Genomic DNA, 71,826 nt, shown 5'->3' on the forward strand with positions numbered 1-71,826 from the left:
AAGACAATAGGATACATTTTAGATCAAATTCAGTTTGACAAGTAGCCAGGTTATTATTTCCCTTCCCCTAAGCATGTATACATTTATGTGAAAGCTGTAAGAAGTTGACTTGAAATATCAGCCTTTCTTTTTTGACTGTTTTATATCCATTCATTATGTCAACTCCTTTTTGCACCTTATGATCCCCTCTCTGACCACCTATTTGTATAATTAGCATAGCCTAACAAAAAATGGATGGCAAGAAGATAAACATACTAAGCTCTCACTTCAGTCAAGCAAACAACCAACCAACCTCTTCATCCATAAAGCATCTAATCTTGCACTACGACAACTGTGCAGATACAGAAAAATTATCACAGGGAATTAGAGAAGAGGTCATTATGTCCACTTCAAAGTTGAGTGATATTAGGAAGGAGTGCTGATTTATAAGGTAGTATTTTTATTTTGGGTACTAGCTAAGTGGAGTGCTTCTAACAAGCACATTAATACCTTCTGGATCCCTCTCCTTCATGTCAGATATTGTCACCAACAATCTGACAATCTGGTAACACATTTGAAGTAATTTAAATGAGCTGTTTTTTTGAAAACTTGATTGTTTTTTCTAAAAAAACCATAGCAAACCAATTTGTTTTCCTCCTCCATTCATCCAGAAGTACCCATCACTGTTATTGTGCTCTAAAGTAAAGACTGCAGCTACTGTACCAGATCCATAAAATCTTTCTCTTTAACACTACAGTAAACATTCCCTTGTTTTCTACCTTGCACCCAGGTAGCATTTTCTCAGGTAAGAACAGACATTCAGGGAAAAAGAAAGGCACGCTGTTGGGTAAAGGTGAATTTTATTGAAGTGATGGCCACATGAAAAGGCCATCAAAAGACATATTTCCAACCAAAACACTTATCTATTCAGACTAGCAATTCTGAAATTACTACAATAAATATAATTTTACCTCTTCATACATTTATTTGGTTTCTCAGCTTGTGGGTGGTAACTGCTATTTGCAAGGCTCCTAAGGAAGATATTTTCACAGTACCAGTAATAGTAGAACTAGCAGGTAGTTGAGGAAGTATTGGTGCACTGGGTGAAGCCAAGGCATAAGCCAGATGAAGCACAGGTGGTTAAGCTGCCTTCAGAGCCACTTTGTACAAACTAAGGAGAGTTCTGAAGTATTCCTCCACAATTTCAGGATATATTGTCTGTTATCAAAGCAAAAAGGATGGAGGACAACAGCCAAAGGAAGATTTAAATTTAGAAAATAACCATGTATTCTCTCAATTATACTTTGGGGAAGGAGGGTCACAAAAGAAAAAAGCAACTCTACTTTCACATGTATCACTTCTAACACGGGTTCTCTTTGGCCACCCTGAACCTCAAATCCAACTGGCCACATGTACACTACAGCCTGAGCAGCTCTGGTCTTCCTGTCTTTCAGCTGGAGCACACTTCGCTTGCACAGATGCATCTCCCTTCTGGGTAAAGGGAACGTGAAAGGCATGTAACCCGTTTCTAAGTCAGCATACATAGTTAAAAAGTCAGCCACAGTGCACACACAGGCCTGGGAACTCTGAATCACTCCCATTTTTGGTTTTTAATTAATATATACTCTGCATAGTGATAGTAGAGTCGCTTTTTTTTTTTTTTTTTTTTTTTTAAATTATGCCCTCCTTAGGCTCCGGCTGAATGCAGGCTGATAGAAGAGTAAAAATCCGTCCTAAGCTTTTAAACTCTGGGCAGAGGTTACATTTTCTGGGAAACATCCTAACAGATACAGTACTGTAAAGAAAACAAACAAATGAACAAAAGAACCAGAAAGCAAAGTCAGCACAGTGCTCTTCCGAAAAAGAACACCACAGTATATCAAGAAGCAGCAGTACTAGTTAAAACTTTAAATTGCTTTTTGAAAGCAAATCACAGCTACAATGCTGTACATTACAAATGCAAATATATGACATATAAAAAGTTTTCTATGCAAAATAATCCTGCTTCCAGTCCACATTCTTCTATGCCATTTACTGCAAGTGTATATTAAACTTTGATATATTTGCTTACAGACAGTTTATTGCCACGAAGGTAAGTTCTGGCAATCTTAGCAACAGAACACAGTTTAGTAGCAGTTATTAAAATATTTTTACATTAATTAAGATCTTAATCTTCCATTGTAAAAAAAATATATAGTAATGCAAGTTGTCCACTACATTCATAAGTGCAATATGTGAGCTTTACTAAAAACAGTGAGCATGCAACTCAGACTTGAAAGAAGTCAATAAGCAACTGGTATTTAATACAGCCAGTGATATATGTTACTTGCATACATTTATTCACAGCTTACAATGTTAAATAATCTACAGTTCTGAAACATGTGCATTTGAAAAGGAACTCGTCACAGCTCTTTAGCGATAGCTGAGCAGACATGGTGCAGAAGAGACTAAATCAGGTCAGCTGCAAAACGAGTTTGAACTACTCAGTTCAAACTACACACTCAAGACAAAGTCATACTCTTCCACTCACGTGCTTCCATTGTTAAGATCACAGCAGGAGAATGACTTGCACTTATTTTTATGCATATTTCAAATCTCTCCTGTCACTCTGTTTTGGCATTCTTTTGAGTGACATTAACCAAATCCAGCTGTGAATAAGGAGTTAGAATTCAACATCTGAGATCTGGAGCAAATAGTGAATGCTGAAGATATGGTAATTGTTTCAAAAGCAAACGCAAGAAAGCCTAAATGTAGCCTCGCGTTTGCCATCTACATTTCCAAGTTACAGATGCCTAAAAGACTCATCCCCACACTACTATTTATCAGTTCTGTGATCTGAAAGTTCTGAAAACAGAGAACGTTTTCACAGGTTAGCCCAAACCATAAAGATTCCAGTTAAAACACATACTGGAGGAGGAAGGGAAGGGAAGGGTGGGGAGGGGGGAAGGTGCTTAAGACTGTGGAAAGGAATTAAAATATCTAAAGCAAGCCTGTTGGCTTTGTTGATTGTGTACTGAAACATATACAAGAAGCAGAAAATTAAACCAAAAGCACAGTTACTGAACAGTTTATTCTCGACATGTCCTGCCTTTCTGCTGTTCTTATGTCCAGATTAATCTCAGCCCCGAATAGGGCAATATTAAAGGAATGAGCGTCACTTCCTCAGGGCCTCAACTAAGACAGAAAAGGAAGAATACTACTTAGTATTGGTATCTATACCAGAGAATGATCCTCTGTAAAACAGCACAGAGAGCATGAAAATAGGAGTGAAAAAGATGGAAAGACTCTGGTTGAAAGGTAAGCAGGGTTGAAAAACGTGTATGCATTTTAATAACTTACAAATAAATTAAGATGGTGAAAGGCAGCATGGACTATAAAGGGGAAAAGAAGACTGAAGCTAAAAAAAGGTGCTGATAATAGAAGTAGTAATTCTATGGCAGAGATTTAATTTTCTTGAGGAAAACCAAGTGTTCTGTTGAATAACCTGGAACAGAGATTATCTCATCTATGCAAAAGACGTGAGCAAACGCAGAGAAGTGAGAGAAGGGTATAACATCTTCAATCATTAGAACATTTAAAAGACGCATCTATTGACAAAAAGCTCTGTCCTTTTCTCTCAGAAGTCTTTGTTAGGAGTCTGACCTATGGACTCAGATTCTTCCTTTAGTGTCTTCAATATGACTATGTCAGTATGAGTAGTCTTTTCACTTAAGTACAGACATCACTACAGTAATGAAACATTTATTTCTTCCTGGTCTTGAATACAAACTTCCAACCTCAGGGTAAAGAGACATAGCTTAAGCCCTTTCTCCCAAAACTTCAGCACACTTATGACCTCTGATTCTTGGAGTACTATCCCAAGACTTCCATAGGTGCCATTAACCCCATTAACCTCTACTACAGTACCATGCCGCAGATGTGCCAAGCATTGTATTTCATATAGTTTTAGGCACCCTCTACATTTTGCGGACCGTTGCCTTCATATTTTCAATCCAGCTTTTGCAAAAAAAAAGAAAAAAAAAAACCCCCAACCAAACAAAACCCAACTAAACCCCCCCCCCAAAAAAAAACCAAACAAAAAAACCCACCAAGACTAAAAATTTAGTCAAGTCAAAGCAGAAAATGCCATTTCTTCTGTTTCTTAGTGATTTTACATTTTGTAAGCATGACCAGAGAGGAAATAACTCCATTTTAATTTCTTCAATGTGCAGAGAGTAACACTAACCATGTAGATTAGCAAACTGACAAAAATATGTGAAGGAAACTGTAAACAGTTTAAAATGCTTTAAGTATAAAGTCTAGTTATTCCAGTTACTATATTAGATCAAGTTTTTAAATCACTATCAAAAGAGCCATCACAGGTTTGTCAAATTCTGTTTCTGAGCAATTTGCAATTGATTTGTCACTTCTCATTATACTTCTGATCACCAGCTTTAACATTTACAAGAGGAATAGTTCACTGCTGTCAGAGCATAATATAGGACAGTCTTTCAGAGCTACTGAGGGCTTCTTTCTTAGAAGAGCCTAAAAAGCTGAAAATAACAAACAGAAATAAAAACCTGTAGTTCAATGGTACACCACCAATAGATTGTTCTTCTACATTAAGATTTCTCTTTTTGCAACTGTGGAATGTGTTTAAAGATTCAGCGTTTCCACTGTCTCATCGAAGTCCCGACCAGCTGTGGAGGTATGAAGCCCACCCAGAAGGCCGTGAGGTACTCTCTTCCTCACCTGAAGGAGGAAGAAGTACATGCTTTAAACTAAGTTTATTATGTCAGACATTGCATCATTTGGTTATATGACCTTGCTTCCCCCCTGCCTCTGTCCTTTTTCAAATGCTGTCCTCATAAACTTGTTGAGGAGGTAACATTCAATACCCACTCTTGGGCTGCCATAGATATATGTTCATGGATTTTATCACCAAGCCCACTTTGCTTTGGGTACTTAGGTGATAAATGGCCTCTTTACAACATCCTTTTCTCCAGAAAAATCTAATCAGTGTTCATTAGAGTGCCAGAACAACGTCAAAATGCTATGCACTTAATTTGCATCTCATCCTTTCAAATGCAAGGCCTATCATGGAATGCACTACTTTGCCACTTCCCTTATTTATGCGATTTTGTTCACAAGTTTTAAGTGCTTATATATACAGACATGGTACTTACTCTTTATATTAATTTTAAAATAAAGTATGGGTCAGTTGCTAATGAAGTACAAGAAGCTACAGGTTGTTACTGAGACGTGACGAACAATACCTTACAAAGTGTTAAGGGGACAAACGCTCAGAGTATTTGAAATGGACGGTCAGCGCTTGGGTTAATTTCTTGCAAAGGCTTAACTCTTTTTCTTCCCTTCCCTAGTTCCTTTATTTCTTAAACAAAAACCATACTTGAAGAGATTTTTAAAGTTAATATATTGAAACTAATATTAGATCTGCAGTACTGCCTTGAGAGGACCACTTTAATTATCTTCTTAGAACATCTGCCAAGAAAGTAATTAATTTATATTAACCTCTATTTTATGATCACTTTAACAGAAATCTTTTAACTCTACTCAAAACATGAACTTATTATATTTTCACAACTTACTATCGTCTTCCTAAAATGTGTATGTTTCAGAAGAAATTCTATTTTACCTTAATTTTATTTATATTTTGGGGTATTTGTTCTCTTTTCTGAAAACTGAATAGTAACTTCCCAACAGAGCAAAATGGTTTTATTGCTAGCTCACTGGCATTATGCTGCTAAGCTTTGTTTTTCCTCAAAGGTCTACATAAAAGAAAGCACAGAACTTCAGTTGCCTTTTTTTCCACTTCTCCTTTTTTGTGACAATATTTTGAACACCACCTACCTTGGGCAATTGCAACTAGCTTCCCCTTCTCTTCAGGGCTGAGCTGCAACATGGTGTCTATTACAGGGAGCAGCCTTTCTTTCTCACTTCCCGATTTCAGAAATATGAACTGCAGTAGAACATTCTTCAAGTATTCTAGATTAGCCACAGACTTTTCTCTCTCTTGATTTCTTTCCAATCTTCTTATTTCATTCTTAAGAAGCTGCAGATGAGGGGAAAAAAATATGCACTATTGTTTGCTTCATATAATGAGCAATTGAACAAAGGTCTTTGGGAGAGCTAAAAAGCAAATTATGCAGCTTGCTTCAAAAAGAATAATGTGTGCATAGCAACATATTCTGGACAAAAATCCAGTAAAAATTGAACATATGATAATGTTGTCCAGAAATAACTTTTTATTGATCAAAAATAACATTTTTTGAGAAAATCTGTGCAGTAGTTATGATACATGGTACTAACTATTCAATTTCAGTGATAAAGTGTTGAACAGCTAAATAAGCAATGTGGATCAAAGATTTAACAATATTATCATTCATTAAGAAACATTTTATAAAAGAAAGCTTAGCATGTTTAAAGAATATGCTAACTTCAAAAATGTTTTCATAAAACTCAAGGAGGTACAATAAAAACAAACCAAACCAAACTCTATTAGTACATGTATCTCTAAACATATATCTTCTTTTACCTTAAGACAGCTAAAAGGGGTTACAGGAAGAGAAACCAGATGATGCTTCCCTTGGGATTTACTGCTTTTATCTAAGTGACAACAGTAAAGGCACTTTACTAAACATTAAACTTCCAAAATCTTGAGGTTTGGTTTTGTTTTTTTTTTTCTTTGTAGCAGCTTTTACTCCACTTCCCCCCACACCCTTGACTAGAAATTGTGGGGAAAAAAAAACCCAAAACTGAAGTCAACTCTGGAAGTGCTAATTAGTCCTGTGGAATAAAAGCCCTTCCAAAATTAAGTTTTGTATCACCAAATTTTTATGGACTGGGATTTCCTGAAACATATTTGGTGTTAAACATTTGGTCTAAGAAACAGACTACAGAAATTACAGCTGTCCCCACATTTCCTGCATGTCTGCTAACCTTTATTTGTTCCATTAGGATTGCATTGGTTGCTTCTGATTCACGAAGTAATTCATTCAAGTGATCAGCACTCTTCGCTGTTGTGTTTAGTTTCTGAATCAGTTCATCCTTGGTGAGTTCTGTTTGCCATGGAGGTGGTTCTGCAATTAATTGGAAAAGAAAACTGAGAAAAAGAAAAAGCACTTGCATCTACTTTGTACTAACTTAAGACTTGATTAATGTAGTTTCTTAGAAACAAAATCCATGCAGAGTCAGACTGCAAAATTAACAGGCATCATTGCTGCTTCCACATGCATGTTTTGTGATCTATTTTTGTATGTAAAAGTATATTAGAAGGGGATTGGCAAATCAGTTCTAAGTACGTCAAGATACATGGTTTTAATTTACCCCTTGTTTCCTACCCATAGATGGAGATTTTCAACAGTTCTCCACTAAGTGTTCAGTAGACTTTTAAAACATGATTAGATATTACGATATATTTTTCTACTTTTTGGGGGACTGTTAGAACATTGTTCTTCATGCTGGCTTTCAGTTTCCTAGAAAAAGACTATGAATAAAATCCTGTTCTAATAAGCCACATTAAGATGACCATTTTATCCTTTCATTAACAAGAGTTAAATCAGCACTTAATTGTCTCTAGTGGAGATGTGTCCAGAATACAAAAAGTTCCATAACTATTCACTGACTTGCTCATCCAGTCTTTTCCAATATGACATCTTTAAATCACTAAAACCTATAGCAATGTTTTATTGTTAGTCCTTACTCAAGGACAAAACTCCTACAGAAATTCAGGATAGTGTCAACTCAGTAGCACTTAAATAGACTTGTGTCTTGCACCTAAAAGCATGAAAACACAACGTTCTCAGATATTTTGAGGGCACAAACTTCTGCAACTTATGTAGGCAAGTGCTTCAAAAAGCCACATGTTCTACCTACCAAGTTTTGCTTCTGGGGAGTTCAGAAGTTGTTCCAAGGATGGTACATAGGTGCTGGCTGAAGAGACAGACTCTGTGTCTGTTGTTTCCATACCTTCTCCCTCTTCCCTAGCTACAGAGTGCACATCGAGAACAGGAAGGTCAGTGTTTCGCCGTTCTCTTAAGTTCTTCGTTGCTGGATTTGAAACAGCTGGACCTGAAAGATATTTACTGATGTCTGTCATCAGAATGAAATTGGTAGGGCTATTTCATAGGTGTGACTGTCTCAGACTGGAGAGCAGTATATTAAATAGTCTTCAAAAAGCAGGGGGAGGAAAGGTGAAGAAAAGGGAGAAAGCCAGACACACACATAACGTTAATAATAGAAAACATAGCCTTTCACTCCAAATGACCATAACAATCAAAGCCAGTTTCTAAATCCAAACTTGATTGGCAATTTTTATTTCAGTGACTATGAAACCTCCATGAAACTCTCCCTAAAGATATGTTGTAGTTATGATACAAGTGTCAAATGTTTTAAAGCAAAACAGAATTAGCTTTTCTTTCAACCAGTCCTGTGGGAGGTGTAAATTGTTCTGTTTTAATACTGTGCACACTATCCTGCTGCTGCAGTAACATATGGAAAGAGCAAGTTCTTAAACTGTTACTGCTGCTTGGCAAATGTCCAACTACATTCTAGCTAGTAACTTCACAGATATAAAAACAGCACTTGAGCTTCAACACGGTAAAATCTTAAATTTGAAGAGGGATCAAATAGCAGGTATACCAATAACAAACATTGTTGAAACAGCTTTCAATACACTTTTCTTTAGCTTTACCCCTCATACTGGAGGCAGAGGTTCAGTATGCTCCAAGATCTGAGACAAACTTGACAAGAAGAGCACCAAATATTTACAAAGTAATTTCCCTCTATCTGTCTGACAATGCAGATTCTGCGGAAGAGATAACAGTGATGCAGATTCTAGGACAGAACAGTTCCAGTTGGAAGGGACCTACGACAATCATCTAGTCCAACTGCCTGACCACTTCAGGGCTGACCAAAAACTTAAAGCATGTTATTAAGCGCATTGTCCAAACGCCTCTTCAACACTGACAGGGTTGGGGCATCGACCACCTCTCGAGGAAGCCTGTTCCAGGGCTTGACCACCCTCTCGGTAAAGAAATGCCTCCTAATGTCCCGTCTGAACCTCCCCTGGCGCAGCTTTGCGCCATTCCCACGCGTCCCATCGCTGGATCCCGGGGAGAAGAGCTCAGCACCCCCCTCGCCACGTCCCCTCCTCAGGACTCTGCAGGGACCAGCGAGGTTGCCCCTCAGCCTCCTTCCCTCCAGACTAGACAAGCCCAGAGTCCTCAGCCGCTCCTCACAGGACATGCCTTCCAGCCCTGTCACCGGCTTTGTTCCCTCCTCTGGGCGCATTCAAGTACCTTAAGATTCCAAAGGGACAGTAATAACAAAGACACATTCCTTACTTGGTATCAGTGGATTGATAGCACATGCTGCAGATTCTCCAGATAAGGTTTCTGGTGTATTACGGAACCACAAACTATAAGCATGTTTTAGATTCAGACTCAGGTACACAAATTTGTATCTAACCCAAGAAAACCTGGTATTGTGACTGAAAGTTACCTCTAGTGCTTGTTTCACTCTTGAGTTGGAAGAGCTGAGCTTCTACTCTGGACAGTTGCTGCTGAAGTGTCTCTACTGTCTTCCTGTGCTCTTCTTGCAGGTTCCTGACTTGATCTCTGAAATTGTTCCGGAGAGCTTCATTCTGGGCTGTCAGCTGACTCAAAGTCTGGGCATGCTCTGTTTTCATGACCATGTTATCAGACTGTATTGTGCAGAGCCTGAAAACAGCGTATACACAAACCATAAGAAGTGAATAGCAAAAGACTGCCATTTTTATATTTCAAAATTTTTAGAGTTTAAAGTAGTTTTCAATTTTCATATGTATAGTTATCTTACAATGACAGTGCAACTTTTTTCCATTTAAATTCCTCTTTTGATAGGGAAAAATCTAAGACTGAAAAAGTTACACTTATTACCTATCATATGAATGCACTGTGCTATATAAACTCTTGATTTCTATTTCAGAACACAAAATTCACACATCTTTGGGAAAAAATTTAAATAGAGACACTGCTGTCCAAACATTCTTAAATTCTAAAACTGCACCTTGACTGTTTATAGTGTCATACAGGGCATGTCACCTACCTTATACTCCACTTTCTTTAACATTTCTTTACCAAACACTTATGCAGGACTTCTGAAAACAAGTTTCTAAGCAGCTAAATTTAATTTTTTTAAGCTTCAACTTTACAGTGCAAAAGACGGTAGAAGAGTGTAGTTGTTAGCAAGAAAAATGTCAGTAACATATCAATTGTACTTGGTCTGGAGGTACTCCAGAAGCACGACAAAGTTGTCACAAGCAATTAAACAAGTGCATGTACAGAAAGACTAAGCATAGGACTTGCCCTTATAAGCATATAAGCTTAAATATAGCCAGGGTAGCAAAGAGCTAGTCTCTCTGGGTACAAAGGGAACCTACTGTGATACGGGTTCTTTCCAGAAAAATGCAGAAGGACATAATTTAGTTGATTACAATGAATCATCATGTGGCTATCAGGAACAGATAAAACAGTATAAAGACAGTGACAAGAAGTCAACGGTTCCTAATAGTCAGTGGTAATTTCGAATGAGTATTTCATGTGAACTTCTTTGTACCCTAGAGAAAAAAAGACAAGGAAAGACCCTTTTTGAAGAGGTCAAGTATTAGGTACTCATGTGATTTTTCAAAAAGTGATACAGATTAAATAGTCTCTTTTCATTCTGAAAGAAACAGCAAATTAAGATTGTGGCAAGCATAGACTTAAACCCCACTACCTTCTGTAAGAAAGGCACTTGGTGGACACAGGACTGGATATTTGGTCAGTGAAATCATTTGCTCTGCATTTAACTACCTTATTTCTCTAACAGGAAACACCCATAAAATTTAGCTAAGCAGTCCAACACAAATGTAGCGCTGAGCACTGGACTTAAAAATAGTCAATGTGCTTAAAAAAAATGTTAATTTTTAAATCTGATAGTTGTCAGGTAGAAAGCTTGCAGAAATCTCAAATTCCCTGATCAGCTACTCCTTCATTTTCATGCTGAAACTTCTGAAGGCTCATGAAAAATAGCAAACAATCCTTTTGAAAATTCCTTGTACTTTCTCAACAATTATGCCCTTTCTTTGAGTACAGTTATAGGCCACTACATGCCCAGCCCTTAAAGTTCACACAAAATAAAATATCTATATCTATTCAACAGCAGACCATACTTTTCACGGAGTTCTGCCTCTTTTGCAACAGTCTCTTGCAGCATCTTATTGTGTCTTTCCAGCAGGGTGTCGTGTTCAGACTGCAATGCCTGGAGTTCAGACGCATTCATCTGTGAATTATGCTGAGCATCTTGCAGCTTAACTTTAAGTTGATCTATCACCATTTCCAACTGTTCTCTACAAGGGAAAAAAAAAAAAAAAAAAAGAAATAAGCAACACACATTTAAAAAGAATTATATTATTTCGGAACCTATATTATATCTGCAACATTTTGGATAGCTGATCCAAATTGCTTATTTAATAATTAAAACAATACAGCACTATGACCAAAATAATCTTAGAATGTGACTGCAGCAGAAACAATTAGGAAAGCTCTGATCATGTTTCAATACAGGTACAAATAGATTTATTGCATCCCATCTGAACAGTTGGGAACATAACTAGTGGGAAGAAAGTGTGCCTGCTACCACTTTCTACTTCAAGTTGGTTTGGAGGAACAAGATAGAAGGAGAATAATATGTGCGAAGCAGATGGGAGAAACAATTTCTTCTTAAAGGTGGTGGAGGGTTTTTTGTTTAGTAAATGCACATCAGTTCAATGAGACTCAATACAGGAGACAAAAGGTTGGAGGTGATTTTGAGCAAAGGACTAGAAAGCAACATCAATCCATAAAAACAGATGAACTGTGTTGGTCAGAAATAAATCAAAATCAGATACACCAGGAAGAAAAAGCCTTAAGTCACACACATTCTCCTTTTATGCTTTCTGTATTTATATATGTGGACATCTTCATTATCTCATTAACTGTATATCTCATTAACCCTTGGAGTTGATACTTGTAAATAATTTCTTTGAAAACTGTTTCTCCTCTGTTTATGGCTTGATTACTTGTCCACTTGGTTTCCATGGTGACCCTCTTTCACAAAAACTTAACAATACCAAAACTTCTCAAAATTCTTCAAAAACAAGAGAAAGAAATGCAACTCTTGTAGTTTGCTTGCTTCCAAGAAAAGAAGAGGTAGATACATGAAAAAAACCCAAACCAACCATAAAACCAAAGTCCTCTAACAAAGCACAAGTCTCCCCCTGGTGGATTTTTAGCGGCAATTGCAAGTACTGGTTTAAGATCTGTTGTCAGAAATGACTTTTGACACCTCGTGCATAAATGCCCAGTCTGTCACCAAGGACAGGTATCAATAACTTATAAAAATAACTTACAGGAACTGATCTAGTTTTACAGTGGGTTCAGGCATTTTCTGAAGCAAATCTGAATTTACGACTATACTTAAATGATTTTCAGGGAACTTTTGGCAGTGTAATTTTTTTTTTTTTTTCCCAAGTCTTTCCTCATATAACAGCTAATAGGACAACAGTATTTTGTAAATCTGCTGGAACTGATGACTGAATAGGCAGCCAGAGCTTTACTTACACTAAACCATTCCTTCCTGAAAAAGTTAAAAGTGAGCTCAGCTGAACAGTACCCACCTGCTCTTTTCTTCTTAGTTGGAAATCGTGCTTTGCCTTTACCAAAGGAACTGGGGAAGCAAACTGCCTCCCTTCTGATACTTTCCTAACTCAAGCAAAGAGTTAAATAGTGGAACTCACTTGTTGGTCAGGAATTAGAAAGACAAACACAATAACTTGAGTATCAGTATTTTTCTGTATGCATATAAAAATTTTAGTTTTACCTTTCTTGTTTGGCTCCCTCAGATTCTGTCTGAGAAGCAGATTTATTCTTTTGCTGTTTTAGAACATTATGAACACGGACTTTGTAGCTCTCGAATTCAGATGTAACAGATGCTTGTTCAGCCTATCACATAGAAAACAAAACGCTTAATAAGTTATGCTGTTGACTATAGCTCCCTTATTTCTCTAAAATGAAACGCATCGTATATTGAAAAAAACCATTAAGAACCACTTGTTGCATTTTCTGCCTTTAAATGGATAATTAAAATTGTGACTACCATAACAGATCATGTTTCTTTAGACTTTAAATATCATAAAATGTGAAACTTGAGACACTGATTTTACCATACAGTATTAAAGAAAGAATACTTGCAAATTAAAGAAATTACTTTCAGCAGGGATTCACAAGCAAGCGGTTCTATCAAACAGCTTTAAATGAAGGCAAAGGTGAAGGAAAAAAAAAGGGATAATTCTGTTCTCCTTCTATACTACCCAGGTGAAAAAAATCTAATATGCCTTAAAGTTATGCATAACTTTGAGGAGTTAAGTTAATCTTGTAATGGTAATACACAGCACAAGAGATAATATTCTAGTTGAATGTAAGTGTGCTTGGTCTGTCTTCTAAATTCAGCTGATACATGACTTTCTGCGGACATACAGAAAATTACCTCACAACATAGCTTCATCCTTGACTGTACACTATACAGCACAAATTATTCCCATCCTTCAAGTACTCATGTTGTATATTTTTCTAATAAAACACAGATGCAGATTTTCATTCTTGGATCTCAGAAGGTCATGGATTCATTAGTCATCTTTGAGATGACTAAGATGCTCTCATGTCCAAGAGGAGGATTTTGGAAAGCTTCCCTTGTGTTGAACTGGTGAGTGAAATTCCATGGTGCTGACCCCAATTAGCCACTGCTCCAGCTTTTCTGGAGTCTGTAAGATTTGTGGGATTTTCTTTAAATTAATCATTCTCTTTTCTTCCAGTCGAACTATGTGAGCTAGAACAGTCCTAAGTCCTCAGGTAGACAGCCTTAAATGCCAGCATGAATTTTGCCTTCTAACCTACTATCTGCTTTCATGTCTGTCCTGGTTTCAGCTGGGATAGAGATAATTTTCCTTCTACTACCTGGTATAGCTTTACGTTTTGGATTTAGTATGAGAAGAATGTTGATAACACACTGATGTTTTCAGTTGTTGCTCAGTAGGGTTTAGACCAAGTCAAGGATTTTTCAGCTTCTCCTGCCCAGCCAGCAAGAAGGCTGGAGGGGCACAAGAAGTTGTGAGGGGACACAGCCAGGACAGCTGACCCAAACTGGCCAAAGGGGTATTCTATTCCATGTGACGTCATGCCCAGTATATAAACTGGGGGGAGTTGGCCTGGGGGGATTGCTGCTCAGGAACTAACTGGACATCAGTTGGCAAGTGGTGAGCAATTGCATTGTGCATCACTTGTTTTGTATATTCTAGTTCTTTTATTATTATTATTGTCATATTATTTTCCTTTCTGTCCTATTAAACTGTCTTTATCTCAACCCACAAGTTTTGCTTTTTTTAGCCTGATCCTCTCCCCCATCCCACTGGGTGGGGGGGGAAGTAAGCAAGCAGCTGTGTGGTGCTTAGTTGCCAGCTGGGGTTAAACCACAACAGTGTCCACCTTTCCTTTAGACAGAATTTTCCTTCTTTAATAACCTTGTAATAATATCTGTTTTCTGGATGTAGGGGCGGGATGTAGGGGACACAGCTAAAGAGGAAGGCTAATCTTCCAACAGCTTCAAGCCATGCCATCATGGAAGATCTACACCCTGACTGGTTTCACAACATCAAGGAGCAAGCTACCATGGGTAGGTACCGCAAGTCCCCAGTTATGAAGAATGCATTTGTAAAACCATGATCTGTATCTACCAGTACAACGCTGGCAAGCCTCCTGTAGCAGCAACCACAAAGTTTGTCCATTTCAGTTCACCTTTTTAAAATGCAGAAGTTTTTTTGAGAGGCTGTGTTCAACTGTTACTTATCTGCAGGATGCACACCTATCATACAAGAGGGGCCATAGAGTGATGCAGTAATCTCCATAAAGATAGTTTGAACATAACAGTCCTAGTATATTCTGAATCTGTCCGTCTCCAATGCACACACTAGATTCCAGGAACATCTAACAGTGTCATATGGACAAAAACCCAGAAATAATAAAAACCTCAGCAGTAGCATCAGTTTCACCTGTAGCTCAGCTGCCAATTAAGAAGCTGGTCTTACAGCAGCATATTAAAAAGGTGCTTGCAAATATATTTTTCACAGGTTTTTTTTTTTTAAAGTGGTATCTGTGTTAACTGTTTTTATATGGAGCAAGTTACACTCCTTTTATGTTTGTTGTTCCCCCCTTTTCTTTAAAGACTTCTTTTTTTCCCCCCTCAGTGTATACTTGCTGATCATCTGGAATGAACTCCAACACCCTACTACCACTGCAAGGTTTTTCCTACTGGAAATATAAGAGTGCAGTTCAGATGTTCCACCACAAGTGATACATGACAACCGGGACAGAGTCTGGCCTCTCCTCTATACCACTCAAATACATTAAGCACTGAGATAACTCCCAATACTTGACAGACAAAAAGACAAGAGTGAAAGATCCTCAAAATATTTTTAGAAAAGCAGACAGTGAGTGGAGTAAATCTCCCTTCTAAAGTCTCTAACATTACTTCTTCCACTAGAGTACCTGGGCTGCTCTGCACTCTTCTTGCAAGGTTGCAATTTTTTGCTGGTAAGCACTCAACGTACGCTGGTGTTGCTCTGAAGAAGTTCGCAGGTGTTCCTGAACTTTATGCTTTTCTGATGTTAGTACAGCCACTTGAATCTGAAAAAGTCAGTTGAAAACTTCACTGTGACAGAATTTTTTGTTCCCTCTCCAAGAGGGCATGCCACAGAGCACTTAAGATTCTACTATAGTAATTCCTGCACAGAACTGGTGAATATAAAATTAAAATCCAACAAAAATAGAAGAAAAAAAATAGACATGGGCTACAACGTACTTAATTAAAAAAAAAAATTTTTTTTGAAGAGAGAATTGAAGAGAAAATTACAGTGGTGGGGTGGCAGCATTTAAGAAAGCCAACGCCTCTCCCTTCCCCTCCCTGCTACCTTTCATTACCTTCAATTCCTATTCTGTCCAACCAACAAAATTTATACAGATGGACAACACTTGAGGTTTCTGATGATGTTACATTCTTTTGTTTTTAAACTGAGCAACTTCCATTTTTAAAGAAATTATTCTAAAACATATCCCAGTTACAAGCTTCAAATTATGGAGTCCTCTCTTTTGGTGGAAAGGGAAAGAGGAAGAAAGGGTAAAGCTGTTTAAACAACATCACAAGGGAACTATTTGGGGAAAGCAGCAAAGAGACAAAACTCATTCAAGAAAAAAAACAAGTACCCAAGTAATAAAAATAACACCTTTTCATTCTTCAGCCTATAGTCCATCTGCCCAGTGCAAATCACACCCTCATTACTTATATTAGGGTTAGGGGTTATTACTTATATAAGAAACCTTATTACTTATATAAGAAACCTTATACTAATAAAGAAGTGAAGTTTCTTGCCTTATAGGCTTCCACTTGTTGTTGACTGGCTTCCAGTTCCCCTTTTAATGATGCCTGCAACATTAGATGGTCATTCTCCTGCATGATAAAATTATCTGGTTATTAAAGCACCCCAAACCTCAGCAACTTAACAATTCAGTTACCAGCCCATTTTTTAAAAGTTAGTTTAAAAATGGAATACACAGTCATTAACATCTGGACTTACAGCTTGTTTTGAATCAGCCAGTTCTTTTTTGGTTTTCACCAGGAGTTGTTTTATCTTGGCATTTCTTTCCTCATCCTGTTGCATAGTTGACTGAAGTGACTCTAATGCAGAAAACAGCAGTTATAGGCAAAGGAAACTTCCCCTCCTATATTTCCTTAAAAATATTGGAAAATATTTAAGCAAATTCTGACAGATTTCTTAAGAGCTGCAAACAAGTAGCTTACAGTAAGTTTAGTGTCCTATTCCCAAGTATCACAAAGATCTTCGAATAAATGAAACTGTTTTAAGACTTACACTTAAGGATAGAAAGAAACGAAATTTTTAACCACATGCTAACTGGTAAAGTTTTATGAGTGTGGTATGTCAGAAAGAAAACCCCTGTCAGTCACTGACTTTCAGAACTTATTATTAACTTCATCAGGTGAGAAACACAGTTTATCAGGCAAGCAATTGGCTCTTATTTGCTGAATACTAGATCAAGTGACTGATAACCTAGTAAAGTTTCCTTTATGGAAAAGTAATTTTGACTATGTAACTGTTTAGTATTTCCTGCAAACCTTACTCTCACTCATCGACTTGAGAAGTTGTTTCTGAATTGTATTTTTTTACCATTACTAACCACACCATAGTGACTCTTGCTGTTTATAGTTTACTCACTTATTTCTTCCTGTAGTGTCTCTTGCTTCTGTTTCTGAATCCCAGTCTCTTGCTCGAGATCCTCTATTCTGCTGTCTTTATCACTAATCTTCTGATTAAGTTCTTTTACTAGCCTTTCATAATCAGCTATTTCCATATCCATCAGTGTACTCTTTTGAGCATCCTGCAAGGTACACACAATGAAGTTATAGCTTACAATCTGCCTTGGCTGCTAAGAACTTTTTTTTTTTTTTTAATACAGTTAAAAAACTATATTGCCTATCCAACAAAAAACTTTACAACTATCCATATCCACAAGCAACACCCATCCATCAGGTTTCCACATCCTCAGTAAATAGTCTGTTTTAAAACAAAAACCAGAAGCTTTGAAAAACCTGTTGCTAGTTTTAGGTTTTACCAGTAGGTATTTTGCAGATATTAGTTTCCATCACCTTCAGTCCTTACAAGGGCAGCTTCTGGGTAGTGCACCATATGAGTACTCGAGACATCTCAATTCTATTCCTATTTCTACTCATGACAGGCCATATAACCCAAGCTAAACCAACCAAACAAACAAAAAATAAAAAAAACCAACCCAAACCCAAAAGCATACATCAGCTCTGCAAACACAAAACCAGGGGTAAAAGCCCTCATGTTTTCTCTTTTGCCAACCTTGGGCTTAAGACTCCTCACAACAGAAAGGGAGGCATTCAACAGAGAAAGATGAGCCAAAATCTTTGGTAGTCCATTAAGCACTAACATGAACAGCAACTCTACCTTTCTGGCCAGCTCTAGCTCTTGCATAGTTTTCTGCAGATGTTTCTTTTCCTTCTGAAGTTGCATCTGAAGCTCCTCCATTTCTTGGAGAGCACCACTATGTTCCTGAAATTTATATACTTGTCAATTAGGCAGTCCAATTTCAAAATAGATGTCAGCATCTATTTACACTTAGACACACACACAGACTTAGGTTGTACAAAGATTTTTTTTTTTTTTTTTTTTTTTTTTTAGGAAATCACTGGGAACCAAAGAAAAACCCAGAAGATAATGAAGTGGTTTTTCACATTCTGTAACAATCCCCAATCTACTCTAAGTGGCAGTCTTGCAAAGTTCTTTCAATGAACAGCCTTCAAAAAAGATCGAGTCAAGTAACAAGAAGAGAAAGAATGGAACTTGTTCTATAAAAACACGGTTTACAAAGGTCTGACACAAGTCACATCCAGTGAAAGTAATGCTTCAGCCCATTCACCATCTCTACAGAGTACTACCTTTGTTTTCTGTTCTTTCAGAAGCTTTTCAGCTTCTAGTTCTTTGTCAACCTTTGCCTTGGCTCTTTGTATCTCCAGTATCTGAGCTTCCAGCAGCTTAGCATTATGTTGCAGTGTTTCAACACGAGCCAGGAGGTCTTCATTAGCAGAGTGTAACTGATCATGCTGAAATGATCATAGTGGAAAGATAAAAATATAAGATGAAGTTGTGTATGACTTTGACAGATAAGATGTTGTCTATATTTAAAAAAAACAAACACTGATTTCTATCCAACTCCCTTACAAACAGCACTCCTACAGATGAGTCTTGTCCATCTTGTTTTAAACCAGAATAAGAAATAGGCTAAATTTAAGTCACTAGCACAATTTGCTTATTTTGTTCAGAGTTCATTTGTCCTGCTTTCTGTAAGATGGCTAGAATTACAAGAAATCTGAAAAAAATACCCCAACATTTATGCTTTCTGCAAGAATCACCCTCCTCCCACAATGATATGCAATGTTCGAGTACATATTGCCCCACGTCAAATACAGCTGCTGTATTTACAAATAAATGATCATACTATTAATTCCTAGAAAAGATTTAACTGCAGCACCACCAAACCTTCAATGAGACTGTATCAGTACATAGTAAGAACTCCTCCTGTATCTGGGCTATTTTTGCAATGATTTTAAAAGATTTAATTTTGACATCTTCAATGTTTCATCTCGGTCTCTATTATGCAGATTAAGAGCAAAGTATAAGTGAAAGAAGCTGCCAATTACCTAAACAGCATTTTTATTTACAAAATACTTCATAACAAACTTAAAAAATTCAACGTCTGCATAATCAGCAGAATATATGCTACTATTTGTCATTTATTCCTACGCTATTCACTGGTAGCTTCTGTTTATAAGGAAATGGTGGCCTAGGTGGATCTTCAGTGTAACTATGTAAAAGGGCCTGGGACTTTAATCCTAAATCCCAAACCCATTGCAGTTAGCTTTGCAAAAATGTGTCTCACAGCTGCTTAATGCCATTTTAAACTCTTCTGAATGCCACTATAGTCTACAATGCATCCTAGAGTCTCATCCTTGTGAAAGATGCAAAAAACCATAATTAATTCAGTACGTGTAAACACGGTTGATCAAATAACAAAACCACATTCTGTCTAAGAAACAGAAGAAAAAAATGCAACAGTTGAAGGTTACTGTACTTCATTAGAAGCATAGGTGTGAAATCAGAGAAATAGTGCAACTTTGCTACTTTGTTTTTGTATCTAGTACATGCAGCAGAGTTGTACCTCCAAATCAAGCCAGAGGTGATCACCTACTCTTTTCTGTGAATTGACCTGGTGCAAATTAAACCCTTTTTATTGAAAAAGCCAGACATTCTAGATATATTTACCTTTGTCACGGCCCAGATAAGAGATCAGATGTTGAAAAAAAACCCCACACCTGAATTTCAAGTCACTATCCAAAATGCACTTAGGTTATGTATGAAACTATATATAGTAAACAATCACATGAATAAAACTTATGCTCAATAGGTAAAATAATTTTTACTGTAATTATCAATAGATCAGACGCACATACAGAACTAACCTGCTGGGATGACACCTGTAGCTGTCTTGTGAGGTCATCTATCTGACGTTCAAGATTATTTGCTCTGCCTTTTTCAGAATCCAGCTGTTCTCCTTGCTTATCATATTCCATCAAAAGATTCTTAACACATACAAACACAAAACCATAATTTTTTACCATATATATTGCATAAGCACATTCTATACCTCACACACTTACTTATCTTCCTAATATTTTAGCATATGAGTTGTCTTACTGCAACATCAGAAATATCAGAATGAAATTAAAGCTATTGTTCCATTACAGGCTCTGGGAGAAACCCTTTTGAGTTCATGAAATTCTAGAATAATTCAGGTTATAGATCTGATCAGACCAGATTACTCAGAGCTTTCTCCAGTCAGGTCTTTCCAAGGACCTGCCTCCAAGGATGGAGATGGCACTACACCTCTGGGCAACCTGTTCCAAAGCTCGACCATCCTCATAGGTAAAAAAGTTTATCCATGTATCCAGTTGGAATCTCTCCTTTCAGTTTAGGACTACTATCTCTTATCTTGCACCGCTACTAATAACCTGACTGTATTTCCCTGATTATGTCTTTGTAGGTACTGGAAGGCTGCTATTAGGTCCCTTTGAAGTCTTCTCCAAGCTGAGCAATTTCTCAGCCTTGTACATCACTTATTCAAGTCCCTCGACCATCCTGGTCACCCTCAACTGAAATCACTTCAGGTTATGAATGTCTTTCTTGTATTTGGGGGGAGGGGAAGGGACAAGACTGGCTGCAATACTCTCAATGATGTCACAGAATCATTTAGGTTGGAAAAGACCCTTAAGATCATTGAGTCCAACTGTAAATCTCACACTGCCAAGTCCACCACTAAACCATGTCCTAAGCACCACATCTACATGTCTTTCAAATACCTCCAGGGATGGTGGACTCGACCACTTCCCTGAACAGCCTGTTCCAATGCCTGACAACCCTTTTGGTGAAGAAATTTTTCCTAATATCCAACCTAAACCTCCCCTGCTGAAACTTGAAGCTGTTTCCTCTCGTCCTACCACTTGTTACTTGGGAAAAGAGAGCGACATCCACCTCACTACAGCCTCCTTTCAGGTAGTTGTAGAGAGCGATACGGTCTCCCCTCAGCCTCCTTTTCTCCAGGCAAAACAACCCCAGTTCCCTCAGCTGCTCCTCGTAAGTCTTGCGCTCTAGACCCTTCACCTTCAAGGGAATGCTGACCAAAGAGACATAATGACTTCCCTTGACCTACTAGCTGTACTCCTGTTCTTGCAGCCCAGGATGCTGCAGCCACCTTTGGTACCAGAACACAGTTTTCTCATTCTCAGTGCACTGCCTACCAAAATCCTGAAATTCTTTTCAGCAGCCACATGGTCCCCAGCTTGTATCAAGGAGTTCCCCTCTCCCATATGAAGAACTTCGCATCTGTCCTTGCTGAACTTCAAAAGGTTTCTGTCAGCCCATTCCTCATGCCTGTCTAGGCCTCTCTGAATGGAAGTCCAGCCCTCAAGTGTATTGACTGTTCCCAATTAGGGATAATCTGAGAACTTGATGAATGCGTACTCCATCACCTTCTCCAGGTCACCGTTAAACAGGACAGGTCCCAGCACAGACCCCTTTAGTACCCCATTTGTTACTGGCATCTAGTACAAGCTATTAATTGCTACTCTCTGAGCCAAACCATGCAACTTTTTTTTTTTTTTTTTAAGCACCCATTCAGTTGTTTACCCATTTAGATCGTAACGTCCTAGTGCAGATACAAGAGTACTGTGAGAGAGCATCAAAAACCTTCCTAAAGTCAAGGTAAGTGACATCCACTGTTCTCCTCTCATCCACAACTCCAACCATTTTATCATGGCAGGCAATCAGATTAATCGGACGTAATTTACTCTGGTAAATCCCCAGTCACCTGCTTCTGCTTCGTGTGCCCAGAGACGTGCTCCAAAAGGACTCGGTCCCAGGGAATTGTTAGTTTATGTCTTTATCACTTAAGGACTTTCTAACTGATCCCTAATTTAATGTACTTTGAAGAATTCACAAGGATTTATGTTCTGCCTAAGCAACACATTGTTTGATACATATGATGCTAGATTTAAAAGGTTTAAAAATACCACCCAGTAGAAAGGAAGTGCATTATTTTCTTCTGACAGCAGCCACACAGTTCTGTTACTAGAACCTTACATTTCTTGATTTGGTTACTCAACTGCACTGACATAATTTCTTTTACCAAACATACTTGTGCAAGTAAATAGCAATATACATCCAGGCTAGGTTTTAAAAGCAAGTATTTTCTGACAGTTCACTGTCTTTCGTAAATATAGTACTATTCTTACCTTATAGCTTTCAGCTCCTTGAATGACATCTTTCATTGAAGCAGACAACTGATCTTTTTCTGATCGAACTAACTCCAATTCTTCCCTCAGAGTCTGCATCTTATTACAAAGAAGAGTGTGTCATTAAAACAGAACCCCACATACAGAATGTTCTTCATATTAAGAAGCAGTCAGGATACCTCTTTTCTGCTGGCATCTAATTCTTTCTTTGCTTTCACAGCAACCACCTTAATTTTATTTAGCTTCTCTCCTTTTTCTGCAGATTCTTTTTCCAGTCTTCCTAAAATAAATAAATAAGAAAGTGAAAAAATACGCCTCCCCTCTCCCCCAAGAAATGAAATTAAATGAAATTCAGTTAGAACACAAATACCAGCATGAGTTTGAAACAAAATAAAATATAAAGCAGGGGGAGATGTTCAAACGTTTAATTCAGTTAAGCATTTAAATTTAATTTAAAGCTAGAACACCCAGCTGCACACACAACTTAGGGACAATCTTTCTCTTTTTTAGAGGCTTCCACTACAGTTAACGTTAAAAGCCATATTCCTGTCTACTTCTACATACAGTTGTAACAACTCAGAACCATTCACTTTCTAATGCATTGGGATAACTGCAATGAGGCAACAGTAGTTTTGGCCAAGTGTTGCTTTCCTCTCCCCTTGGCAGCCTTCTTATTGACAGGATTATTTCCCATATTTAAAAAAATAAAGATGAAATCCACTACACCGTTTACAGCCCAATGTTCACAGGAAGAAAACACCTTAAGAAATATCAAATGATAACCGACTTAAGATTGCTAACAACATTTTTAAATCCCTAATGGAAAGAATATTGTAGAAAGTTGCACTGATATCTACTTCCCTTGGCCTTCCTTGGCCTGTAGGAAATACAGGACAATTATGTGTAGAAAGAAAAACTAACAATCCAAAACCCCCAAACTGTTTACATAAAAGAGAACAGTGAGAAAGATACCAATTTTTTCTTGAAGCTCTGCTACTGAAGACTGTTGATCAGTTTTCTCAGTCAATGTCTCCATTAAATTCTGTATTATAAACAAAGATATAAGTATTACAAAAGTTTCTTTGTGATATCTGTTTTTCCCCTAACAAGCCAGCAGAAGTTGCAGCTACAGCTGGACTGTGTCTACATTCTTACTACCAAGAAAGTCTTTATGTGCAATTTCATATCAGTTTGGTAACTGAAAAGCATACTTATGTTGAAAGGAAAACATTCCAACCTTTTAACAGCTGCTTTCCATCCTGTCCGAGGACAAAAAAAATGGGAGACCATTAATTCTGCAGCTGTCAGTTTTACATAACCATCAATTCCCAGGACCTGAAGTTAGGAGTAGCTAATGCAGATCAAGCAGGAGTTTTGTTTGAGATGGAGATCACAGAAAGTTAGAGGTGAAAGATTATGAGGTCAGTTAGTCCATCTAGTTAAATGATCACTTTGAGGGATATCAATAGGAAGAGAGGTTCAAGTACAAGCAACTTTTCTCAAAATAGCACTATGACTGGTTTTGTTTGGTTGGTTTTGTGTTTGGTTTTTTTTTCCTGGGGGGAGGGAGGGGATTCTGAGGTGCTAGGAAACTCAGGAACATGTGCTTTCTAGAAGGGAAACTCACTTTGAGGCCAAGGAAAAAAAAAAAAAGAATTGAAAGTATTTTTTGAACCTTAATTCTGAAGACTTTAGAGGTTTAGTCTGTATACTTCAATAACAAAATATAACCTTTAGAGAACTCAGTTCGTCTTTCACATTTCTAAGTTCAGTTTCCTTTTGTTCCAGAATGAAATTTAAGTCGTCTTGTTTTTCTGATCCTTTTTGCTGTTCCTGTATTTGACTTTCATAATAAGCAAGTTTTTGAGTGATCTCTTCAATATTAGCTAGAAGATCTTGATTTTCAATCCTTGTTTTTTCACTGGCATTCTTCAGCTCCTGGATATCATGTTGAAGCGCTTCTTTTTCAGACAACACTCCTTCCAATTCTTCTCTCAAGAGATCCTTTTCTTTTTCAAAATCCTGAATCAGGCATCTATGTTCTGTATATTGAGCTGCATTTTCTTCCTCTAGTCTCTCAACTTCCCGCTGCAAATGAAGAACTTTCTCCTCATTCTGTAAAGCAAGGCACTGCTCTTCTTTCATTTTTGCCAGGCATTCATTTGCAATTTGTAACAAGTTAAGAGAATCATATTCCTCATTAGAATCTGAAACACTGGACCCCACTTGCTTAAGTAAGTGGTACAGCTGAGTTCTTACAAGGGATCTGTGTGCTTGTTCACTTTCAAGTAATGTTGATATATGGTCTTTTTCTGCAGTCATCATTTGTAATTTTTTTTCTAAGTTTTCAGACTGCTCTTTCAACACTAGCCAACCATCTTTTTCGGATGTAATCTTTTCCAGCTCTTCACTTAATTTGTCTTTTTCCTGAATGATTTTCCTATTTTCCTCACAAAGAGTATATGCTTCAGATGAAAGGTTCTCTCTTTCACGCACTAGATATTCAATCTGGTTTTCCAGTTGCTCTAGCATTTGAGCACTTTCACTCTTCCTAGTTAAAGCTTCATTCAGTTTCTCCATTAATTGCTCCACCTTTTTCTTCAGGTCGCTATTGTAGTGATTAGCAACATCTACTTCTTGCTGAAGTTCCTGAACTTTTCCTTGTTCTTGCTTGTACCTTTCCTGAAGGGTTTCTCTCTCTTCACCCAAGCATTTTACTTCATTTAAAATACCCTTGTTTTGATCAGTAAGAGCAATGATCTTCTCTTCCAGTTCTTTCACAGCAGTCTCTTTTTGGGTGATGGAGCTTGTTATTGTGTTATTCTCCTCCTGAAGACTAACAATTTTACATTTAAGTTCTTCTATCTCTAGCTGATTAGATGACAATTTTTCTGTTTCTTCCTGGAGGCGATTCACAGTTTCAAGAAGAACATCCTTTTCATTGAAAGCAGCTCGGAGTTTCTGTTGCAGTTCACTGACATCAGAAGCTTGCTGCTGTCTCATTGATTCAAACTCCTGGCTGATCTTTCCAGCAGATTCTCCTAGCTCAGTCTGTAGGGTTTCCATCGTTTCTCTCAGGCTGTTGTAATTGGACACTGCTTCTTCCTTCTCCTGAGTTAGCTTTTCAAGTTGTTCTCTAAGTTCCTGCATTTCAAAAACTAATCCCATCTTTTCTTTTTCAGAACCAGATAATAAAGTTTCATTTAGTTCAGAAATTTCTCTCTTATGTTGCTCTTTCAGAGTTTGAGTCTCTAACTTATGCTCTTTTACGGTGGTTTCACAGTGCTGTCTTGCTGCTTGAAGCTCCAGTTTTAGTTTTTCGATTACACAACAGTAATCTTCTTTAGCAAGCTGCAATTCATTTATCTTAAAGTCCAAGTCTTCCCGCTCATGGAAGTACTCATCCTTTATGCGATGGATTTCCTCCTCCAGTTTTAGTTTAACGTTACTCATGTAAGTTAACTCATCTTTTAATATACTGTGTTGGGACTGAAGCTCTTCTAAACTATGCTCCAGGTGCCTAATCTTTTCTTCCATTTTCACTTCTACACAAGGTTCTTCTTGTGTATCTACAACATCCATCTTGTTTTCTACATTTTTATTTAAGACTTCTCTCAGTTGCTCCAAGTCATATTCACGCTGGTCAGTACGAGCACACATTTCATCCTTCGCATTTTTCTCTTTCATTAAGCTCTCCTCTGCCACACTGTGCTGTAACTGATTTATCTGATTTTGCTTTTCTTCATTTTCTTTAGATGATATTTCTATCTGATGCATCAACTCTGACACCTCTTCCTGATGGGCAATTTTTAATTTTTTAAGCTCTTCATTCAGATTTTTTATTTCATTGTGGTAACACTGAGAGTTGCTTTTAATAGTTTCTTGCAGATTTGTCACCTCTCTGTTTTTGTCTTCATTCACTGTTTCCAACTGCTTGCTCAGACACAAAATTTGCTCCTCATAAGTAGATCTCATTCTTTGGACATCATCTTGTAATCTTTTAACTTCTTTTTGACTATCGCTATGACGTTCAATCTGTTCCACCAGCCCCATTTGTTTCTTCACTTGTTCCTCTAATTCCATTTTCAGCTTTGTTAAGTCCTCATCGTGTTTGCATTGTGCATTTGCTAATTCACTCTTCAGAGCCTTTATTTCTTTCAGAGAGTCAATACTTGATTGCTCCAGTTGCTTCTGCAATTCTTCCGTCTTGGCCACTGCAGCCTAAACAAACATGCAAGTTATTAAATACTGGTAATTTAGCACACAGAATTTCCAAATAAACTGTTTACAATAATGAATTAGAAGATTTCAGAGCCCTTAGTTTTAAAAATTGCTTAGTTTTTAAATATCTAACTATATTAGGACAACTCAATTCAGAAGACACTACAAAGTACAAAGAAGTTTGCAGAATGAGAAAGAAAAACAAAGTCTCAAATCACGTTTACCAGCATAATTTCACAAAATGGTTATGATAGAATAGTTGCTAAAGCCAAATTGTGATAATGGATTAAAGACCAAATTACTTTTAGTGCATCAAATTCAAGTATCTGGAAAATAACAGTGTTCATCAATTGCAAGCAATTCACTCTTCATTTTATTATTAATTGAGATTACTGACATAATATAGATGCCTGGGCTGACAGGCTCCCTCCTATGAATATCTGAATGTAAACCTCATATTTCTCATGGAAAGACAGAGCTGATTGAAGCCATCACATATGTAGGCTACTAATGCACAGACTGAATTCTTTTTGAACAGCTGTGGATCTAGCCAGTGCATATAAGAACTTTATATTTATTGTCAGTCGTACAAAAACTATAAATTAGGGGGTACAGAGAAAATATGCTTTAACATACGAAGCCTTTAGATTATTTTTTTTAAGGTAAAACAGAACCCAGGTAAGTGAAGAAAAATATTAAAATGAAAGTGAAATACACAACAAGCAAAACTAGAAAATAAACATAATTCTGAAATATTTTAGTAATGTTCTATTGCTCATTTCAGTACCTCTGCTTCTTGCTTTCTTTGAATATTTTCTTTTTTCAGAGCCACGCACTGCTGCTGACTTTCAGCTTTTTCCAGAAGTACAACATCCAGTCTTTCCGTGAGAGCCTAATTTTAAGGGAGAAAGATCACTGAAAGAAGGGTTTCTTAACAATGGAATCCTGAACGATTTTTGCACACTCTAGGAACTCACATATTGGTCATGACTTTTTTTGTCAATTAAACAGATCAGTCTGATTTGAAAAGTTACTTTCAGCCCAAATATGACAGATATGGAATACACAGACTAAAACAATGATCCTGAGTAATAGGTCCTGTTCAAAATTGTATTTCTGATCAGCTAATTTTTATCACCAGGTTGGGGGGGGGAGAGGGGGAGCTCCCCTTCCATAGAATGAAATCTCCATCCAATTGATTAAAAACAATTTTCCAGTTGATAAATTCCTCCTCACCACAATTTTCACTTTCATATGCCCTTACTTTGAGAAAGACAGATGTTCTTGCCACTTAAAAAAAAATTCCAGTTACTTTCCTAAAAGTATTTCTTGAGACATGCAACTTTAATTATGTGTTTCTGATCTCATCAAATGACTGTCTCAGAAATTTTCTACGTGGCCGAAGTCTTTCTGCAGTGGTCATTCTAAAATAAACAAAAGCCTGTCTCACCAGCTACACAAGGAAAAAGCCTTCCTGAGGAAATGGTACTATTCTGTACTCCTCATCACAGAACTGATAGTGTCTTCTGAGAATTGGAGTGAGGATGTGGGGGGAGGAAGAAAAAAAGATATTTTACGAAGTGTCCTTAATTCCTGAAAATTTATCACATTCAATTTGAATAACAGTTTTGAAGCTATTTACCAAATTATTTCTGGAGATTTATTTCAGCTAAAATTATGTAATACATTAGAAACACATTACATGTTCCTACCTGAATAATATCATCAGCTCCTCCAGTAGCTGCTTTAGATCTGAGTTCTTCAATCTCTTTCTCTAGTTCTTAAAAAAGTATAGAAATTTCACAGCATGAATTGATGCTCCATCACAGTAGCAAATTACTAGTAAATCCAGTGCCTAACAACACTCCTAGCCACATCAGAGGTGTCTTTTACTTCATCAACTTTTGTTTGTTACTGAGTGACAGAAAGGGCTAATGGAAAGAGAACATTCAGTACTACTTCTCCAGTCCTGACATTTAGCACGGTTTCCTGAGGAAGCAAAGCTTCCTTGTTTGGGTAGAGGGACAACAGATAGAAATTCTTTTGATGGTTGTCTTACCTTCTATTTCATGATCAATTTAAGCCAGAGGAAAGACATTCAGTTCCTGCTGGTTCTCTAAAAATAGGCAGCAGGTAGAAGAACAAGATCTTATGAATAACCCCACTGAGGAAAAGCCTAGTAAAGACCATCCCTATCCTTATTGTTTTGCTGGGGAGCTACCAGCAATCAGCATTAACTGTAACTCCAAACAAGGGAAAGTGACACCAGTCCAAGTAGTGGGTCACTGGAGGAAAAGGGACAGCAGAGAGGAGAGGGACAGCACGAGAGCACATATTTACACTTTCAGGGGGTTAACACAAAATTTTGTTTGGTATATTTTACAATTTCTTGTTAAAGCAGCAAATGATCAAATACAAAGTAGCTAACTATTTTAAAGAAGCCATTGTACTCTACAATGGTACTAATTCTGCAAAAATCTATCAGAGACATTCTCCCTCCCATCTGCTTCCTGAAAAGCAATAGGCATCCCTGCAACCAATATGGGGAACAGACAATGACAAATCCCACTTCAACTCTTGCACAAGCTACAGTGTTCCATCACGCCATACTGCCAGATCAAAATTAATTTAATACCTGACAAAAGTAATGCTTTTTTTTCCTTCCCTTCCTTGCTCTAAGGACTTCAGTCCTTATCCTCCCACAAAAAATAGTGAAATTGTAGAAAAAAAATCCAGGATATTTGTCTAGAATTGAAATCTACCTAGCAAAAATATGCAGTGATATTAGGAAAGGCCAGATAGTACCAAGCATTAAGGCAAAAATTGTTCTCCTTCCAGTAAGGTACCTGTACATCTTGACTTCACTTTCTGTATAAGCATCACTTGCTTTTTTGCAAACTTGATGAGATCTTCTTTGGGCAATGTGTCCAGCTGTAAAAAAGTACATATTAGAGAAACCAGCTTCCTCTGACCCAGAGGTAAACAGAAAACAGCATTTTGGCATCTGACTTCCAAGAAGTTAAATTTTAGGGCAAGAAACTGTCTTACCACACATTTGCAAGAAGAATAACAGTCCAAGTTACTGCCGTTCTGTTATCCAAATCTGTTATTTCAAGTGCAATAACAGAAACTACTCCTAATTCTGTACTTTTCTGAAATCATTCTAGAGCACACAACTGGGCAGCATCAGTTAGACAGGAAAACTCAGTTGGGAAGGGTTACGATTCAGTGATACAATTTGAACAGTGCTTTGAATATAGCATGTTGACCTAACATTGACATTGTTTAAATTTACTTGCAACATATGCGAAGAAGTCTGTGTACATTATGAACAGACTACTGCCAAAACTGGATGCTACTAATCTTTTATCAAATATTATAACAGGAAGTGAACATATCAATACAAGATCTATTTTTTCCCCGTGTTTTCCAAACCACCTTAGCCTAGTGTTAATAAATCAGTTTGTCAAGCAGTCTAGAAGACAGGAAACTGTTTAAAAATATCTCTATGTCTTCCTATTAGTCATGGCTTGCATGCTAAGCTGTAACCCTTTCAACTACTGCTATCCAAATAGATTTGTGAGGACTGATTACCTTTGATTTGCCTGATCCTGGTGTGACAGAAGACGCCACCATCTCTTGCCCAGCATCTTGAACCTACAACAAAATAATGCACAATCTGTGGTAACTGAACTTTTTAACGTAAGACTAGTGAAGGAACTAACTGAAAGTCTGCAAACACTGAGAATAACTGAACATAGTGAGAGCTCACTAGTAGGACTAGTCAGAAGGACAATGGAAAAAATTCAATAGAGATCTATCGTGATTAGTACAACAGCAGAATAGAAAACTCCTGATTTCCAAACCAGTATGATCTTATGATTCCATTACTGAACTGACATCTAGGGTTGATAGACTACTGAAAAATCATTTTATTTACAAGAGGTTACAAAGGTGTGACTCACGATCTTGTTCTTAAAAGACTCATTAAAAAAGGCATGAACGAAAAAAACTTGTAGAGGAGCAGCAATTAAATCAAACTTTGGGAACTTGTGAACCACATATACCCCTCAACTTTCTTTCTTTCTTTCTTAAACACACTGATTGTCACTAAAAAAGTTGACCTAACAAATATATTTGAAAAGACTCTGCAAAGCCAGGGCTCTTTTGAACAAAATATAACCCTCCCTCCCCACCGCCTTCCCCCCCCCCCCCCCCCCCGAACACACTGGTTAGCACTAGAAGTGCTGGCCTGACAAGCATATTTGAAAAGGCTCTGCAGATTCTGGGCTCCCTATTTCTAACATACATGCATAATACCTTCTGCTGTAAACTTCCACAGATCTAATCTGGGAGACTCTATCTTACTTCACAGTGGTTTATATGAGATATGCTTACCTACACTCGGGAACATGAAACACACATAAGTAAGATGGGGCAAAGGAAAAGGGAACATGCACTTCCAATATATTAAGGGTAGCATTTCCAAGCTTTGACCTTTACCCTGCTTTTTACTTCATACCATCATATGTGTATGTGTATAAAAGTGAAAGGGTGTATATATAAATATTTGTATTTTAATGTATCTACATGTTTGTGTGTGTGTGCGTATATTTATACACACATACCTTCACTTTTATTTTGCTACTCTCTTTATTCTGACAAAAAAACCCCCTTATAATAGAAACTAAAGAAAAACCAGACTGGATCTAAACACTACCAGAATGGACAATCACTAACAATGTAGAAAGAACAGCTGATACAGATAATAAGAAAGGCCATCATTAGAAATATGAGTTCAAGCACAGGCCAAGGACAAAGGCAGTTACAGTTATCTCTGTATCACATGGGCTAGAGTTTGGGGTTTTTTTGAGATGGCAAAAGCAAACTTCTTAGAAAATAATGTGCCCAATAAACATAAATACAGCATAAAACAACCCCCTAACTACAAAGCTAAAGTTTCAGATCTTCTTGGTATGCAAAACTTTGTCAACATTTACATTCTTAATATTTCAGCACTGCAATTAGCAAAACACTGTCACTACAAGCAGTATGCTTACACAGTATAATTAAGTACAACAAATTGCATGTACTGTTTAGAAAATGATAGCACATGTGTCTCCATACTACAGTAAGGTCAGATGAATCTACACATTACTTTTACTCTCCTTTCAGCTAACATGCAGAGAAGCAGAACTATGTATCATCTAAGACAATGCATCCAGTTTTGCTGTTGTGGTAACAAAAACTGAAAGCAGCTCGTGTAGAGGGCTTCACCCATTTGAATTAGAAGAACGAGGAAGATGAGTTACTACTAAACTTTTCATTGATTAGGTGCAGCTGAGCTGTGAGCCAGCGGATAGTAAGTACACTTCTAAGCACAACACTGAATCCTGCAAGGATTCTCAAGTTTCTATTGCACCGTTCTGAAATCAGGGTATGCTTCCATACTTTACTGAGATACACAGATAGATAGGTTGTTGTTTTTTTTTTAATTTAAAGCCTACTTTATCTATATTAAGGTGTTTCCAAGCTACAGTTTAGCATGTTCTGTGTGTTTTAATTGCTATCTATGCCTTACTTTTGCAATAGCCAAATATACTCTGAGAAAGCCTAACTGATGCATAAACGCAGTATATTAAACTTTGACGTGAACTGTGGCAGTAATGACCGTTATCAACAGCAACTTTCTGAGCAGCGTGGAACTTTTAGACATCACCAACTCTAATCATACCCAGTCATGCCAAAACACTTTGAGTTGCGATTGCTCCAGCAAACAGAGGCATAGTTAGAACGCACGCAGCTCAGAAACTACCAGGAGAGTTAATTTCACGTATGAATTTTAAACTCTTTGACGTTGCCTCTGGATTTGCTGCGGCGGTTATGAAAGCCACAATGAATGCGTATACTTCAGTGACTTCGTTCGCTTGCGTTGGCAGGCGTTTCATAGTTGGCGTGCTGTTAACGCATCAGGTCACCTCAGCAGAAAAGGAACGCTTGTTCGCTCGTGGGTATTTTTAAAGGGTAACCACCCAACACATTCACTGTATGTCATCTGAGCGTTTCTTGAGTCAGCACCGGCTGATATCCGCCCCCCCCCCCCAAACAGGACGACATCCCCACCCTTCTAGCAGCCGGCACTGAAGCTCGCACCGCCGCAGGGGGCTGGGGGGGACAAACGCGGGGGGGGGGGGGGGGGGAAGCAGCGGTTCTCGGGCTACCCCGCCCGCCACGCCGGCCCCGGGGCAGCAGCCCCGGCGGCGGGGCCTGAGGCGACCGGCGATCGGCGCCTCCCGCCCCGCGCGCTGACAGCCGCCCGCCAACGGCCGCTGCCGGCGCGCGACCCGCGGGGAGGGCGGGGGGGAGGCTGGCGCGCACTTCCCCCCGCCCCAGCCCAAGGTCACGCGCCCCGCTCCCCCCGATAACGGACACAATCCCCCCCCCCCCCCGCCGCCGCCCCCGCCGCGCTCCCTCTCCCCCAGCCGCGCCGGCGGCCCCGTTACCTCCATGGCGGGCTGCAGGGGTGGGGAGATCGCGGCGGCGGCGCCGCAGCCGCTGTCAGCGCCGCTACATCCTCCCCGAACCACTTCCGCCTCCGTCATCCCCGCACGCCGGGAACGCAACGCCTCCCTTCCCCCGCCCCGAGCCGGGTTTAGAGAACGTCAGCCACCTGAGCCCCGCCCCACTCCGGGCCCGGCCCCGCCCCCTCGGGGGTGCGCCCCCGCCCCCCTGGCACGCGGCGGCGGTTAAGCGCCTCAGTCGGGGGTGGCGGCCGTGAGGGAAAGGCGGGAAGCGGCAGCGGCCTGCCGAGCAAACGTCTCCTGACAGGATTTCTGCCCGTGGCCAGGCCGCTTCGGCGGGAAAACCGACCTGAACGGTGGTTTAAGGCAGGAGGTGCCGGTAACCCTGCCAGCCGCCCGCTCTCTGTCTAATAAGAAGGGCACGGGGGAAGGGGTACGGCTACTACATGACTGCACCCCACCGGTTCCTATTCCCGAAGGGCTCCTGAGGGGTACGCGGTGTTGCGAGGGCACCTTACTGTGCGGGGAGCTTGTTATTAGGCAAGTCTGTCTCTGTCACTATAAGGAGAGCATGAGGTGAACAGCTATGTCCTCCAACAGGGACTTAAGGACTTACGATCCTATTTTTAATATCTCAGTGGAAGCACAGAGTGATTAAGTTATTTATCAAACGTCAGATATGAAGGACTGTGCTGGAGCAAATACCAGAAGCCAGGTTTTAGGGCTTATATTTCTGGTTTTGGGGTTTTTTTTTTGATTAAAAGCCATTTTTATGGCCATTTGGCTAGGTGGTTGAGGGGAGCAATACCTACTTTAAAGCGCGCACGTTTTTTATCGTAATCAGACATGCACTTTGATGCACTTCTGGCATTGGAACAGGCTGCCCAGGGAAGTGGTGGTGTCACCATCCCTGGAGGTGTTCCAAAAAACGCGTAGATGTGGCACTTCAGGACATGGTTTATTGGGCATGGTGGTGTTGGGTTGACGGTTGGACTCGATGATCTTAAAGGTCTTTCCCAACCTAAACAATTCTATAATTCTGTAATTCAATGATTCTATGATAATGCCTGAATTATTTTTGACATTTTGTGATAAGTAATTGATTTTTAACGAGAAGTTGCCCACGAGAAACAATTTAGGCATATTATTCTATTTACAGTTCACCAGATAAATATTGAGTATCACTGAATTAATTATGGTGTCATGAGAGAATATCTATTATTTTAATAAAAAAAGAGAGTCATGTTAGTCAAAATGCTGCTCTCAGAAGAATAATTTGCATTTTTCCAATTGCTTATTGTCATTCTTTTAAAATTCAAATGATGAATAGTGACAAAAGGCAGAAAGGTTCTTCACATATACCTCAGAAATTATTTCCTTGTCTTTTTTTTTCCTCCAATGCATTCACTGTACAATATATATTTATTGTATATTGTAATATATGCAAGTACACCACTGCAGCAGGAGCATATGGTTCCATGCTCTCACAGAGGTTGCTGGCAAGGAACAGATCTCCTTAACCAAAGTGCAAGAAGCTGTTTTTCCATTACTTCTATTCTTAAACTTTTTAGAAGCCCCACAGACCACTAAACAAATTAAAGCTTTCTTTCCCCATCCACTTTGGGAGACTCTGAACTGGGTACCTAGGCCTGTGCTGCTGTGGTCTAACATGGGAATTTCACACATTCCTCACTCATTGCAAGCTTTCTGAAACTGGTTCTGGCTCAGCCCCCCATGGAGCTCCCTCCTCCTGTGAGATAGGTATTTGACAGACACAGGCCAATTCTCCCTTCCCACCTTCCTCCATTTTGTGCAACAGAATTTAGGTATATTTTACAGATGAGATTGTCTTGACAGTCTTTCATTCTGGTCCTGAATTGCAACAGCAATTGCAAAGCATCCTGGTTAGGGAATGGTCGAAGAATTAAAAAAGTTTCTAGAATAACTAGAAGAAAAAAGACTGAGGATTTTGAGTGTTGATTGTTTCAGTTTGTTACAATAAAGTACAAGTTGCTGCATATTTTGTGGGAAAAAATGTTGATTCGTACCTGCAATAGTCTTACATAATTTTCTTAAACAGTTTATGACTTTTACGTCTTGCCTATCCAGAAGGAGCCAGTAAGTTGATACATATTGCATGCAGCTAATTTGAGACAAGATAAGCGAGGAAAACAAGAATAATTTATATGCTCCACATATTCTATGATTTTATTCTTTGTAAAAGATAATTCATCTTTTTAAACAGCATTGTTTATGTAAAACAAGATTGCCAAGACGTTTATGAGATGTGTTGGGACGGAGCATGAAAAACTTTAAATCCTGCTTTTGTTGAGAAGCCAAGTCCCACAGGGGCTGTGATTAGCCCTTACATCAAAGCAAGGTACAAATGCTTTTTCGCTATCATTGGAATTAGTAGACCTGCAAGAATTTTCTGAAGAGCACAGAATGAGAAAATTACTGTAATTTTGCAACTGAGGAATGTGTTTCCAGCATACAAGAGCTGATGCTTTAAATACTTGCCACTGTAGAATGTGCCTTTCCAACAGGTTCTGAAGATTGCAAACTCTTTTGCTTGTGAACCATGTTGGGCCGGTCAGCATTCTTGCTTTAAGCTACTCTTAGGGCTTTTCTACGTGCCAAATTAGTATAAAGGAAGGCAGGGTATGAATTTAGAGTATGTTAGCTATTCTTCTTTGGAAACTTAAAGTATTCACCCTGACCCATGCAAACGAACCATAAATTCTTTGGCTGACTATGGCCATTTTGTGGGTTGGGTTCAGGTTCAGTAAGTTCCCACTGGAGTGGAATGGTAGAGGCTACAGGTACAGTGAAAGTTAAGGAAGTGTAAAAAGGGAGGCTAATCTCAATGTTTGTATGAGTAAATGAGATGCAAGGACAATACTGTCCTTTGTATTCATCTCAAAACTACTTTGCATGTGAAGGATTTGGTTGGGTATTAAAAAAAGAAATTCTATATGTACTCCTTCATTCTGGTCTTAAATTGCAATAGGAAACTGAAAGGTAAGAAGTTTGGTGTTCTATTACTCGTCTGCAAAGCCCACCAAGCCTGTTGAAAGATTAATGTGAAAATGAAACAAGGAAACTAACATTTTGTTTGAGCACTTAGGGTTGGGTCTGGCTATAAAAGACTGTTCCATTGTTAACAGAACATGAAAGCTCTTTTAACTGCACACAGAGATAGTAGCAAATACAGATGAGAGAGAGTTATTAGTACAATAGCATGTTACTGTGAATCGAGAGGCCCAATTTTAACAATTAAAAAAAAAAATTAGTTACCTGCATTTTTAGGTGTCTAACCTAAGACTCTACCTCTACCTATATTGCCTTGCCTGTACCACAGCAGGACCCAGTGTGGCTTGTTTTTGACATAATCCTTTTGTCTCTGTGGTCATGGTAGATGGCTATAATTCAACTGTGAGCCTTCACACAGCCCTAAAGGCAGTCTGAGCTCACACTGCTGATAAATACCAACTGCCCTTGCAGCGGGCTGTGCCAAAGACCTTCTGCAGAATAATCCATGAGTAATTCGCCTCTTTAGCATTAACCATGGGACATTGCTGCATGACAACATTTCTGGTCCACCTACACAGTGCCTAAGTGTGTGCTTGGTCTGGAGAGCAGGCAGAGCCTTGTTATCCAGCCTAAGCCCATGGCTTTAGGTCTGGCAGCACGGTTTGGTGGCATCCTGTGAGTATGAAGGGCTTAACTTTCTCTCTCAATGCACCCCTAGGCTCACCTACAGCCTCCGCTGAGACGGGGCTTGCACCACTCATTGAGGACGTCAGGGAAATGAAAGCTTCAGTCCAGGCTTAAAATATAATGTTAATGCACCCCTGGAAAATTCCAGAATTAATAATTAACCCTGTTGCAAAGATAAGGCTCTTTGTGAACATGTTGGCATAAATCATTATTTAAAAAAAAATGTATATATTATGGGGTAGGATATCTATATCCTATATGGATAGGACAAATTAAACAAAAACTACTTCCTGTCTGCAGTCTGTTTCCTAACTGGAGAAACAGTGACTTTCAATCCAAGCACAAACCACATCATCTACAGTAAAATTACTGGAAAGAAAAGCAGTGTCCCTCTGTCTTTGAATGCTAGCTAAGAAGATAGAACAGCTCCCTTCGCTGTCTCTTTCTTTAATTTTTTGAAGCTTGGTGCTCTTCCATTCTATCTCGTAAATGGTTGCATTCCACCTGAAAGTAAAATGGCTCCCCTAGTTGCTATCGTCAGTCAAGCTAAAGGGTGATCGTGACTACCCTAGAATTAATACAGCAGTTCCCGTTAAAAAGTCTGTATTGAAGCAGGAATCTTCAGTCATTCCGGTGGGAGGATTTGTCTTGGTAGCTGTTAATGGAGACCTACAAAACAGAACCATGTGAACAGTTAATGTGTATTAACACTGATTTTCAAACATTTGTTAGAGATTAATAACAAAGTTTCTCAGCTATCAAAACTCTGCAAGTACACTTTCTTATAAGAGACAAGCAGCACTGAAGAACTTGCTGTGGGATTGCATTAGCTAAACTGACATAAGTCCTTTTTAAACTGACATAGAAGAAGTTGCACCTGTATAAGAAGGTTAATACGCGTCTAGATAACTGGATGAAAATAAAGTATAGGTGCATATTCCAGGCACAGGTCTAATAGAGCTTTGCACGGAGCTCTATCACCATAGTAAACAGAGTCACTTGTTTGCACCAGAAGCTTGACAATAGTTTAAATTAATTTGAAATAATTTAGCTGAACGTGTACAATCTCCTTCTGCATAAACCTCTTAGCAACTTATGTCGGTACTAGTAAAGAGTCTCTGTATACAAACACATCATTTAAAGCTTTTCTGTACATAACAACTGACAAACCTAAAGATACATAAGTTAAAGGTGCTCTAGATGTAGGCACCCTCCAGTCATCCACCCAGAAGCATATATACGCACATCTCTATTGACATACTGTGATAATAGACACCAAAGCATGGTAGTCTCCAGGCCCACTGGGGGATGCATACAGCCTATTGACCCCTTTCCCAAACTCTCCTGGTAACCACAGATCCAATCATTTTCACTGGTAACAATTCACTGCTCGCTGTAGTTTTACACTGGTATAATTAATAACATTTTGCAAATTACAGCTGAATCCACAGGTTGATCTCTCTCAGCTGTGGTGGCTTGAGAGGGCATAAAAAGAAGAAACATCCCACTTTTCAATCCCCCTGCCAGCTATATTTTGTCATAAAGGTTAACATTTCTGTCTTTGAATGTAAATGAGGATAATATCAATAGGATAAGAAAAGCCGGTTTTTATGTAACCACACATCCAGTGTTTGTTTCCCCCCCTTTTTTTCTAGGACTGTACTCTGACCTGTGTTACTTTTTATCTGTTTTTCAGAGCAGCTGAATTGCAGCTGAGTGAGGAGTTAACCCAAGGAAATGAGAGCAAAGGTGACTTTCCCAAAGTGATAGGAGCCCCTTATTATATGCTTCTATCCTTGCAGTGTCTGTGCAGCTGCCTTTCAGACCAGGCTTCAGCCACCGTCAGCATTTTGCACTTCTGATAGGTTCAGAGATTTCAAAGGAGGAACAAATAGGTCATCTGTGCGACCTTTTGTACAGCACTGCTCATAAAATGTCACCAAGCTACTGAGTTAAGCATGTTTTCCATTTACTGATGGCTCTTATGACACTGAATGAGGATTAGATTGACAAACTGAGCTGACTCCTGTCGTTTCATGGAGCAACCCAAGAGGATGGAAATACGTCAGAGAGCAGGCAATGCTGTTTCCTCATACTGGCAATGGTAAGATAGCAAATCAAGTTAATCATAAACCAAAACCAAACAAGTAGCAGAAAGCCCCAGAGGCTGATATTTAGCCTTGCTGTGATGAACAGCAGCACCTCTGCCAGATGATTTTTTTCTCAGGTAGTCAATTTGCTGAGTCATCCTTTATTTGTGGGCAGGAATCTCTGTTGACCTAAAGCCCTTCAATTGGCTATGTTTGCACTAATGTAGAAAATTGTGTATTTCTGGTTTCAGGGTTTCCTGCATCTTGGGGGGAAACTCAGTGGGCCAGGAACTGACAATGTAACTTCTACATTTAGCAGGAAGCTTTTCATTTGTTTTCCATCTTGATGCAAGATATTGCTGCCCTTTAGAAAACTGCATTCATTTTAGATATTTGGATTAAATCGGTAGCCTGAAATGGACTGTGCATGTTGACAGCTGCTCCTATTACTAAATCCTTGGAACTCTCCACAGGCCAAAGGGAAAATAGCCCCAGCAAACATTTTCTGAGTTAAACTAGACTAAATGAGACTAAGACAGTATTTTCCTCCAGCTGCTGTTGCTTTCCCTCTGGCATTCAGAGTGCAAACCCAGTTAAGCAGGAACTTTTGGGGACCTTTTTTGTGTGCCAAGCTCAATGGTGGCACTTTAAAACCAAAAGCAAATTGGTAATGGTTGTCTGTAATTAAATGGGCTATGAATTGCTTTAGTTCATTTCCTTCAAGCTCAAAGCGTGGCTATAGTGCTGGTACTAATGCTAAAGCAGAACTGGTCTTTATATGATAATATCAACCAGGCCCACTTGCAACTAAGAGCCCTCAACGGGGCGGTTGTATGTTTGGATAACAAGAGAAGAGTGAAGAAAAGGAGGAGGTAATAACATGATGCGTCTGATGAACACTTTTACAATGGTGGAGAAGAGGGAGATGGTATATGCAGCACTGACTCTTGACCTGGGTCATACCAACTTTCAGAATTCTCCAAATGTTAACAGAAGATTATGCTGTCCGTTTTAAAGGGCAACAGTGAGAAAAGCTTCTTGTCTTAATGCAGTAGGGACTGCTGCCTCCGCAGCTGGATTGTAGATAAATGCCTCTATCTAGCCCTTTAGCAAGTTTTATGAAAGGAATTAATGGGTGTTCGGTGTTTTTGGAAATGTTGCTTTCATCTCAATGGCATTTATGATGGCCAGCTCTAAAGTGAGAGAAAAAGAAAATTATTCTACTTTGTGCACTTCTGTTGCTCTGTTTATACTTGACCACCTTTAAATTTGTTTATTGTTGTTTATTGATTGATGTTCGTACAACATGTGACTAACATATAATGCCCACACCTGTTGCACTCTTTTAACACCTTTTTTCCTATTGGTTCCTAATTTCTGTTAGAGGTTGATTTGAAAATGCCAGCAATATCAACTGCAGTTTTACAAAGACAAAACCTCAAAGCACATCTGAAATATTTTTGATAATGCTGAAAGTTACTGTGGGAGGGATGAATGAGAAGTATCCAGTGGGATTATTTTCTTCAGAGAGACCAACCTAAACTTCCCCATAATTTGGGCACTCCCATGATAATGAAAAATCAGTGGCGTGTGAAAGAGAGGTATTGAAATCTTAGGGGGCCAGATGTTTTGTGAAGGAAAAGCAAAATATATAAAATGGAAAAGGCTGAATATCATAAAGAATAATTCCCATTGCTAATAATCACAATTCTGAGCGAAAAACAAGAGAGGTATCAGCCATTTTCTTCTTATAATCTTCATCAAATTTCTTATTCTGTGCCACAGTGAAATGATTCTTCCAGTCCCCGACAACCCCTAAGAAACAGCAAAGCAAAAAAAGAAAAAAGATTAATTTACCAGTGTTTCCTGAAGCCCATTAGCCATGACTCACTAGATACTTGTACTTCAAGGCTTATTTCAAAACAGAATGACAACCAGGAAGACAGAGCTGATGCCAATAACAAACCTCAGTACCTTTTCTCATGAATGGGGAAACAGAGTGATCCATTATTCCCTGAAACTCGTTAGTGTAGTTTGTCATGGGATTTCCCTTCATTATCTCAAACGAGGTGTAATGGAGTATCTTGTTTAGAACCTCCTGATTCACATCCCTCTCCAGGAACTTCAGAATCTTCTGAATTTCTTGCTTTGGATTCTGCAGAGAGAAGAACATGGGATAAGATACAGAGCCAGGAAAAGCAAAGAAATTATTAAAGTTGCAGTTGTTAGGGTGAGACAATCAGGTTATCCGAAGATTTACTGATACAGCTGGCATTATACTAGAAAAATGTTGATCGTAGGTAGTATCTACTGGACTTACAGATTTCAGAGCTCTATAAACATACATTCAGCCTTTTACCTCCTTCATGTCTTCATAGAAGAGGTAGAGAATACGGTGCTTATCTTTTGCCTTCCACCATCCTTTCACATGGTCATACCAGGAACCCCACAGCACTGAAAAAGGAGTAACATCAGCAGCAGGTATAAATGGGCAAACTGTCTTTAGGTATCTGTGGCACTCATGTTTCCCCCATAACCAGTGTCTGGGCATTTCCCAGCTGGTTTTGAATCATGACTGCTGTGCTCTGTGCTTATCACAGCATTTGTGCTATTAATCCCTCAGGCGTATGGATGCTCAGAGCAGGATTCACAGGCAACAAATGCAGATGCTTACCCCTGAATGAAAAATCCAGGCTGCCTTTACAGTCGATGGAGAGAAACAGATGTTTCTAGAGTGATTCATCTGATCAGCTGGACAAGACCGGTCTTAATCAGCCCTGCTTTGTTTGGACAGGGGGTTGGACCAGATGGACACCAAAGGTCCCTTCCAACTTGCAATATTCTGTGATTCTAACTGGTTAAAATATTTGGTATGCTATCAGAAGTGCCTGTTTCTCTCCAGCAATTATCAAGACGACTAGCTTGGACAGAGGTAGCTATGTTCTAGGTGTCTGCACTGGGACAGATGGCTCTGAAGCCGAGCTGGTCAAACACAAGACACAAGGTCTCCTTTAGACTGTCATGCTGGTCCAGAGAGTGCTGTTGCTAGGCCTACATGGTGGCAAAAACATTAAGGACCTATGGAAGCTTTACTGACCAAAATTGCAGACTGCCACCCACCTGAGCAGGTTTTCTTTCTGGGATATAAGCATCTTTTTTAGAAAAGGAAGAATCAGCTTCTGGTGTTGCCCCTCTTTAGCTAGATAACTGCCTTTGTTCAGGTGCCTGATTTTTATACAGATGAATTTAGGTAAAAAGACTCCCTTAACTCAAATCACACCGTACATTTCTACACAAAATTAAACCTTGGTTTCTTGTGTATCAGGCTAGAGTAAAACCAATTAAACCACTGTTCCCTCCCAGCTGCCTTCCAAGCAGGTTTCTTTTAACCTCAGAGAGGAGAAATTAAGCCTAAAAATTGTCACATATGTTTCTGAATGATAATAGAATAAAGAGCACCTCTTCCCCCGCCCCCCCCCCCCCCCCCCAAAATGGGAATGTGAAGATAGAATTAATCCTTTAGGTACTAATAAAAACCCATGGATGAAGATAAATTACTACTGAAACACCTTCAGTAGATATCCTTCTGTAGAGTGTCAGCACTGGATTTCAAACCATAGCTGAAAAATATAAATAAATGATGTCATGCATTTTTTTAAATGAACAAAATCTCTTATACAACTAGTTGGAGTTCATCACCTTTTCCAGTCATGAATTTCTCTATGAACTCCTCCCAGGTTCCTGGGTCAGGCATTCCTTTATTCATTCTGTGGAAATGGTAGTACGACACCAGGTTGTCTTTCGCATTTCTCGCCACATAGATTATCTTTATTGATATGAAAAGAGAGAGAAAAATTAACTTACACGCGCTTATATTGGTATTGAGCATCTCCTGGAGTTTTCTCTTGGAGCCTGATGAAAGAGGCTTAAGAGATTTTGCTTTGAAGCTGCCATTTTCTGAAACCCAACGCTTAGGTAGCTTGGTCATGACTTCTTTAGTTTCACACAGGCTTTGCACATTGAAGGGAAAATATCTGGGGAGACCTTAGGTTTCACAAAGATTCTGGAAACCGTATTCAGTCCTGGTTTATGTCACTTTCTTTGCAGGTGAAGTAGAATTGAGTCGTACCTCTTCAGCCTTACCTTACAGTTTTGTTCCCAGAAGGAGGGAGGCACCAGCTGCACAGGGAGATGAGTTTTTATTGTTCGTGGAGAAGGCATAGCTTCAGCTAACTCCAGGCCTGTGGGATGTTTCATTATGAGATGTGGCTTGTTCTCTAAATTGCACTAGCACTTCTTTGCTGTTGTCACATGTGTGATTTTGACTGTGACTTTTCAGCAGTTCACCTTGCAACGATCATTCATCTCCAAAGCAATTACGTAGCAGTGTAACATATACAACATTGCATAAGCACCTCGGGTGTTTCTAGAGAAATTTTTACCTATGTATTCAAGGAGGAAACGGGGAACACCGATTCATATCTTCTTGCTTTCTTGGGCCCATGTCTAATCCCTGCATTCCAAGGGATAATGTTGAATACTAATTTATATTTACACAACCAAAGTTTTTCCTTTGCAATATTTAGTGATCTCCTTTCACTTTGCAGGTAAGAAATTTTTGTTTCTTTCTAGGATATGAGAAGAATAGGCTGGCTGACTAGACTTTCTGGATAGCATGTAAAGAGAAGCTAGGAGAATGATGGACAGTGGATTTTGAGTAGCTATGGATATATGGGAATACTTGGGAATATCTGGTGATATGTGGAGATGCGTTTTCCCCTCCCCCCCCCCCCTTTTTAAACATCTATCATGACCTCTATCATTTTTTTCCTATCATTATCTATCATCCTCTGTTATCCTCTATAATTTTTTTTTCTCTCTCTCTGTGTCAACACAGTCTAGCTTAGAAGGGAAAAAATAGCACTTCTGCTGCAGAGTTAGTCAAGCTTTTTAGCTTCAAATGTGAAGAGAGTCTGGCTTAAAGATTTGTGTGGAACAGGAGCCCTTGCAGGGGGAAGACTCTTGTAGGAAACTGTCTTTGCAAAACAGTCAGGCCTGCTGGTTGCCTGAGTGCCCCATAGCTTGTTTCGATCACTAGACCCTAGAACTTAAAAGCAGTTACTCGAAACAGTAGCAAAACCACTGAAAACATTATCCACCTTTTGGGAATACATCCATGATATAGGTTTATCTTCCATATAGCCCCTAACGAGAGAATGGGTTTCAATTGCCCCCACGTTGCCATTTTACGCATACCTGCTGCTGTTTTAGGTACTGTGGAGTATCACACACAGCTTTCAGATGCCACTCCAAAACAGCATGGTCTTAGTAGCGCCTAAGTCACATCTGCCAGCCTTGCATCGGCTTTAGTAGCACCAGATGTTTATATTAAAGCAACTGAACTGATCCCTAATACCCAACACGGTGCATACTTCAGTGACAAAGCAAGCAGGACCTTTCTCAGGAAACCTGTGGCATCAGCACTGGGCACTTGTTTTGTTTCATTTTGTCTAAAATACAAACCTATTTGTGTAATATTCACCTGAGTATCTTGCAGCTGCAGACTCTTGGGTAGACCACTCAAGGAAAGGGTGGCGTCTGTAAGTAGTGGCACGTCTACACTTCTCAACATCTCCATTTTGTTGAATCATATCCACTATCTCCTGTGTCCATGTGGTACCTGAAAATGTCAGTGTTTAGAGTTTCCCTCAGGGATAGCCAAGAGTCTCTTCTGCTAGGGAAGTGAAAGCCAGAAGGAGGGACTCCATATTAAAGGAGGAAGGAACAGCACAGAAGATGATGGACAAAGTGGAAAGAGAGGAAAATGGAGGAAAAATGAATAATTAGGAATACAAAGGTAATTCCTAAAGCACAGTTTCAGGGATTCCATTTTAGACAGGCTTCTTCTTGCCAACAGAAATAGCCGCCACCCCCACGCCAGTAATAAAAAAGCTCTGGGATAAACTCACTATTATTTGGAGATTGTATTATTTGCAGAGAGGAATGAAATCCCCCCCTCCCAATTTTCATACCTCACAAAAATTCAGGTATTTCAACATTTGTTTTCATCCTGAATTTGAATGAAAAAATGAAATACCTGAACTTTGAGTGAGTAAAAAATTCTTACACTTTGAAAATATAAAAAAATTGCAGTATTTTCAACATTCCCATTTGAAATGCTTTAATGAAGTTCAGTACTACATTTCATCTGCCTGAGCTACTGCAACATCTTGTAAGAGTTACAGTATTGTGTCTCTCATGCACCTCTTTTCCCTTATAGCCGTGATCACTGGGTTAACCACATCTCCTCCGAGGTACTGTGGCAGATCAGCTAGAGAACAGGCTAATGGATAACTTGAAAAGCAATGTGGGCAGGAAACTCAGCCCTTCTTAAGATGCTTGAATTGTGGATCTCTGGCAGATAGAACATAATGTCAAACGGACTCCTAACTTTATTTCTTTTCAGTTCAATGGCTGAGAGGTTTTAATCCAGGCTGGATAAAGTAATGTAGTTTTGCTTTCAGTATACAGGAAATAAATTAAGTTTTCAGGTTTTACAAAAATAAGGTTTGAGGTTTTTTTGTAATAATGTTATTTTTTTCCCTACTGAAAAAAATACTTTAAAAGTCTTGCTAATTCAAGTCATTGTTTTTTTTCTGATCATCAAATGTTCCTGAATCTGTTCCTGAATCCCCTAAACTGTACATGTTTGTATTCATCCAGGATTAATATTGATGCTTGTTATTCATTGTTTTCCTGTGTAGTAAGTATAAACAGTCTGATGAAGAGGAGAAATAGTAATGAGCTAAGTGGCCAATCACTGAATAAAATAGCACATAGCTAGTATTAATGGTGGGTATTTTATTTTATTGCCTGAAATTATTAGGTGAATTTGGTTATTTCCTTAAAATAATTAACCCATTTCCAGAAATAAGTACTGGTTTACACACCAAGTCATTCCCCAAATACATAATACAATTCATAGCTGTTCAGTCAGTTTCTATTATTTCTTAGTAATGCTGACTTTTTACTAGGCTTTGTTAAATCATTACCTATTGGTGGAAAACTTCTATTGTTGCCATTAATACATATGTATATAATCTAAATCAAAGGAAACATTTAAGTATAGGTAATTAAATTTTGACCATTTGAACTTCAATATTAATAGATGGTTGTTACTTCTACCAAAGAAGTTTGAAGTTACTAGTCACAGCTGACAGAGCTTCGTGTCTTTAAAATATGTCTGGTTTGGGATTAAACAAATATCAGTCACAATAGAACAATGTAATTTTCAATTGCAACAATAAACACTATCCCAACTTTTCTATTCTGTTTCCTACCCACACCAACCTGCTTTTGCATAGGTTGCGATCAGCAGATCATCAGGTCTGGCTTTGAACTTCCACACTTGGTCCCATGTGGTGCACATTCTTTTTGTGAAGGGAATACCTTCCACTTCACCTATCTCAACTTGGCGCAGTGGCTCTTTCAGACTCAAATCTTCCATTTTATCCAGGGCCATTGAGGACTGGATGAAGAAAGAAAGGCTTGGAATTAACATGGTTGCTCTAAAAAAAAAATCTAAATTTACTCATCCATTCTTGAGGCCTCTTATAGACCGAATTCCATGTCCTCTGATTTTTTGGCTATGATTTGGCCTATCTGGATCCATATATAGGCTCCTTAAAGCTGGATCTAATTTTCAGAAATGCTTGGTATATTGCTGGTGGTGTTTCTCAGCATCTCTAAAAATCACTCTGTTTATTCAGATACAAAAAGAGAAAAAAAGCCATTATTCCCATCTTTAAACATGTTATCAAACATATTTCTATAAAGTTCTGACTGTAATTATGTGGCCTTTGAAAGGCAAGAAAAAATAATCAGAGGTGTGATTCAAAAGAAGGTGGAGCATAACAGGTCCCACTGAAGTCAGCATACAGGACCCAAAGCTTTCTTTTAAAAGAAAATAAACAGAAACACCTGCTAACACCCTTTAGGCGTCATACTCACAAAAATATTTGCAGAGTTTTTCTGTGTTTTGTTCCGGGAGCTTTTTGCTCTTAGAGCTCTTTGCTGTATATTGAAATTTGTTGCAGATAAATAACCTGAACTAGATAAATCATTAACTAAAGGTTGTTAGACTTTAATTATTTAAATTGACCTTGTTAAGACTACTGCCTATTGTATAGTGTTACAGTAACTAGTTATTGATTTCTGGATTTCTCTCAAGGAGGCCTTTTCTTAGCCATAACCTTCAGAGCTCCAGAATCTGGTCAGAGGAAAGTTCTGCTTAAGGGGAGGCTACAGAAATCATCTCAATTAAATATATAAGCCAGAAAAGAGCAAAGACATTTCAATCCCGACAGCAAACATTGCCAAAGTATTTTCTTTCGTTTCCTTGTTTACTCACACCCAATTTCCCACAGATTCAGTCAAGCAGAATGAGAGGTTGGGTTGGTGGCTGGGCAGTGACCCAAGAAATTTAAAAAAAAGAAGGAAAAAGAAACTTGCCAGAGAATTTTTCCCACTTGACTGTCTTCAGTCCTTGGCTGTATTGATGACTGTGCACCAACTTAGATCTTCAGGCAGAAGTAGGATGAAAGCTTGGGTGGAGTTTCTGTTCCTCCTATGAGTGTGAGGAGAGCAAAGGAGGAGGTACAGCAGCAGCCAGCAGCTGAACAGTTTTTCTGGCTTGGTTTGTGAACTCCTTTTTAATCCTGTGAAAGAAAAATACTTTGAATTCTCATCTAAAGCATGATTCTTTACTGGCAACAACATTAAGTGTCGGTCAGTAGCTGCAGCAAGATTATTTTAACTCGTCTCTGTCATTGTCAACAGTCTTGGAATAATTCATTTTCTTCCCAATATCTAATCTAAATTGCAAAATAGTTTATTATTTGTTAATAACCTAAGATCAATGAGAGTGAATGAATTAAAAATAACTTAGTTCCATTTTCACCATGTGCTGCACCATGCTTATTTAATAGATGTCTTAGGGTCTGTTTCATTGCTGGGGCCAGCCGTTTATGTTTTATAGCACTTTTTAGACAGGTTCACTTCTTAACTAGCTTGGCATTATGGGGTTAGGGATCACTACATATTTGGTAATGTTCTTTTGTAAGATTTAAGCCCCTGCCTATCTTTAAGTCTCTATGAGATACTGGGAGAGATAATGACATGCCCCAGACTAGCTAGCCACAAACAGCACAGTAACATTGGCTGCCAAAAGCATGCCAGTGACACTTTTATATCTAGTTCCCAGCTGTTGCAGTCATCCTGAAATGTTTGATTGCATCAGGAAAAGCTGTTCTTGGGCAAAAGGTAGGCCACTGCAGCTGAACTCAGGCAACTTTGAAAGGATTGTGTTCATAAAGAAAAATTATTTTGAAACAGCGTTGTGATCAGGCATTGCTTCTGTCTTCTGCTGCAGGCATGCAAGCACTGTGAATACTCAAGGTCCTTTTTGGTCATCCTTTGGATGATCTGGCAACATTTGTATCCAAGATGGCTTTCTGTTATGTCATTTTTTTACAGACATTTCATATATTCTGATCAAATGAGGATGTGGCCATCCTTGCAGTAATCCTACCCTTGTATGGAGGGCTGGTCTGCATGACCGGTGGAGTCTAGAAAGTGATTCAGCCGACCAGACGTGCGCTGCCCTGCTCTGCAGAGTCCATGGACTGTATGGATTGGCTCTCCATTGACTGCGTGAGGAGCACAGACACCTGGCTTTCAGAGACACACTTATATTTTAAAGCACGGGTGGGAAGTGAGGATATTCTGCCCCAGGGGTGAGGGGTGAAATGAGAGTGATCCAATGCAGGAATCTTCTGGATCTCTGTAAGAAAGGCCTGACAACAAATGGCTTAATGACATAGTTGTTTTAATAAGACAGAGTAGGAGGGGGAATATAGGTAGTGAGTAAATCTTACGTCCCTTCAGATGCTGGGAACCTTGTGTTTGTGCAGCATCAGGTGGAGCCCAAGTGGATTTTTCCCAGGGCACGCTGAGCAGGTCCTGTCCGTGGAGAGAAGCTCCTTTTTGGCCATTCAAGCTAGGATACAATTTTCTTACAAGAAAACAACTCTATTCACGAAGGCCATTCGCAGGAGAACTTCTTGTTGCCCTTTTAGGCAAAGGCAAGGCCATGCAGGAGGCGTGATCGCTGGTACCAAGAGGGAGCTGCCCGCAGGCTCCTGTCCCAGTGAGCTGGCTGAGTTATCCTGCGGCCAAGCACGGGATAAACTGTGCGGTTGATTGATCTGTGCAGCACAGGTTAACTGTGAGGTGGGTCTCTGACTCCTCCAGGTACCGCGGTCTCCCGCTCAGGATTGCCACCTTCCACCCCTTGATCCACATACGGGCGATGACTTTGTCACACAGCTCACAGCACAGAGGTAGTGGGTCCCCGCTGAGGGGCTGTGGGAGTCGGTGAACGGGTTCAGTGTTCCCTGTATGATTTAGGGAAAAGTTTCCAGAGAATTGGGAAACAAACCAAGAAACCGAGAGGAATGCTTGATTGGCTTTAAGCCAACCACTTGATCTTTTTCTGGCTCTGACACCAGGATTTTCTTCTGAAGGCTGGCAACACCAGAACTAACAAATAACACAGAACAAGCAGAGAATATATGGTTAAGGTAGAATATTTCTGTTTGTGTTTTTTTTAACATGACCATTACTTTCAAGTTCTGTCTTGGGAGGATTTGCCATTTTGCTGTCTGTGTGAAGCCCGTGCTGATTCTGTTTGTCCGTCTCACACCTGCACCTGGCAGTTCATTTTCTGGTTTGAAATGGTATTCATCCCCCTTTCAGTTACGTAACCACCCTGATAATTCAGTAAACCCTGGAGCACATCAGCTGGCAGTCTGAACAATAACAAACCTGAGAGCTGCTTATCGAGTGGTTCTCTTTTATTGCAGCTGTGAATCTGAGTACCCTGTGAACAATGCACTGTGCCAGATAAGCTGGAGTGAGGTAAAACCCCACTGCTTGCAGCTTTAAAACTGCTTTCGAAGTAGGCAACGGGTGATGGATTTCTCCGGTTGTGAAACATGGAGGTGAGAGGTGAACTGGTCAGCCCAGGGACTGGGTTTCTGAGCTGGGACCATGGTTTACTGGGCCACTGTAAAAAAAGACCAGGCACGCTCTGCAAAGAGCTTCCTCCACGTTTCCATTGACCTTTTCCTGAGTGCAAACTGCTGGCAGGTGTTTCCTCATGTAAAACGCACTGGGTTTATTTTATTTTACTTTATTATTTTATGTTACTTTATTTTATTTTATTTATTTTATATTTTATATTTTATTTTATGTGTTATTGTAGCTTGGCTGAAAACACTTAGATCTTTACTGGCATGGAAAGCTACAGGCCACTCAACAGAAATAATAATGGGAAGAGACTGCTGGGTGTTCACAGCACGGAGACAAGTGACTGCGAATCAGGAGTATGTTTCTCTGTCCTTGGAAGTATCCTTGCTGTATAGCGTTGTGAGTTGGAGTTAGTGTTTAGGTTTCGTAGTCACTGGGCCTTGTGAAATCTGCATCTGATCAGCAAAGGAAGTACAAAGGGAGAGTAGAGGTACCTTTATCTTACTTTTGTCCTCGCCTCACATCCTTAAATCTACACATGGTAAGCCAACAAATTTTCATTTATCACAGTGTGATAATTGTCTATGAGTCTCTCATTTAGTTCCAGGTGAAGTTCTCTTTTCAGCACACAGCAGTTTATAGCAGTGACAGAGAGGTTCAGGGATATTATCGCACGAGGTAACCAAGTTGCTGGGGTGGCTGCTCAGAGTGCTGGCCGCCAGCCTGCGCTGGACTGGGCTGCCTCCTCTTCTGCTCCCTGTCGGGATACAGCTTCCCTTTGGCACGGCGTCACCGGCGTTGTTTGGGCGATAATGGCATGTTTGCACTATTTACTTACATACTTTTATTCAGTGGCATAGATTTATTACCAGTTCTTCTAATTTTTTCCTGAAAAACAGAAGTGTGTGTTCTGGGGACCCTCGGGTATTTGGTGGATTCAGGACCCCATTAATACGTGCTGCCGCTATGCTTCGGGGCTATCCATACCCCACCGTGCTGTTCTTGACATTAATATGACTACTTGTATGAGCAGAGATATTAAAATATTACTGACTAGAACATCTGAAGGGAGTTAAGCAAAGATAAACAGCACTACAGAGGAGTCAAAACTAGAAGAAAGCAGATGAATAAAGACATAGTTTTCTTCTGTTAGCCCTCCAGACTCCGGAGTCGGGTCTATGTTGTTTTTTGCTGTTCTTCAAGTGAGATCTCATTTAAAATCTCTTTTTTCACTCCTATTAAATATACCAGTTTTAGGTTTTCTAGCTTGAAAAAAAAATGCAAAAAGATTATCTAAGAAATAAAATACGTTTCCAATTACTATCTGAAGCTTTTATTTTTTTTTTAATCATTAGTAGAGCATTTCTTATTGGAAATAATTCTGCGATGAGATCTCTGGCAAAAGGTTCTGTTTTATTAACTAATGGAAAGGTCTAACATTTCTATATCAGCCTTTTTTACTCTCTTCGCAATGAGTATTTCAGGGATCACTTGTATACAGAGAAAGAACATTTGAAAGAATGCGAGTAACTAAAAAACTCACTGAATGTATTACGTCAGATTTTAAAAGCATCTGACAGAAATGTATCATGGACAAGAAATCTGTCTCAGGCTAGTGGACATGAATAATACTCAAATTAAAGGCAGAGAAGGCTGCTTTTGTTCTAATTTTTATGTTGAATTTGAATATTTTTGCATTTAAAATTTAATCAAGAATCACAGTAGGACTTTCAAATCATGTTAGAGAAAGTGTGTTTTCTTGTTATTTGTACAGGATCAGACTTGAAGTGGGATGAAGGCTACAAATCCTACATCAGTATCAAGGACTATAATATGCTTTTAAGTCTGATTTTAATCAGATTTAGCTGTCTATATGATCTAGGGTACTATGTCTTATAAATTAAAATCTATATTAAAATCTATAGCTGATACATTTGAGTTAAAGAATTGTTTTCCCTGTTCTGCTTGGGGTTTGTACATTTCTCTAAAACTCTCGTCTCCCTCTGCTGGACAAAACACAGTCTTTATTCCAAAAGATGTTAAAATCTTTTAAATTTAATGTTACATTTGGAAGCTATTGAAATCCTTAGATACTAACCTGTATTCCTCATTCGGAAAAATGCATACTCTGGAGAAACGAAAGAGCACTCTGGACAAGCCAAGGTTTCACTTTAGGCTTCTTGAATTTTAGAGCTGTTTGCATTCGTCTCTTGGTGACTGAATTAAACTGAGCTGACTATCAGTCGGTGAGCAACCTTAGGCAATTAAAGCTTTTGGTATTGTGGGACGCATCTAGAGTTTTAATCACAAATGTGTCCTGTGATAGACTTCTGGCTGTCACAGCCCATATGTTGTCAAGAACAATCCTGCAGGTATCTGTAAAATAGGAACAGTACTACCAATCTTGCGATGGTTATTTAACGAACGTCTGGGTTGCAGCCAGATACAGTTGAGATAATCATCACAGATATATTTATGTCATAGCAAAATAAACACTAAGGGAAATGTGAAGTGTAAACATGGAATGACAGGTCCTATGGCTTTAATTCAGCAACACATTTAGAGCACGATAGCCAAGTGCAGTCCCTATCAGTAAAGGACTTATGTTCCATTACCATCACACTCCAGAAATTGCTTTAAGTCTCCTCTCTCCAGCAGTTTCCTGCTAGAGGAAGTGTTGGAGCCCACAGTTTGTATAACTCTGACCAGCTCTGCGTGTGTTGGGGTCACAGTCATATTAATATACAATCTTGTTATTGTGAGCATGCAGTCAGGTGATAAAGTTTAATTGGACTCCTACAGCTTTTTCCAAATACTTTTCCCAAGAAAATATGCATATGAAATGCTGCAGTGTCACCCTGTCAGTGGCAATACATGTTTTTGGCATTGTTTCTGGAAATTACTTTGTAGAAATAAAAGGTCAGGTATTCACTGTGCAGAATAACACCTTCCCACTTGTAAATGAGATTTGGTTTAGAGCCACAGGGGGAACAGAGAAACTTGTAATAAACAGTGACAGAGTTTGGTGCCCTTTATATATACATGAAATGATGGAATTTACTTACAAACATTATTTTGCATGTTAATACATGATTCCTAGTCGTCTGCAGATTCCACTTTGCTAGCAAGCTCAATGTGGACAATATTAATGCAGGCAGCATTGCTTGATATAGATGGGATAGAAGCTGTTCACGTATCTGAGGCTGAAACTTAAACATGGGTGTAGCAAAAGTCTACATTAGAGAACTTGGGAGCACTGCTTAATTTTAGGTGCCTGACACAGCTGTATCCTTGTTTCTTCCCAAAGGATGCCTCAGAATTTGTGCCAGATGCTATGGGGGACTGGTATGCCAAGACACCAGTTCGTGCCTTGATGAGAAAGCAGCGGTGAAGACGGATACATCCCAAGAGCAAATGTTACCGAAGAGCCTATGGATCACAGGCGAAGAGTATGTGTCCAAGCTTCCAGGCAGCAGGCACGCATGTATCAGTGAGCAGGTGCTAACTGAGCAGTTATGGTCCTTTTCCTTGGAGCTGTGGTGAGTGGAAAAGGAATTTGCTTTCTCCAGCCTTTTCTGTTGACCTGCCCTGCAACTGCCAAATTATAGTAGGAAAGAAATGCTTTTTAAAATATGCACTCCAAAAAATAATGTAAGCTGTCCACGGCGCTCTGTTAATTCCTTTGTATCAATAGATGAATCTCATTCTTAAAGCTGGATCCAGGATTCTAGTTCTCCTAAACAGAGTAAGTTGTCATGTATTGCGTTTATGGATCCAAATATAAGCTTCACGCCACAGTAATAGCAGGGGTTCTTTTAGTGACTGTCTTGATGAACTGATGTGAAAACATTTGCATTCGAGCCAAACATCTGCTTCGTAGCACAGCTTCCTGTGAACATTTCTACTTGCATTAGGTGAAATTATTCAACACACTGTTTGCGTGATCACTTTATTGAGCCTTCTTTATGGATGTAAGCAAACCCTCTTTGAGAGGGACTTTGTGAACTGAAGTAATTTCCTATCTGTCCTCTTTCAACTGGCATTTCTCTCAGGCCTCAGTTTGACCATTTATTGAGTGTTTGTATCACAGCAGCAAAACAAAACAGCCTGCGAGCCAGGGAAAATGCATTTGCTCTTAAACCCCTGTATACACTTACATATATATATATCTTCTATACCCCTTTACACAGGATGTGATCGAGCCAAATAACTTCACTGCTTTGGATTCACTACTGTCATATTATGGATCCCCTGGGGCTACTGGCAACTGCAGCCTCCCCCCGAGGCTATGTGAAACTAGGAAGCCAGGTCAGAGCAAAACACGACCAGACTTGTGCAATTATTTTTACATTTCCTGAGAAGAAACATGCACTTCTTCATGTTGCACATGCACATCTCCAGCTGAAGACTGGAGATTGAGAATTTAATTCTTGGCTCTACTGGTGGTATAGCAGGATGCTCAAGTGCTACCCTGTGCTACTTTAGGCACTAAAACATCTTGACCTTTCATCTGGAACAAATAAATGGAGTTCTGCTTAAGTGGCACATCTGCTGTTCAAGCTGGGACTTCGTTGCATGAAGACTGCCATTCCCAGTTCAGAAGACATTTGCTTATCCAACCAAATTATAACTCCAGTTTCCTTTTTACAAACATCTGTTTGGAGACAGGAAAATCTCCCTGGATGTGAAGCTTCGGAAAGCAGCTTTAGAAATTTTCATGCAGTGTTGAACTTGTGATCATTAGCCAAATTCCTCTCTGAAATTCTGCAAACCCAACAATATTACTTTTTCAGTCTATTGCTGCTTGGTTCTGGGAAATCTTTATATGACTATTTCATAACTTGAAGATAGGAATCCAGATACTACAAACAAGCAAAATTTGAACATATATGCTATAATTTTTTTTCATTACAATGGGTCCGTGTGTCACAATTCTTATTAGCTAGCAGAAAGAACATTATATGTGAAATATGTGAGCAATAAGAAACTCCTACTAATAAGGCTTATAAACATTTCTCTCTTGGCAGTGGCTGTTTTTATGCATGGTTGTAAAAAGACCTTACTCAGTTAAACACAGTGCAGTGAGGGAAAGCAAAGCTGTAAAAATTATTAGTAGGTTTTCTTGTGAGTATAAAAATTAAATTATTACCGCCAACATTTTATCAGGAACATTCATTAACAGCATAAAATCTGATACACTTCAGAAGTAAAGAAGTCTATGTGTTTCACTTGCCTGTGTGTTCTGATACAGAAAGCCAGCTTTAATTTACAATGGTCGATCTGTAATGGTAGACATTTTTAAGGTATTTTATGTATTTATTTTGAAAAATCTGTTCACATTTTCAATCACAAAGACATTTTGAGTGGTTGAAAATTCCCAGAGCTTTGGTTGAAACAGATTGAAACCTGCACCCCTTCCCAGCCCTATAAGAAAAAAGCACTTTAACAGCTGGAGGAGTACCAGGATGAGGTTACCTGGTGTTTGCAACAGCTGGCGTCCAGACGCCTCGCTGTGCTACCGACCTTGTCTGCTGTGACGTTAGTGGAACTGATGCAGGTGGGAATACTTGAGTGGGAAATTTGTCCTCTCCCTTTTTAAATAGTCTTTCAGATTTTTTCATCTTATTGATAAAAATCTACTCAGAGTTTAGTGGATGTGTTTCTCCTCTCATTTGGGCACTCTTTTGGGGACCGCATCAACAGGATTGCACCGGTGTGTAACTAGGCGGAGAGGAGTCGATCTAGGATTCATAAAGTCTGTTGATGTTGCTGTGTATTTTAATTCCCGTAGGTCAACGAATCAGTTAACCTGTTTCCTTCAGGCCACTGGCAGAAAAACAAATAGCAGTGTTCACATTTTCTGAAGAATTAACGCCGTTCTGAAACAAATGACCCATGTTTCGGTGTTACACGACAGGCTGGGGACTATGCCATTCCTTGCAGCAGCTTTAAAGGGGAATGCTTTTATGCTTTAAGACATAAGTTTTGGGCTTCAAATATCTGTTACCTTTCCCTCAAGATACAATGGCAACAAAACCAAATACTGAGGTGTCGAAGGCTGTATTTATCCAGCCTGTGAGTGCATTTCTTCTGTTCTTGTATAACCCTTCTGTAGTGGAAAGATGATTAGAAAAACCTTTTCTGAACAGCCAATTTGTGTCGGTCAAGTCTGACAAACTTCTCACACCAGGGTACTACAGATGTGAGACACCTATCAGGGATGAGTACGATTGAGTATCACACAGTTAAAGTTTGTATTAAATGATCGATACATGTTGGCCAGGACTTTCTCTATATTTTAGTAGCAACTGGTTGCTTTGCCAGATGTAAGGTCTCCCCTTTGTGTGTGTAAAACTGCATATGCATGGTGTCAGCAGTCTTAGATGCAGCTGAATTGCCTCGGTGGATGTCTACCTCTTCATTGACAACTGGGGCAGCTAAAGCAACTAGACTGCTAATGTAGGCACGTTTTCAAGTTCCTGAAGTTAGACAAGCTATATCCAGACTCTACTATGCCTACCCATAAAATGGGTTCAGAACTGTACATTTTAAGTAATCTCACCCACAAGTCCATACATGAGGAATAGTAACCTATATATAAAGAAACATATGTATATGTAGAAACAAAAAAAGTCTTTAGTTGAAATCTTTGTTGTCCAACCAAATGTCTGAAAAAACCCTGCATAAATAGCCTCATTTATGAAGTGTGTGGCTAATCCTGCTTCCATAAAAACGTAGGGCAATGTATCTATTAATTTAATGGGAGAAGAACTAAGTTGTGATGATGGATGTGTAAGGCTTTAAAAAATCTTAAAAGCATCTGAAAATTCTGCACTAAACAGTTACTTTTTCCACTCTACTTCACAGCATATCTCATAGAGGACAATCATCTTGTCCAGAGATTGTAAAGGAGGCACATGAGGTTCTGGGTCTCTGTGTACTTTGTGTCATACTTTCTGTTCCTTCAGCTCCAGCCTTGTTCCTTGGGATGCTGAGGTACACGATTGTACATGTCGTCTGCAAGACAGAAGGACAGGATCCTGCTGTCAGCTTTTCCCAACAAGAAAAGTAGAGTTTAAAGTCAAAACAGATATGAAGCGAGGAAGCTATAGGAATAAAAAATGCCCAGTCAGGTGTTTGTGCTTTGAGCTAAACTGCATGAATGACAAAAGTGTGACAGCATGATTTCTGAGTTAGTAGAAATTTCTTACCTTTTAACAATGTTCATTCTTTACTCTCCTAATTGTCTCGAAAAAAGTCTCTTGGAAAGTCACTACTGACCATTAAATCTCAGTCAAAACCTTTTATGTGTGCCTTCTGCACAAAATTAAGTAAATTATGGTCACTTATTCTTTTATCATTTTGGATAGGTGTCTTTCCTTAGGTTGCTTATGTCTGATCTAAAACTCTTCTGTTGAATTTGGTGGGAGTTCATAAACTCTATGCTGTTTGCAGCTTTCCAAATGGTGAAAAGTTCAGCAACATATTAATAATCCAAATTTGTGTTATTTTTCTTTTTCAACAAGAATGATGTGAAACATAAGGATTCCTAATGAAATTAAAGAACAGAAGATTGCAAATTAAAAGCAAATATCTTACAAAGCGATGTTCTTATAACAACTATGGCTGAATTTGAAGGATTGGGTAATTATGACCATTAATATAATACGTTTCATTTTACACGCTGAGAAAAATTCCTCCTGTCACAATAAATGACAGTCCTAATACAGGATGAACACACTTGATATTTGTATGCTTAGAAGATAGCTATTTTTCAGTTAATATATGCTGTTCATCAGTGTCATTAAAGTACTAGAATACTTCTGTACTGTATGTAAGGACAGCTTCTAATGCTACCCAATATAAGAAGAGTAGTTTATTTTTGTTTGCTTTAATGAAGATATTTCGTCTATAGAACATGCAAGAGAGGGAGACCTACATAAAAGAGATGTGTGAATTATTTAAGGATAATGTACCAGATTAGGGATTTTTAATGTCAAAGAAACATTCTGGATGCTTCGTCTGCATTCATCAGACTCACTTTTGCATGCATTGAATATGGAAGCTGTCAAAAGTGTTGAAAGTCTGACAGATTTTTTGAGCTAAGTATTTTATTTTTTGACAGAACAGTTTGGTTTCTGAGTCCTGCATCCTTGCTTCACTGAGCAAAGGATGCTGTTATGTTTGGCTTAGTTCATTCTGAAGTCTCCAGTGGTCATAACCCATAAACCAGAGTGACACAGGGCCATCAATCAACACGCGATGACTCTTGTCTAAGCTTTGAATTCTTGAGGCTATCTTTGCACATGTTGTTCAGAGTGCAACTTGTGGAATATCAATCATTTTTATAATGTGATAGTGGAGCTCTGAGACTGGAGTTCCTGCCCACATCTCCAGGTTCTGAACATTTAAGTGCTGGGTGACCTCCCTGACAGCATTCTTTTTTCAGGCGTGGTGTAAGAATGCCTCTAAAGGTTTTGGAGTTGTACTTGAATGACATGGCATTCAAACAATGAGTCTTGGGCATTCCTGGGGTTTGGTGGCTAAATGGCCCCACTCTTAAGGTGATTTTCTTCAGGCTCAACGTTAATTTTATTCTTTCTACTGTAGTACTAGCTAGTAGTTACAAGGTGAGTACTGGTTTATATGCCAATTTTAAAATATGGCAAATTAAAAGAGTGGTATAATCTGCTTGCTATTTACATGTATCGATGCTCATTTCCAGGTTTTACATAAGACTGACTTTGTCTTTTGCACCCTTCCCATACAGTTAGCTACACAGATTTTCTATGTTAGTTGAAGGAAAACAGAATCTCTTAGCTCAAATAAACCACTAAAACCCCCTAACCTAAACAATACAGGTAATACTGTTCTACTCCAAAAAGTGGGCCTAGACTTTGCCAACATACATACTGAATTGTGATTTTATCATACCAGAAAGTTTGTGAATTTTAGTGACCGCTCAGTTTAGGGAATTCTGCACATACATATTTTACAAGATGGCTGATTCCAGAAATTTGTTCAGGAATAGCAAAAGCAGTTAAAAACTCTCCCCCCATGGCCTTCATATTTTATGATGAAATACAATCGAAATAGGATTCAGCCGAGAAATTAAGTATGTGGCTGATTCAAAACACTTTGAAATCTCATTATTTTTTATTTCACTGGTTCTGGAAACTTCAGCATGTGGTTGAAGTGAAGCATTTGTGTAAGTGCGTGCTTTGTTGTTTTGGGGCTGAAAGTTTGAGGATAAAACTCATTTTTTTCTCTAAAGAAGCTATTCCTTTTTTCCTTTCATGCATAGCCCAACTGTGAGCTTTAATTAATCTTTCGTTGTAAGTAGCCTGCTGAAAATGACCAATAAGCACACCTTTCTATTAAAAAGTATTCATATTTTTAAACCACAAAGACATACGTCTACATAACTGCAGCTACTCCTTTAGCTTGTCCGTCATCACTTGAATGATTCTTTAGCTGTGCTCGTGTTCTCCTAGTCCTGACTCTGCTGTAAACCTCGTAACAAACTGGAAAATCCCGGGACTAATTTTCCGGGATTTCCAGTGTCTCACTAAGGTGGCACGGCTGTTCGAAGGCGGCAGGTTCTGCTGGCTCCAGGGAGTTTTGTTGTTGTTGGTGAAGCTGTGGAGGGGCTGTACAACACCCAGCTATTCCTGGGGTGTAGGGATGGGCTAAACTGGGACCAGCATGGCATAAGGGTTATGTGGATTTAGTTGCCTAAGCATAGGCATCTGATCAGCTTGGACACCCCAAAGTGGCCCCCAGCTGCCTCTCCAGAAGGGCAGAAATCTCCTGTAGGTCATATCTGTCAGCCATGGGCAAACATCTTGGAAATATGCTAAATTAGCATCTAGCTCGCTGGAAGGACTCTGTGTATGTAACTCAGCCATCCCTTAGTGTGCAAAGACAGTGGATACATCCCAACGCATGCAGGCAACAGCTCTGACAACTGAATGCAATTAGGTGTGATAGTTATAAAATGTATTTAAAACCCTCCATCGTCGTCAAGAACTGCAGGGAAGTGATCTCAAGACTTAGCACCCAGAGCTGCTGTCCCAGAACAGCGTATGCAGGGCTGATGGCTGGTTCCACTTCTCATTTACCAGCCGGCAGCCAACACTTACCAAATCTAACTCAGAAAGTAAGGTCAGGAAACACTCATATGAGGAGCCTTCTCACACTTGTCAGAAGTGTAAGCACTTTGTGATACAAGTGCAGAACTGTGTCAGAAATGACGATTTTTTTTTTTTTCTATGTTAACGCTCCCTCAAAATGCAAAGCAAATGATAGCCTTTGTTTAAGTGACGGGCGTTGGCAGGGCTTCCACCAGCATTTTCATAGGGACGAATCCTTGGAATTAGTTGCCGTACAGCAGGGTTGCGTACTCTATACTACCTGTTCCCTTTTTCAGCACGTAAAAGCAACCAGCACTGCCTTGTGAAGATTGCCAGTGGGTCTCTAGCATCTACCCCACGTCAGCAAGCAGGTAGCAGTGGGCTGGAGAACTCTCAGGAAGGCTGATCCAGGAGGAAACGTTCTGGCTTCATCAAATAGAAGGGCTCCAGCTCTCGCCTGATCCGTTCAGCCTGACCGTCCCGCAGCATCGGACTGGAGAGTGTTCGGTGTTCTCTTGAGCCCAGGGGTCTAAAAATGATCATTAGCATCAGTTTTCTGCCTTGGGAGTGGAGCGGCTGAGAGCTGGCAGGGAGCTAACCAGGCATTGCGTTCTGCAAAAAGCTTCAGGGCATCAGTGACAGACCCACTCATCTTTAAAGACATAATAATACATTTGATTCCCACTTGTGGGAGACTCCCAGTAATAATCCTATCTATTTGTGACTGGCATAAAAATACATGGGATTACATTTAACAGGGAAAGTGTAAGTGCACAGTAGTGTGATTTCCCTCATGTTAAAAACTCAGTTGCAGCTGTGTTGCACATTGCAAGAACTAATCCCACAAACAAATTAAAATCTTGTCCCTTTGCTCCAGAGACAATCCATTAATGCTGTGAGGTACTGTCAGATGTACTTTTGGGGCTCAAAATATAGGCATATACATGTATGTGTATAGGCATATACACAACTGAAGGACGCCCCGTCATGCTTGCTTTCCAGAAAAAGGTATTCCTATCAGTTCTGTGTTTTAGTTCAGAATGAGATAAAAAGTACAATATCATGCACTTTACATGTAAAATACAAAATAAAATTAAATGAATCATAATCCCATTTTTTCCTCTAAATTCAACTTATTTCTTGCTACTTTCTCAGATGGACTCAGTTTTCCCTTCCTAGGGAAAAAGACACTGTGTTTCAGTTACTAAAGGATTCGAAGCTGTGCAGTTTGCTTGGGGAACAAGCAGCAGAAAGGTCCTCTGAGTAGCATCCAGTGAGCACTCAGTGATCTTCCAGTTAGTGGGCCACTATTCTCACTGCGTGTTCACTTATTCTCATGGTAAAACCTAATTTTGTATTACCTCCCACGTCAGCCGGTCACTCATCCAGCTCTCTTATTGTCACACAACAGTGGTAGCAAACCACAGGAGCAATCACATTCTCCAAGGCTGAAACGAGTTGGGGTTTTTTTTTTCCAATAAGAAAGATTGGCTGGTCTCCAAAGCTTGTCTGTCTCTATCTGCTTTCCTGCCAGAGCCTTCTCGTGCTTGCACTCCTGCTCCGCTCTTAAAGATCAGTACAGATACCTTCATAACCATGGAGCTGCTTTTCACGCCCTATTATTTCTTCATTAAATTCAGCCTTTTGTGTTTACATCCCCACTGCTTTCCTCCCTAACAAGCTCTTAAATCACTGACATAGGATGCTGGGAGAATTGATGTAGGAACTTGATTATGGAATGAAAGCTTCCGATCTCGGAATCGGCAATGCGGCACCAGGACCCGCTGGATCTGGTACAGATAGCAAGCGTTGTTGGGTCGCTCTTCTTGTGTGGCTGGAAATAGGTGTTTGTGGTGCTGCTCACTGCCAGGGCGGATATTAGATGCTCCTTATCTCTCTCACTTTGTACAGTTTCCCATGACAGCTGTAGCCACTCATCAGGTTCTGAATCGCCCAACCTAAGGCTGTTTAATTTTAGCAGATTTTTTTTCTCCTTCTAAAGCAATAGTTTCCCTTTGAAGCATGAAGCTTCTCCTAGAAGCGTGCTCTGATGCTCTCTGTTGGAGTAGATGTTTGAGGGATCACCAGCATTCAAGGAAATCCCATCCTAGTGGGGTTTAGGCAAATGTGCTGGCAAAAATTGGATACCAGGGATTTAAGCAACTTTCACTGCTCTGAAGGAGCTGACTGGCTCTTCTGAGATTCCCTGGTTGCCTCCAGAGGTGATCACACCACACATGGGTGCTCAGAACCTTTCTGTAGATGTGGCAGTAAGCTGCAAGACAAAATGATCACAGTTGGCCGCTAATGATGTGTATCACATTGCCTGGAGAACAGTATGAAAGACCTAGGGATAGATTTGTGGTGGTGCTGAGCACACTCACAACTGACGCAGGAGCTGATTGAAAATGTTCTTTGAATATTCATAAGACTATAAAAAGGCAGTTCTGAAAACCAGGAATATAGCACTATAGCTCTTTGATGGAGTTATCATCCATGAATTTAGATAATCGTTTTGGAACATATTTTTATACTTTTGACATCCCTAACAAAATGTAGCACTGAAGTCTATAATTTAATTACAAGTTGTCGTAAAAGTATATTTCTTAAAAAAAACCTCAGCATGATAATTTCATTACAGGTCCTTTATTTTTCTTTTGAGAATTATTCCCTCTTCAGCTTCTTTGTACAGTCCATAAAGTGATAAGGCAAACATCTTTTATGTCTGAGACAGACTCTATAGGTAGCTCAGGTTGGTCACCCAAGATTGATAAGCACAGCTTAAATTCTAGCTTTAGACACTCTCTGTGTCTGAGTTTCTCAAGTGTAAAACTAGAGTTGGTATAAAGGTTGTAAAATTAGCATTATTATTGCTCTTGATGCTCTTAAACACACAAGTGGGGAAAGACTTTTAGTATATTAAACAGTCCAGGAAGGGTTTGAGGTTATAAGCATCAGTTCTGTAAAGTCCATAAATAATTTAAACAGATAATATAAGAATTTTTGAACTGCTGAATATTAACTTTCTAATGACCTAAATGATCCATTTTCTATTAGTTCTAATTCAAGCAGTGGAGTCATTTTACAATATATACTTTCTTCACATAAGACTAAATTTTTGCTTCACATACTCATTGTTTTTTTTTTCATGCATGATTCTGAATCTAGAATGTGTCTGTATGATTCCTTGGTAAATAAGAGACAGATACTTTTAAAAGCATGTTCTTTTTCTTTTTTACCCTGATTTCACATCTTGCTCTACAGGACTTTGAGCAAATGCAATTATTTCTGCCACCATCAGAGAAGCCACTTAAATGCTGAAAGGTGAGCATTTGCTTAAGTGCCTTACTGATTGAGGTTTTATTGCACTGGAGAGTATCAATTAAAAAAAAAAAATCCCTTGTCTCCCTCGTGATTCAAAAAATCTAAAGAAACTGAGCACCATACGGAGCAGTTTGACCTTTAGAAAACATTTTGTAAGGCATTTTAATGAAACGCACAGGGTACTTCTAAAATCTTCAGCATTCATCAGCCATCGCCTCGCCTATCAAAACACCGAAATTAATTACGAACAGGAACAAAACCCAATTAACAGACCTTTGGGAGAGGCTCCATCCCCCAGCTGGCCCCAGTAGATGGCACTGCTTTGAATTATTGGAGCCCGAGCCAGCCATGCCCCCAGGCTGCTCCCCCCAGCCCCGGGGGCTGCCCGATGCCCGCCCGCACGGTCGGGAATGTACCGGTACCGTCCCCATCTTCAGCCATCCTCATGCCGGGCGGGGAAAAGGCGCTTGCGTTTTCCCAAGTTAGACATGAGTTAGTCTCGATATTTTTGCTATGTTTTGTTAATCAAGAGTTTGTTGCAAGCGAGGAAAAATAATTGGTACCCCACTGCTGTAATTACGATTTTTCTGTCTGATGCTTGTACCTGTTGCTTCGGTTCATAATAACTCTCCCTCCCCCTTTCACTTCATAGATCTTTCCCCCCCCCATTATGGTTTTCAGCAAATTCACTGTTCATTTACAAAGTCAGAAAAATCTGCTGCTGGTGCCGGTGATGAGAAATAACCCTTCCCCATACCTTGTGAAGTGCTTTGGAGAGCCTGTGTCTCTGCCACAGGGTGAATTCACCCCCTACATGTATGGGTCCGCAGAGGGAAGCAGAGACCTAAATGCTCGATCTACAAAGTAACTCAGGGACTGGAAAATTTAACTTTCAGGTACCCTATAGCCTAGTAAAAATCTCTGTCCTGATTTAGAAACTCAGGCTTCCTTGAATGGGAGGAGTTGTGTGGCGAACTGGACTTGGTGTTCACGTTTGGGGTAGACAAAGCTCCCTTTCAGTTTTTATTTGCTATTTGTATTTGTGAATTCCCTTCTGAAGTTTGGTGCTTAAATCATGCCAGTCTTTTCTGGTGAAAAAACAGGGATATTTTTTGGATCCAGGAGCACTTTTTGGCTGCTGGCTTTGGGTATTGACCTGGCCTTACTCTGATTCCTGGGCAGGGAATTGTGGATGCCCTCCCTACCTCTGAGCTGTAGGGAAAGAAGATTCTGGGATTTCGGGGACCTATCTTTTAGTTTACGCTTCTTATCGAGCAGATAGGAACTCTGCAAATAGATCCTTTCCCTGGGGTATAACAAACCACAAAGTTTCTGGATGCTTGTGCTGGAAGAACCTGCAACTTTTCTGCAAGTTGCCACAATCATCTGGGATGAGCTCTTTCTATAGGGTAGATCACTCTCTCTACTCTGAGAACAGCATGAGGAATTCTTGGTTTTGGTCCTTTCTTTTGGACCCTCCTCAGCTGAGAAACAAGTGCTGTTTTAAAGTGTTTTTTTCTGAGGTACTCATTGTCCCGTGGGCTAGAAACTGGAGCTGGGTGACTGGTGTAACCACTAGCCTATTGCACAGGTCACTCTCTCCAACACTTGGGGCAACATCTAATAAGGTAAATTATATAAAGTGGATCGAGTAGGCTGGGAGGATCACAACCATACAGCCTTATTGAAATTTCCATTGCATGGTTGGAGAGGCGGGAAGAAATCTCCCCAGACAACTGTGGAACTGGATTTGGTGCTCCTAGCAAGTGAAAAAAGCATTTATTTGGAGGTGGGAGCAGTCCCCCCCCATAGGCTAGGCTGATGCCTCCTCCCAGGAGAGAGCAAGGCTGCTGGCCCCAGAGCAGACTTCAGCCCGACCTTTCTGCTTTAAGCCCCTGGTGAGGAGTTCAGGCAGCTCCCTGCTCAGCCTGCAGGTTTTCATAGTTCCTACTTTTAGCCCTGAGTAAGATCCAGCCCTCTTTCCTTCTGCAGGTCCCAGCCTTCATCGTATCCTTTTCCCTCCAAGCACTGATTTTGCCTCTTCTTTTTTTTTTTTTTTTTTTTTTCCTCATCACTATCCGGTTTTGTTTCTCTTCTTGGGTGGAAGACACAGAGACACCATCTGCCTTCGGAAATCCCAGTTTCCCCATTTTTTCCCTTTTTGACTTCTTCTCTCAGCAAACCCCAGGGGCAACTTGCCAGCAATGTGCTGTGCAAGTGGGCAGGCTCTGGAAAGAAACAGCATTTCTTCTCCTGATCAGTTCGGGTGCTAAGGAAACCAAAATGGAGTGAACTAATTCCTCTCTTACAGAAACCCAAAGGAAAAATACTCTTTGAAGGACTCATCCCCTGACTGTGAGGTCCTGGGGATTATACCCATAACAGGAGAAACCTGGTAACCCTGCCTGTTATTTCTTTGATACAGCTTTACTTAGTTATTTGTGAATTATGCCCCATCTTGATGGTGCTGGCCAGACATGGAGGTGGGGGAGGGCTGCCTTCACCAACTGTGCTCAGGGCAACTACATGGCCTGAATTGGGTAAAGCATGGGCTTTAGCAGAGGAAAATGATAACTTAGGCACTTTTTTCTTAGAGCTTTCTAAAGGCTCAAGCAAAATAGCCTTCACTGTGCAGTCTTAGCTCCTGCAACATTTCTATTTTTAAAACTTTCAGTGGGAATTTGAGTTGGTGTTTTCCAAGCGCGTACAACGGCTGGCTCACTGTGCTGTGTGTCACCTTTCGAAAACCCCAAACTAAGGCGACCAGAGACCAGGAAACACTGGGTTCTCCCTCACCTCTTTCCCCAGGCAAACAATTCCCTAAACACAAAATTTCAAACAAGTAAACCTGAATATTGTTCATTTCCTACTGTGATAAGTAGTTTAAGGTCATCTTTTCTGTATTTACAATGTATGGCTTAAAATACAAACACCCTTTGTTTGTGCTTTGTTATTGTCTGCACCACTGAATGCTTTCACAGATACATGCTGCAATAAAGGATGGCTTAGAAATTCAATGTAAAAAGGCAGCCAGTGCCACTGGGGAATAGAGTACTCTACCAATCAAGACACATTGCCTCCATTGACCCTGTTCACAATGTAATGCTCTTTTTAAAATGTATTTAATGCAGGGCTGAAATTTATGCTTCATAAAGGGACAAGACAAAAACCACCTTCAAGTCCTTTTCAGCCTTTGATAGAAACTTTGATCAGCAATTTAATTAAATATTTGGTTGTCTAAATTTGTAAGGTCTGCTGCAATTTTGCCTGAAAGTGAAAACAGAGACCTTTCTGGACATCCTATTCTTACTTTTCTTTCTGTACAAGAATGTCATGACATTTTAAAACCTATGGGCACTTTCTTTTCTTCCACTCCTTAATTGAACAGCGTGATACATTTTGAACTGCTGCTTCACTGTGGTTCCCGAGTTTGAAATATGCCCAACGCAGATGTCTGGCTTTTGTTGTTCCTTCCCCTTTAAAAATTTGATTTCCCAGACAAACAGGTGAAGCTGGAAAGGGTTTTTCTTCAAAGCAGATTTTAATTCTTGTGTCTGTGATTGCCAGTTGCAAAACATAACAAATGTGATTGCCTCTGGGCTTGAGAATAAGCCTCAGATACCCATTCTGGAACAAGCACTTTCAGAGCTACTAGGCTGCAATTATAGTTGTGTTAGCAGGAGTGAATTATTTAGTTAAGGTCAGGAACCATTCTCCTTTAGAATAAGCAGGTTTCAGATGCAGTTTGACCATTTAAAATGTGTTAATTGCTTGACAGAGTATGTTATCTCATTATGGGTTGGATTAAATTTTGTTGAAATGAGTAGATCCTTCATTTAAGATAATTTTATGAAGTACAGGGGCATACATTTCTGCCTCAAGCAGAGGCAGTGCAAGGCAGCTTGGAAATGTAAGTGATACGTGTGGGTGAGCTGGGTCTGTGTATTATTTTGGCAAAACAGGTTATGTGGATGAGAGAATAGCACTAAATGATGAAGGAAAAAATCACAATGCATATTGTATAGCATCTGTGCGTGGTCATGACAAGAGTGTACAGTGTTGGGGTACTGGATTAAAAGAGTGGGAAAACCTCCTCCAGTATTCAGTCCACCTGACTTTCAGGAAAGTAGGATATTGTACATCACTGTGAACACAGAAAATTACCCCAAAGTTCCCTGATTCAATCACCGAGTTTTGCATGAAGTAGAATATCGCATCTGTTCAACACGATCCTGGTGGCCTTGGGCCTTTTTGTCCAGGGCTCAAATGCCTTTCTGCAGCCTGTATACTTTTTGTAGTTTGGTTTTTCATGCGTGTAATGCCTGTGTTTGTGTTAATACCCACTGTGTGTCCAAACTGTCCCAGTGTCACAAAAAGCACAAAATAACCCACTGTGGCTGGGACCAGTTGTAAGGGTGGGAGTGGTGGAGTTCGAGGGTATGGAGAACCAGACATGAGAGGAACGGGCTGAAGCTTTGTGGCTGACTGAACTTATTTTCCGCAGCTCTCCCCTGCTTTAGAAAAACAGTCTCCTCACCCGTGGTCACGTCCCTTTCACCTGGGTGTTTGGTAAGTATCTACCGCTGGGTTTGCTGAGAGGGACCTACTGAAGGGGGAGTGAGAGGAGGGAAAATAACAAGGAGTTATGAACACTGAACAGGTAAATGTTGGATTTTGAACCTAAAATCTCCGTAGAAGCAAGTTGCCCGGGCAACAGCATCGTGAAGTGCAGGGGTGGGGAAGGACAGAGAGAGAGACCCCATCCCGCGGCTCAGCGAGCCGCCGAAGCTTCGGGAGGTGCCTAATCAGGGCTAATCAGCGTCAGGGAAGCTGCTTGGTGATGGACTGAAGCTGCTGATGAGCAGCCTGACTGTCACACGTTATTCACTGCTAAGCTCTTTGGTGAATAATTTTCAGTAGCCGGAGAGGAGCTCTAATCAGGTGCGATGGAAGTCTTTCCCCTGACTTTGCCCCTCTGCAAGGATAGGGCCCTTGAATCATGTACTGCTGGCAGGCAATTCTCAGAAGGAAGAAGCTGAATTAGTTACTATTTTCCTGGTTCTTGCAGGCAGCAGAGCAGAGACTTTGTGTGTCATCTGCTTTGGACCTGGAAATGGGAAAGTTAAAATAAGTGAGCTGGACAGGATGCAAGTAGCAGTATTATTTATAAGGGAAGAATACTTAAAGTGTAGTATAGTCAGTTCCATGTTACTTATGTAAGTGAGGAAAGATGAAACGAGAAACCTAGACAATTTTTTTCTTTCTATTTGGGCATTCTTCTAAATAAAAATTTGTACCGATGATGGCTAACTACTTCACTGGCTTCTCCTTACTGGAACCACTCACAAAACCCTAGCTCTTGGTTTGTCACTCAAAAAAGCAGGCCAGATGATGTAACAGCACGAAGGCAAAAAAAAAAGGTCAAATGCAAAAGCTGGAACATGAATGAAACGTTGCTGCAGTGGAGCTAACTTGGCATCTCTAGTCTGTCCTCTCTAACATATCCAGACCCATGCCAGCCTGACTATATTGCTCCAAAACCAAGTTCAGCAGGCTCATAGGGTCTCCATGAATGGCACCACGTCCAGCCCTGTGTATCGCCACGCTGGGTAATCCACCAACAGCTGGTGGCTGTATGACTGTTGTTTCTTTCAGCAATTTACCAGGTACTTGGCTGAGATACTCTTAAAAGTGCTGGTAAGGGAGTTTGGTTTTCCTCAGTAGACCAAAGCACTTCGCAGCTTCGTTAGTAGAGCCTGCTGAGGCAGATTATTCATGGTGCCAATAGAAGAGCATCTCCAGAAATAAACTAAAAACCTAACCATTAAAACCAAGAGAGCAACATACTCTCAGCTTCTTGGATATGATGCAGGGAATGTTGCAAAATGATTTTGGAACTGAAGGAGGAAATTCGTGGTTTAAAATTCAGCCCTAGTCAGCACTAATGACCAGAAATTTGTTCCCAGCTGGTGGCTGTTCCAATTTATTCCTTATGAAAGACACATTCATGAGTGTGAGATGAAAGAGGGGAAACACTTTCCTATTGCCATTTCTAATAAAGCAGTAAACATCGTTGAATGCCAGAATAAAGACTATGAATTTTATTTTTCCTGCTGGAGCTTTCTGATGCAGAATCGAGTTTGCCTGGTGGCTAAATTATTGATGAAGGTTGCTGTTTTTAACCCTACTGTATTGCCTGTGATGTGGTAAACATAACTTCTCCACAGGTTCTCATCCTGACTGCTGGCCAAATTTTATTCTTGACTGTCTGTCTGTGGCTGCTATTAACTTAGATAAGAGGCACAGTCATGGCTCTGCCGGTAGTAATTAGGCACAATTTATTTTTGTTGTAGATACCTCCTGAGTGGTGAATATGAAAATTTGCATAGAATAATTTTTCATCCTTAAATGTCAATTCTTCTCATAGTTTCTAATCGATAGATTGTGACGTGCTCGCAGTACACGCACACAGAAGCAGCAAAGGGTTAAAGTAAGTCTTCCCACCTTCCCTGTCTGCTTACCCTTTGACGCAGTTATTTGTTGTACAGATGCATGAGAAGCACATCGTGGTCTGTCTTCCTTAGTCTTTGCCTATACAACTGCATAAGTACGTCAGGCATAATTGCAAAGGTATGGTTTTATTGCACACATAGGACAGCAGTAATCTAAATACAATTATGGCATCAGTGAGCCTTGAGACACAAGCAGGATGGAACTGTGACTGCTTAGGACACATTTCTTAGGTGTTTAGCTGCATCCTCAGATCAGAGATCCATCCTCGGCCATTCAGCCGGGTAGAGATGAGCTGTTTTCTCTCACTGATGCATTTCTCAGTGCTTTATTGCAAAATTCCATATTTGTTATTTGACGTACTACAGTACATTTAACAAAATAACTTGTACTGATGATGCCAAAAGGGAGGTTTTTTGCAGCAAAGCCTTTGCCACAGAAGCCTTTGGACACATTCATAAGATGAAGAAACCCAAGTGTATACAGCCATGAGAGTGTAGGGTACGAGATGAAATGAATGTGGGTGTGGAGATCACTAACATAAAAATCACAGCATGCTTTCCAGAAAAGATTTCTATTCTGGTAAGAAAAGCTGCATCCTCTGTGGCAGAAAGCACTTGACATTATCATCCTGTTTCTGAATACAGGTTTGCAGCAGCTTTCTGATACTGTGTCTGCATTGACTTCCATGAAGATGCTCTTGTTTTACTCCAGGCCAAAGTCTGCCCGAGAGCTACAGTTTACAGAGCAAATGACTGACATAAAGCCTCTTTTTGCTGTTTTAAACAGCAGGGAAGAATTTTTTTTTAAAGTCAGGCTTGTGGTTGATGAATAAAACATTGCTCAATGTGATGCCATTCAGCAAAGGAAGCTGTGGAATAATTTAAATTTTCTCACACATGGGTTTTGTACACTGGTAAGGACTCATGGTCACATTGCTGTAAGTGTTGAAATCTGTTATAAAATTGGGAGAATAACAGGGCACATTAGAAGTAACTATCATTAAAATTGAGAATGAATTGTTCCTGTTAGAGGCACACAAGCATGCTTATTAGGTATACTTGCTACCTGTGGGAGATATTTCTTTCTCTTTTTCCCCTCCCCAAGCTCATCAAAGGACAAAAGCACAAAAAAATAAGTGTAATGGGTTTATTCTTTCTTTGTGCAGTGTTTGTGGAAGCTAACAGTGGTAAAAACCCATTTTAGGTTAAAATAATAGTTCTTTAGAAAGCTTTAAAAGAGAGATACGTTAGCAGCGTCAGAAAAAAACTAGAAGGTTGCATGTCATTTATAGACTGGTTGGGTTTCAGGGGCTCCCAGTGTGTTTCTGAAACATATGTTTAATCTGCCACATACCCTCAACTGATAGGAAGATAGTCTCTATTAGAACAGCTGTTTCAGCAGGAAATCCCTTAGATATTCCTCAGAGCCACGTTTTTCACTTCTGTTTTTAATTTTACAGAAGTCATGGATAGCATCTCATTGTCCTGGAAGACAGTCTTTGTTTTGCCACTATTTCGATGAGCTGTTAACTCAGCCACAGCTGCAAAAGGTACCCTGCAAACCTTTTTTCCAAAATCAAGCCGATTGTAGCACCGCATTGAACGGACTGAGCGGTGATGTCAGCACATGCTTAAAACTAGCGATGGCCTCGGGTGGTTAGCTCTGCGTGCTCATTCAGGCATAGCCAAAATAATTGATGCTAAATAATGTTGTCGTCCTCTCCTTCCTTTTCTTCTTTTT

The 71,826-nt window shown here is 39.6% G+C and overlaps 2 protein-coding genes across 5 annotated transcripts; both read right to left on the reverse strand.

The window, feature by feature from the left end:
- Window positions 1-822: 822 nt before the first annotated feature.
- Window positions 823-33,326, reverse strand: GCC2 (GRIP and coiled-coil domain containing 2). 3 transcript variants are annotated; one of them, XM_029998926.2, is made up of 23 exons: window positions 33,201-33,326; window positions 30,292-30,354; window positions 29,544-29,628; window positions 28,410-28,477; window positions 27,485-27,589; window positions 24,208-26,697; window positions 23,449-23,518; window positions 22,656-22,756; window positions 22,477-22,575; window positions 20,149-20,268; window positions 18,568-18,732; window positions 18,077-18,181; window positions 17,321-17,483; window positions 16,664-16,764; window positions 16,459-16,536; window positions 15,579-15,716; window positions 12,859-12,980; window positions 11,171-11,347; window positions 9,481-9,698; window positions 7,855-8,049; window positions 6,919-7,058; window positions 5,830-6,031; window positions 823-4,710 (listed from the first exon to the last, which is right to left on the reverse strand). In XM_029998926.2, the coding sequence occupies exons 1-23, from the start codon at window positions 33,297-33,299 to the stop codon at window positions 4,640-4,642; spliced, it is 5,175 nt and encodes a 1,724-aa protein (XP_029854786.1). In that variant the 5' UTR covers window positions 33,300-33,326; the 3' UTR covers window positions 823-4,639. The 3 variants fall into 3 exon arrangements, 2 of the variants coding, with proteins under 2 accessions (XP_029854786.1, XP_040975411.1); XR_005931192.1 differs by lacking the exons at window positions 823-4,710; window positions 5,830-6,031; window positions 6,919-7,058; window positions 7,855-8,049 and adding an exon at window positions 10,400-10,576 and having other exon boundaries at window positions 9,610-9,698; XM_041119477.1 differs by lacking the exons at window positions 823-4,710; window positions 5,830-6,031; window positions 6,919-7,058; ... (2 more) ...; window positions 11,171-11,347; window positions 12,859-12,980 and adding an exon at window positions 13,543-13,798.
- Window positions 33,327-40,270: 6,944 nt separating this feature from the next.
- On the reverse strand, window positions 40,271-47,718 carry SULT1C4 (sulfotransferase family 1C member 4). Of its 2 annotated transcripts, none has more exons than XM_029999267.2 (8): window positions 47,540-47,718; window positions 46,379-46,556; window positions 44,571-44,708; window positions 43,172-43,269; window positions 42,728-42,854; window positions 41,388-41,482; window positions 41,003-41,183; window positions 40,271-40,843 (listed from the first exon to the last, which is right to left on the reverse strand). In XM_029999267.2, the coding sequence occupies exons 2-8, from the start codon at window positions 46,548-46,550 to the stop codon at window positions 40,731-40,733; spliced, it is 924 nt and encodes a 307-aa protein (XP_029855127.1). In that variant the 5' UTR covers window positions 46,551-46,556; window positions 47,540-47,718; the 3' UTR covers window positions 40,271-40,730. The 2 variants fall into 2 exon arrangements, with proteins under 2 accessions (XP_029855127.1, XP_029855126.1); XM_029999266.2 differs by lacking the exon at window positions 47,540-47,718 and adding an exon at window positions 47,039-47,123.
- Window positions 47,719-71,826: the final 24,108 nt, after the last annotated feature.

This window comes from Aquila chrysaetos, chromosome 23 (assembly GCF_900496995.4).
Source record: "Aquila chrysaetos chrysaetos chromosome 23, bAquChr1.4, whole genome shotgun sequence".
Taxonomy (NCBI): domain Eukaryota; kingdom Metazoa; phylum Chordata; class Aves; order Accipitriformes; family Accipitridae; genus Aquila; species Aquila chrysaetos.

Coding starts and splice junctions, on each gene's coding strand:
- GCC2 (XM_029998926.2), bottom strand. CDS start 33,299: ATGACGGAGGCGGAAGTGGTTCGGGGAGGATGTAGCGGCGCTGACAGC. Junction 29,629..30,291: donor CAGGATCAGGCAAATCAAAG/GTAATCAGTCCT, acceptor ACTTTTTTACAG/CTGGACACATTGCCCAAAGA. Junction 6,032..6,918: donor TCCTAATGGAACAAATAAAG/GTTAGCAGACAT, acceptor CCTCATCTGCAG/CTTCTTAAGAATGAAATAAG.
- SULT1C4 (XM_029999267.2), bottom strand. CDS start 46,550: ATGGCCCTGGATAAAATGGAAGATTTGAGTCTGAAAGAGCCACTGCGC. Junction 43,270..44,570: donor TGCAGCTGCAAGATACTCAG/GTGAATATTACA, acceptor AACATCCCACAG/GCCTGGAGTTAGCTGAAGCT. Junction 41,184..41,387: donor TCTATGAAGACATGAAGGAG/GTAAAAGGCTGA, acceptor TTCTCTCTGCAG/AATCCAAAGCAAGAAATTCA.